The 72089-nt window shown below is 37.5% G+C and overlaps 2 protein-coding genes, 1 non-coding gene and 1 pseudogene across 4 annotated transcripts in view; all 4 read right to left on the bottom strand.

The window, feature by feature from the left end:
- The window catches only part of LOC143631820 (putative N-acetyltransferase HLS1-like), a 1863-nt pseudogene extending 1687 nt beyond the window's left edge, over positions 1–176 (bottom strand). Inside the window, exon 1 of the transcript XR_013153437.1 lies at positions 1–176. This exon is cut by the window's left edge and continues 448 nt beyond it. The product of XR_013153437.1 is annotated as a putative N-acetyltransferase HLS1-like (transcript).
- Positions 177–25825: 25649 nt separating this feature from the next.
- LOC143631823 (SAGA-associated factor 11-like) lies at positions 25826–33586 on the bottom strand. The gene is made up of 3 exons (XM_077100452.1): positions 33484–33586; positions 31153–31461; positions 25826–26052 (listed from the first exon to the last, which is right to left on the bottom strand). The coding sequence occupies exons 1-3, from the start codon at positions 33523–33525 to the stop codon at positions 25990–25992; spliced, it is 414 nt and encodes a 137-aa protein (XP_076956567.1). The 5' UTR covers positions 33526–33586; the 3' UTR covers positions 25826–25989.
- Positions 33587–34088: 502 nt separating this feature from the next.
- Positions 34089–34168, bottom strand: TRNAL-UAG (transfer RNA leucine (anticodon UAG)). The gene has a single exon. It is a non-coding gene; the product is annotated as a tRNA-Leu (tRNA).
- Positions 34169–42690: 8522 nt separating this feature from the next.
- LOC143631819 (uncharacterized) lies at positions 42691–44472 on the bottom strand. Its single transcript, XM_077100450.1, has 5 exons — positions 43974–44472; positions 43795–43871; positions 43680–43716; positions 43497–43578; positions 42691–43387 (listed from the first exon to the last, which is right to left on the bottom strand). Exons 1-5 carry the CDS (start codon positions 44233–44235, stop codon positions 42937–42939), a joined length of 909 nt encoding a protein of 302 aa, XP_076956565.1. The 5' UTR covers positions 44236–44472; the 3' UTR covers positions 42691–42936.
- Positions 44473–72089: the final 27617 nt, after the last annotated feature.

The raw sequence follows: 72089 nt of genomic DNA, 5'->3' as shown, positions 1-72089 counted from the left end.
AAAATCTAGATTCTAACTACTAATATAATATTATTTTAATTTTATAGTTACATATGTTAACTATATTAAATATAAACTTTTTTTCTTTTGACAGCAAGAATAGAAATATATTAACAGGAAAAAGAAAGGGTTGTGATCTTCATACGCCACCCTCATGGTGACTGTACAGCCCTATACGGCTCGTACAGGGCTATACGAGCCGTATAGGCCACACATGGCTGACAAGTGTACGAAGGGGACACAAAAAAGCAGCTAATTAAGTCTATACAACCTGTATAGCCATACACGAGCCGTATAGGCGAAAAGTGGTGTGTGAAGATCCGTAATGGTGTATGAAGATCCTATGCCAAAAGAAAACGAGAAAAAAAAAGACAAAAAGTAAACCAAATCAACCCGACTTGCCATTCAATCCTCAACAAAATACAACAACTGGTCCACATACTTGTGCGTAGACCTTAGCTTAATTTATTCATTCGAACAAACTAACATCTTCTAATCTGGTTAACAATGAACTCGGTTGAGAGAGACCGAAGGTTGAACACCCTCTTGCTCATTTGCTAATTCCAAATAAACTACAAAGAGAAGTAGACAATCAGTCGCCTTCATTAACGATGTGTTCCCGAGTCTCATTTAACTAAGGGAGGGGAAGGAAGGGGTGACCGAAGTCACAGACCCAAAAAATTTCGGTTCGGTTCTGGTCAGGTCAAACAATATGAAAATCTAAATTTTCTTCATTCATTCATTCATTCAAAGTTGAAAGGAATTATTATTATAAGGTTAATTGATTAATTTCCCCAAATTATTCCACAATTATAAACCCTAATTTTATAATCCTTGAACAACAATCAATCAATATAGATGTAATACAATGGTGAATAATAAACTAAAATTAACAATTACCTTGCTTGCTGATTAGTGACAGCGGTTACTCTGTTGAAGGTGTGGTGGCCGGCGGCCGGTGGTCTCCGGTGAGTCAAGTCAGTCAGTGCCGTTGATTTGAGTTCTCAACTGATTATTAACAGAATGAATATTACATGGTAAATATTAAACCTTCAACTTTGAGTTTTATACAAAACAAAGTTTTAGTATTCGACTATTATTTGTTAACAAAAATGTGAAAAATCAAACACAGGGGTATTATAACTTTTTTTTTTCCGGTTGTGACCGCTAGTGCTGTAGAAATCGTTTGTCAGTTGGTGGGGTGAAGACTAATGATTAATCGGGATTAAGTGGATCGAACTTAATGCATAATTTTCAATTTTATATACACACATATTTTTATACGTAATTTTTAGTTTTATATATACACATATACACATTTTGGCCGGAATCTCATTTAAAACCGTCTAAATTTGGCCGGAATCTTGTCGGAAACCGCCGATTTTGGCTGGAACTTCGTTAGAAAACGCTGACTAGGTCTGATTAATTGTTAGTGATTTTAGTATAATTATGGATTAACTTGTTAATCAAGTTAACTATAATACGAATCTAAATAAGTTGGGGGGTTTAGGGTGCACAGTTATTTGATCTTATTATAATTTATAATTCTATTGGCACTTAGGGTCGAAGCCCCAAAGTCATTGGGGTTCCAAGGGGGCAACGCCTCTTTGGCGGGGGTCCGGGGCCAGCACCCATGACTGGGGTCGAGCTGGCAGGTCAGTTTGGAAAATTTTTTTGTGACATATATTGTTATATTAAAAACACATCAAAAAATTTAATTAAATAAAATTTCGTATGTTTTATTGTCACAAAATCCAAGAGTGTGTTTTGAGATTTTAAATTCAAAATCAAGATACCTGCAAAGTCAGTTACAACCCCCAACCCTAATTAAAACTGTTTTGATCAAATGATAAAGTCATAAAGATTCTGGTTCATAAAAACTCTCTCAATCTATATACTGATTTTTGCACTCAACTCGAGTTTTATCCGGTCAAAACATTTGAGAACCAACAAATAGTTTTTATCTCAAAGTGTTTCACGACTCTCAGATTTTCCAAAGATATACGATTACCAGAAATCCCCAACATTAATCGCGATTTTGGCCGGATTTGACCATTGACTAATTAATTGGACGGCTAGCCCAAATTTAATAAGTGGAGTGGGGACTAGCGATTAATCGCCCCCTAATCGGGATTTTTGCAACACTGGTGACCACACTTAATACCTGTAAACAACTTCGGACAAAATTTGCTAAATTTACCCTATTAACTGAAAAAACGTTTGATCCTCATGAACTTGCGCCCCTGTTTGGCACCGATGACATTCCTCTAGCAAATGAGATTATAAGCTATCTGAATCTGGTTTTAAAGCATAAACAATCTATGAATTGATTTTATATGCATTTTTACTGTAAACAACTGCATCTATCAAATTAATTCAATGATAATTTAGCCAAAGACGATACTAAAACCCAAAATCCATAAACCTAAACGATACCAAACCTGCAAAGGGGTGTGGTTCTTTAGCTACAAAGTAGAATAAATAGAAGCAAGAAAGATTTTAGGGTTGTATGAATAACGATTTGATGAATCAATCAATTAGTTGTTTTTGCTGAAGAACTGATTACATAACATCGGATTTGGTTTATCAGAAGATGGGCGAGATGAAATTGTGAAAAGAAACGTGTCTGTAAAGATGAAGATGAAGCTGTAGATGGACAACGATGATTGGTTAAAGAAATAGTCCAATAATACTTATCCGGCTTCAAACTTCTATTTTATACTATAGTTATGTATATAAACTTATAATATGCCCATAATATTTCAAATCGATGACGTTAAATTAAGTAAATTACGTACGCGCACAGGATATTTAGGCCATTTTGGACAAAAGGTGAATTAAAATTTTAAAAGAACACAACCACTTTCTTGGTGCTTTATAAAATATAAACACACAATGAAAAAGGGGTGGTAGACAAAAGGTGAATAATAATGGCACATGTTTGTTTGTCTTTAGTGCAATACTATAATAATAACATCATAAATTAAATCAAAGGTTAGGAAGACCTTACCCACATTGACACGTTCAATACTTCAACCAACTTTAATATTATGTCATTGTTTATTCTTCTACTCTTTGATATCTAGTTGTATATTATGATTATAATATAAGTTTTATTTAACTTGTAAGTTAATAAAATAATCTAAACTTAGTATTGATTAACGGTGTGATTCTTCTAGTACTAACGAGAAACATACCATAAAGTTATAGCTTTATGGCTAAAAAAAATCATTTGTATTTGAGACTGCTAATGAACTAAGTAATCAGGGTTATGGATTGGTGTATAATATGAAATTAGGTGAATCTTGTCTTAGATTATTCAAAACGCTGATACTTTTTTACCTTAAGATAACTGGAAATATATTTTTATTATAATCTTTAATTTTATATACTTTTGTTTGTGGATAAACATATATACAACTTTACCCTAAATTCGTTTACGAAAGTATAACATACTGTTATGCTTCTATTCGCAAACATACCTTAAAATATAATTAAAATAATTATAAAACAATGTATTAATATTGCACTTACGCTACAAATAATAGGTTCTTCAATGATAAACGAATGTGGTCATGGTCCATGATGAAGATAGGATCGCCAGTGAAGGTCTGTGGATAACAAAGTTGTAGGTAGATACTTCACTGACGGATTACAAACAATTATTACTAAGGGGTCGTCGACACATCACTAACAAAGAGTGGTGTGGATTACAGTGTCAATATTATCGATGAATTAGCAACAACCTTTTCATTATTGGATGAACAAAATATTTGTCGATGATTGGTATTAAAAGGAAACACAAATGAATATTAATGATTTTTTGTAAATTGTTTTAACAATTATAATAGCAAAGATATGATAAAAACATTTTTTTTCAATTCAATGTGATTATCTACGTAATAGTCCATTAATAATTCTTTATAGGTGAAAGTACTTGACTAGTTTGTTATATATGATATGTACTATATAATAACCCAGACTTTTGTATAAGATAACAAAACCTTAAATCTCTGTATCTCTCTGCCGTATACACCACCGCCGCCGCCCTGCAACTCGCCGGAGAAACCGCTGGCACCGCAGCCACCGCTACACGAGTTCTCGCAGACGCTACCAGTAGCCGACAACCGCCGCCACTGCTACCTTTGTCACCGGAGACGCCCGCAGCCGCCCGCGAATTTCCGGGAACCGCCACCACCGTTTTCTGTTTTTCCCGGAGATAACCAGTCACCACTGCCTGCTATCTTATTCTGTTCTGATTGTTCATCTTTCGACCTCAGGTGTTAGTACGAAGTAAGGCGGCTCGATATTTACTTGCTTTCTTATCGACTGATAAGGTACGGATTCTGTTTTTCTTCACTCATAGTATTGGTTCTAGTCCATTTTATATTCGATGTCCGTCACTTCGTAGTGCGGATTTTTGTTATCTAGTTCGGTTTATTCGTATGATATGGTTATATTAATTTTATAGCATGCAATAGGTTATATATATTTTGAATTCATTATTGCATGTTCCTGTTTAAATATCTTTTAGTTATACGACTTTAGTTCAGTACTCTGTTACCCGAGCATTTCTGACTTGTCGTTGGGGCGTCAACGACATGGCACTTATCGTGACAGTGCGTAATCAAAGTTCACGGCGTCTCTGAAAGTACTCATGTAGTACCTTGGCCACTTAGAGGCTTATAGATCGATCTTAGCTCCGACTTCTGACTCCTGACTTCTGTTTGAGATGGAACAATGTGTGCACGCCACCCACACCGTCTCCTTGGTGCATGGACTAGCTAGCTGTGTACCCCTCTGTTTAGGCTCTGGGTGCTTCCGTATTACACGACCTATTTATTTTAACATCATCGTCGTGTATCTTAGTAATTATATTTTGTTTCGCTATATTTCTGGTCCGTTTTGATATGTGTATACGCATTTGGTTAAATTTGAGTATATTCAGATTACGTCCCGATCGTGTATCGGATTATGTTTCGCATTTAATTATAGTTCGGTCTAAAACGTGGTTTTATATCCGCAATAGTTTCAGTTTTATTTCAGTATGTGTTTTGTCTTATGTGTGCTTTTACCTATACTATTGTTCTTTCCGTTACTGGGCAATTTTTGGCTCAGCCGTATTTTCTTGTTTGTGTCTGTCTTATTTGCTAACAGGTAATTCGGGAAATCGGGGAGATCAGTGATGAGAGTAAAATGAAGCTCAAGAATAAGGAATTGATTAAATTTTCTTTTATTTAAGAATTTAATAAATTTGACTTAGAATTTCTTTCAGTGTTTTTAACTCTTTTGGTTGCCATGGGATTCTTTTCATTTCATTTAAATGGTTTTTGTTTGGTCTATGATATCTGTAAGAGTGACACGTCAGCCTGCTCCGGGTTGGGGTGTTACAGTTATGGTATCAGAGCCCAGGCTCTTTCTTGTAGAAAACTTACACGAAAATAATTAAAAATGTGAGTTAATGGGTAGACGTCGGGTTAGGATTTTCCTTTTCGTCTTTCGCGTATTCCGTAAATCTTTATCGTTCAATTCATACGTTATCTTACTTTCAGATGCCTCCTAGAAGACGTGTTAACCGCCAAAACGGGAATGATGCTGGAAACGACCCACCTCTTGCAACCCTTGTCGCTAACGCCGTCAATGCGGCTATTGCTGCGGCAGTCCCTAACATCATACAACAGTTGCAGCAGAACAATGCCGGTGGCAACAATGCCGGTGGAAACAATGTCGGTGGTAACAACGCCGGTGGCAACAACGCCAGTGGAAACAATGCTGGAGGCAACAATCATCCTGTTGGTATTCATGTCTGGCTTGAGCGTTTTCAAAAGCAAAAGCCAAAATCCTTTAGTACTGCTAGTTCTCCAGTAGAAGCTGAAAACTGGATCGCGCACATCGAGAAACTGTTTGAAGTGCTGGGTGTTGAAGATGTGTTTAAGGTTCGATTAGCTACTTACAAGCTCGAAGATGACGCTCACAGATGGTGGAAGACACTGAAAGCTGCCCGTGGTGGAGACAATTATGCTGCTACACTTCCTTGGAATGAATTCCGTACTTTGTTTTACCAACAGTACTTCACTGATGCTGATCGCAGTGAATATTTGAGAGAATATTCTTCAATTATCCAGGCTAATGATGAGCCCATCGTTGAGTTTAAAAATCGTTTCAGTCGATTGGTTAGTTTTCTTGGCCCAACTGTAGGCACGCAAGAACAACAGACCAACCATTTCAAGTGGGCCATTTGTGACCGAGATAGGAAGTTTATCTTGAACCTCCGTTTTAATGACATAAATGAGATAGTTGATGCGGTTAAGAACCTTGATAATGATAAGAAACACCGCCAGAAATCTTTTGATGAAAGTCGTAAGCGGCCTAGAGAAAATAATCAGGGTCAATCTTCTTCTCAAGTTGGAACCGAACAGTCCCTTGTACCCCGAGACCGTAGACAGCGTACTGATAGGAATTTCAACAATCAGCCACGAAATGGGGGAAATCGAAATCAGAATCATAGGCCCGCACAGAATAATATGCAACAACATCATAACCTCACCAGAGCTCAACCACTAAATCAACAAAACCGAAATACTCCTCTGTGTGGCACGTGTGGGAAACGTCACGGAGGTGCTTGTCGTCGAGCTGAAGGTCGTTGTTTTAGATGCGGAGATGCAGGACACATGATCAGAGACTGCCCTCAGCGGGACCCTAGGGCTAATACTAGGGAAGATGCTAGATCTGCTGCAGGAGGACGAGTTTTTACACTTACAGCTAATGATGCAGCTAATGCCCCAGGTATGGTTTCCGGTAATTTACAAATTGGTGATCGTGATACGTATGTTTTATTTGATACTGGTGCGACACATTCTGTGGTATCACTCTTATTTGCTAAATATTTAATGACTATGCCTACTGCCTTAGAGTACCCTTTAGTGATATCTACTCCTCTGAGAGACACCACTGTTATCTCTCACGTTTATAACGAGTGTCCAATCCGAATCAATTCAGTTATCCGTGCCGCAGACTTGTATCCTATGCATATGAGCGACTTTGACGTTATTCTGGGTATGGACTGGTTATCGCAACATAATGTTACGATCGAATGTCAGACTCGTCGTGTTTTATTTGGAAATCCTCTGTGTCCCGAAATTATCTATCAGGGGACCCAGCCTCGAAAATCTTTAAAAATTATTTCTGCGCTTAAGGCTCATAAGTTTCTATCGCACGGTTGGGCGGGATTTCTTGCTTCGGTTAAAGCTACATCTTCTAATGAACCCAAAATCTCTGATTATCCGACTGTTTGTGATTTTCCGGACGTTTTTCCTAAAGAATTGCCTGGACTTCCACCAGATCGCGAGGTAGAATTTACTATTGATCTTGTCCCTGGTGCCGAGCCGATTTCTAAGGCACCCTATCGTATGGCACCTTTGGAGCTTAAGGAGCTCAAAGAGCAGCTACAAGAATTATTGGAACTGGGTTTTATTAGACCGAGTGTCTCTCCTTGGGGCGCACCGGTCTTATTTGTGAAGAAGAAGGACGGTTCATTAAGACTCTGTATTGACTATCGGGAGTTGAATAAAATCACCATTCGAAATCGTTATCCCTTGCCTCGTATCGATGATCTATTCGACCAGCTTCAAGGCGCCAAATGTTTTTCTAAGATTGATTTGAGATCTGGTTACCATCAGCTTAAGATCAAGGATTCAGATGTTTCTAAGTCAGCTTTTCGTACTCGTTATGGCCATTATGAATTCTTGGTGATGCCGTTTGGGTTAACCAATGCCCCGGCCGTTTTCATGGACTTGATGAACCGAGTTTTTCGAGAATTTCTTGATAAGTTCGTGATAGTCTTCATCGACGATATTCTAATTTATTCTAAAAGTAAAGCGGAACATGAGGATCATCTTCGTATCGTACTCGAGATTTTACGTAAAAAGAAGCTTTATGCCAAATTCTCAAAATGCGAGTTCTGGCTAAGCAAGGTAGCGTTTTTGGGTCACATTGTGTCGGCCGAAGGCATTACAATGGACCCGGCTAAAATCGAGGCAGTCACTAATTGGCCTAGACCTACCTCAGTCTCAGAAGTCCGTAGTTTTCTCGGCCTTGCCGGTTATTATCGCCGATTTGTTGAAGGTTTTTCCGCCATCGCCCTACCCCTCACGCAACTGTTAAGGAAAGGGGTTAAGTTCTCCTGGAATGATGATCGAGAGAAAAGTTTTGAAGAACTAAAGAAGCGATTGGTTTCTAATCCGATTCTTACACTTCCTTCAGGCACGGGTGGATACCAAATTTATAGTGATGCTTCTAAGAAAGGTCTCGGCTGCGTTTTAATGCAGCATGGTAAAGTCATTGCATACGCCTCACGACAGTTGAAACCTTACGAGGTTAACTATCCGACGCATGACCTCGAACTCGCTGCAGTTATTTTCGCGTTGAAAATCTGGCGCCATTATCTTTATGGAGAGACTTGCGATATTTTCACTGATCATAAGAGCTTGAAATATATCTTCACTCAGAAGGAACTGAACATGAGACAGAGACGTTGGTTAGAACTTCTAAAAGATTACGACGCTATCATACAGTATCATCCGGGGAAGGCAAACGTTGTAGCCGATGCTCTTAGTCGGAAGAGTTCCGGAACAATAAATTCTTTTCAGCTGCAACCTCATATCCTCAATGATCTGGATAGATTGGGTATTGGTCTCCATTTTGGTGATACCAATGGATATCTAGCCAGATTTCAGGTTGAGCCTGATCTAATTTCTCGAATCAAGAGTGCGCAATATGAAGACGGAGAAATTTGGGCAATTATACAGAATTTGGAGGGTGGTAAACAGTCAGAATTCAGAGAAGACGAACATGGCGTAGTTTGGTGTGGGAAACGGTTATGTGTTCCTAGCGATTCCACCCTACGGGAGTCGTTGTTAGCCGAGGCTCACAGTTCACCGTTCTCAATCCACCCCGGATCCACAAAGATGTATCGAGATCTTCGTCAACATTTTTGGTGGAGCGGTATGAAAGAGGACGTGGCCAGTTATGTCAGCAGATGCCTTACTTGTCAGCAAGTTAAAACTGAGCATCAAAGAGCTGGGGGTTTACTTCAGACACTTGACATTCCGGTATGGAAGTGGGATGATATCTCAATGGATTTTATTACCGGACTACCTAAAACGTTCAAAAGAAATGATGCTATTTGGGTTGTAGTCGATCGTTTGTCAAAGTCGGCTCACTTTCTTCCGATTCAAAAAGGATTCTCAGTCAGTAAGTTATCCGATATTTTTACTCGAGAGATTGTGAGACTCCATGGCACCCCCGTCTCTATTGTTTGTGATCGAGACCCACGTTTCACTTCGCGTTTTTGGAAAGGGTTGCAGGCCGCATGGGGTACTAGATTGAGATTCAGTACCGCGTTTCATCCTCAGACTGACGGTCAGTCAGAACGTACCATTCAGACACTCGAAGATATGCTTCGAGCATGTGCTTTAGAGTGGAGTGGAAACTGGGACGAGTATTTAAGTCTGGTTGAGTTTGCCTACAATAATAGTTGGCAAGCTAGCATCGGTATGGCGCCATTCGAGCTTTTATATGGTCGTAAGTGTAGAGCCCCAAATTGTTGGGATGAGGTTGGTGAGAAAATTATTGAAGGGCCCGAGTTGGTACAGATTACAAATGAGAAAGTTACCATTGCTCGTGAGAAGCTAAAAGAGGCTCAGAGTCGACAAAAGAGCTATGCAGACCGACATCGTCGAGCTTTGGAATTTAATGTCGGTGATCGGGTATTCTTGCGAGTTTCACCTTGTAGAGGCGTTCAACGTTTTGGAATCAAGGGAAAACTTAGCCCAAGATTCATCGGACCGTTTGAAATTCTTGAAAGAGTTGGCGAAGTCTCTTATCGTTTGGCTTTACCACCTCAGTTATCTGTGACAACTGCCCAATCCGACCCGACCCAGGTACCCGTTTTCGAATCCGATTCTTTTTATGATTTAAAATTTGATTATTAATCTTTGTAAATTTAACATTAAATAAATTATATATATATATATATTTTTATATTACTTACTAAATAATAATATTTCTTTCCGCCTCTTTCTCTCTCTTGTCGCCGTCCCGCCTCTTTTTCTCTCTTGTCGCCGTCCCGCCCCTTTGCTTAACCCTTAAGCCTTGAACCCCCCCTTTTCTCTTTGCTTGTCCTTTGGTTCTTCCCGCCTAAGGATGTCTGCGCAGCTCCACGCGCCAGACTCTTTACAAGGAAGCCTGCGTGAAGACCGGCTGTTCCTGCGATACGCGAGACGAATTCTTCTCGCAGCGCGCTAAGAATTGTAGTTCTTCTCGCAGCGCGCTAAGAACGGTAGTTCTTCCCGCGACGCGCTAAGAATTTAAGTTCTTCCCGCGGCGCGCTAAGGTTTGTTCTGTCTGCCTTCGCCCTCGCGCGCAGCGCTCGAGTCTTCTCGCGCTAGACCTTAAGTCTTTTCTTCAGTTTAGGTCAGCCTGTATTCTTTTTGAAATATCTTATCTTTTGTTTGAGCACTGTAGGTCAGTTTTGACATCTGTCCGAAAAGCCACTTTCGGCGCAGCATGCGCACCAATCCTATTGGTTGACAGAAAAAGTGACTGACAATCTTTTGAAATCTTCTTTTGCATGTCTTGAACAGTGTTTTATCTGACTCCTCCCATGCTTTGACCTGTAACCTGTCAGCTTTTCCCCATCCCCTGCAGCTGCCGGCATATCTTTTGATATCTTTTGCTTTTGTTTTCTTGTGCTTTTAATATCTTTTGCTTGATTTGATAAGATCTTTTCCCCTTTCAAGGGATTGTGTCCCCTTGGGATCTCCTATAAATTAAGCTAATTTCTTGTTTATTAACACTACACTTAAACACTCCCCAAATCTTTCTCCCTTTGCTCTCTGCCGAAGATCCTCAGCTCCTCTCTTTGCCTCCGTCTTCTCTTCTGTTCTGCCCAGAATCTCGGTAAATATAAATATATATATTTTGTTTTAATTTGTTTAACTAACAAAAATCGATACTTACTGCATATATTCAAGACATAAAAACCAATCGTTAAACCAATAACCTCTTATTTATAGGTTAACTTGTGCTTGTTTAAAAGTTGGTTCTTGCATTATCTTTCAACACACCTTTTTCAGGTGAGTAATCTCGTACTTAATCCCCTTTTATTTTTGACGTTTTGGGATGTTCATGTGTTCGTACAACTTGAGTCTTAAACTTGTTTATGAAATTTATGTGCGCAAAACCCCATGTGTTATGGACGTTTACTTGGCTGTTTATTTGTATGTGTGAATCATTAACCGCTTTGTTCGGCCTATTCCGAAGTTTTCATGGATCCATTAGATGAACACGGGAGACCTATCGTTTACGGTTTTCTTGTTTTGTTTACACATGCACGTATGATTTCTCGTTTTTGTGCTCAATTGGGAGCACGGATTGAACTATGAGCTATGATCTAAGGCTTGATCACAATCTGATTACACCCTATGTTAAACCCCAGTTTAGCACATGTTGCGCGCAGTGTTTATTATTATCTATTTATATCTATTAAACTTGATTTCTCACCGACACGCAAGTGTTGACGTTTTATTTTAACACATGTTCAGGTTTGCTGTAGCTGCTTTTGGGAATCTCAAGGACACGTAGGATGTTTTCTTTTTCTTTGGACCTAGATTAAAATGTAACAAGACAAATTATGTTATTTGAATATTTTAAGTTATGATATGATTTATGTTACTTTTCGATTCATGTTCTGCGTGTGCGCAATGAAAATATTTATTAAATATTGACACCCAAATAGTGTCACGAGTAATGAAACAATACGTGGCGCCCCGATGTTTAATCCGCCATCGGTCGGGGTGTTACAGATTGGTATCAGAGCTCCGTGACTTTAGGATAGGTGGTTAGACGTAACGACCTAGAATACCTAAGAGTCCCTTCTCGCGCATGAGAAATATCTCATGTTTGCGCGCTAATTGTTAATTACTCGATATTTATAAAATATGCTTGCGTATATGCAGCACATGATTTCATGTTTTATCCGCGATCTTTCGATTTTTATTGTTAAATTTCAATTTATTTCTTTACTTATATATTCGTTTGTTGTTGGGACTTAACATTGAAAACCCGAAAAGTCATGGTGATACATGAATAGTTGATTTTCAATCCCCATTAACTTTATGTTTTAAATTGAAGATTTGAAAAGTCATGGTGATACATGAATTGTCAATCTCCAATATTCATTTACTCGATATTTTAAATTGAAGATTTGAAAAGTCATGGTGATACATGAATTGTCAATCTCCAATATTCATTTACTCGATATTTTAAATTGAAGATTTGAAAAGTCATGGTGATACATGAATTGTCGATTTTCAATTCAAATTCATTACCTGTATTAAGTTTGCATTTAAATTCATATTTTACTTCAAAATTTGATAGCATTTAACTCCGCGAAACAAGCTTTACGACGATATACTTTGCGCTAAAACGAATTCCCATACCAAGATATTAACAAAAACTAAAACTTTTATAGAATGCCTCCGCTATCTCACCGTCATCAGAGGAGAGAAGCCTCGCGCAGACGTAGGCAGCAACGTTCCCAGGAAATGGCCGCCGCAATAGCCCAAGCCTTAAACCAAAATAATCCCAACCCCTCCGGATACAATATTAAATCCTTTAATGCGGGTAACCCTCCGAAATTCACAGGGCTTGAAAGAGCCACCGTAATGCTCCAATGGCTCGAGAAAATTGAGAACACCTTCCTCCATACCCAATGCCCTCCAGACCGACGAACCTTATACGCCTCAAGTGTCCTAGAATCGAGGGCGCTTACTTGGTGGAACGGAGTAGCTCACGCGCGTGGCGCAGAGGCTGCTTCTAGCATGCTCTGGGAGGAATTCAAGGAACTTTTGACTAGAGAATTCTGCCCTCCCAACGAAATAAAGCGCCTTGAGGAGGAATTTTGGAACTTGAAGCAGTACAGTGGCGAAGCGCGCGAGTACGCTACGCGCTTCCACGAACTAAGTTTGCTTGTCCCGCACCTAGTTACCCCTTCCCGCCGAGCCATCGAGAAGTTTCTTGGGGGTCTCCCCATGGAAATTCAAGATTCTGTATGGGCCAGGAACCCAGCAACCCTCTCTGACGCCATCGAGTTGGCCGCTGTGCTCAGCGACAACCATGTCAGGGCAGGAACCCTGTTCCTGCGGGGAGCCGAAAAGACCAAACTCACCAAGACTGTCCCAGAACCAACAGAAACCAAGCCAGAACCCTCAAACCGTAACAACCTCAAGCGTAGACGCATACCCAACCATCAAACCTACGCGCTTACCAACCCGCTTGTTGTCCAGCAACCCGCCTACCAACCTCCAGTACACGCTCCTAACCCACTGTCAACTTACCCAACACCCCCTGTAGTCCATAACTATGCCTTAACCAATCCCGCACTCCCTGCCCCGTCAACTAAGAAACCTTACACAGGAAACCAACCCTTTTGCCCAACCTGTAGACTTCACCATCCAACTCAAGTTCCGTGCCGACAATGTAACCGATGTGGCCGTACTGGTCACACTGCTGAGAACTGTAGAGTCCTTCCCGCCAACCCAATCGCGCAAACACCACCAACTTACCCGCTAAACCCACAACCAACATACCCTAATCCACGACCCAGGTCGTGCTATAACTGCAGTGACCCCAGTCATTTCCGGAACGCGTGCCCGAGACTGCAAGTACAAATTACGCAAGCTAATCCGGTTAACCAAATTTCAAACCAAGTGACGCGCGGACGAGCTTTTAATATAACCGCGCACCAAGCGCAAGCGAATAATGACGTGGTTAATGGTACATTTTTACTCAACGGACAATATGCATCTATACTTTTTGATACTGGCGCCGATAGAAGTTTTATTTCTCGCGCATTTGAACAAAAACTTGCGCGATCGCGAGTAAACTTAAACGAAAACTTTTCAGTTGAATTGGCTAATGGTGAAACTATTTTAATAAACTCCGTGATCAAAGATTGCACGCTTAACCTTAATGAACATGATTTTCTAATCGACCTCATTCCCTTGCCTCTTGGAAGTTTTGATGTGATTATTGGAATGGACTGGCTCTCGCAAAATCGCGCCGAAGTAATCTGCGCCAAGAAGTTGATTCGCATTCCTCGGGAAAATGGTGAAAATCTTCATATCTACGGCGAGAAACCATCTAACGGTCTTAAACTTATGTCATGCACTGAAGCCCGAAGACTTTTGCGGAAGAATTGTGTCGCGTTCTTAGCTCATGTGGTCAAACCCGATGAAGGAAAGAAGAAACTTTCTGAAATCCCCATCGTGCGTGACTTTCCTGAAGTCTTCCCCGATGATCTTTCTGGTTTACCTCCCGCTCGGGAAGTCGAGTTTCGTGTTGATCTTGTCCCTGGTGCATCCCCCGTAGCCAAATCTCCTTATCGACTTGCACCCGCTGAAATGCAAGAATTAGCAAGTCAACTTCAAGAGTTAACCGATAAAGGATTCATTCGCCCTAGCTCTTCGCCATGGGGTGCTCCGGTGTTGTTCGTTAAAAAGAAAGACGGTTCGTTTCGCATGTGTATCGATTACCGCGAGCTGAACAAGCTCACCATTAAGAACCGGTATCCCTTACCGCGTATTGACGACCTCTTTGACCAACTCCAAGGTGCCTCTTGTTTCTCCAAAATCGATCTCCGTTCTGGCTATCACCAGTTGCGTATCCGCGAAGAAGATATTCCCAAGACTGCTTTTCGAACCCGCTATGGTCATTTTGAATTCTTGGTCATGCCCTTCGGTTTAACCAACTCACCCGCTGTTTTCATGGATCTAATGAACCGGGTGTGTAGATCTTTCTTGGACTGATTCGTGATCGTGTTTATCGATGACGTTCTGGTGTATTCCAAAACCAAGGCCGAGCATGAACAACATCTTCAGTTGGTGTTGCAAAAGCTTCGAACCGAACAACTCTATGCCAAACTCTCCAAGTGTGAGTTCTGGTCGGATGAAGTACAGTTTCTTGGTCATGTTGTAAACAAGATGGGTATTCATGTCGACCCATCCAAAATTGAAGCAATCAAGAACTGGATTACACCGTCCACTCCTACCGAAATCCGTTCCTTTTTGGGCTTAGCTGGTTACTACCGGCGATTCATTTCGAACTTCTCAAAAATCGCCTTGCCCTTAACAGCATTAACGCACCAAGGCAAACCGTATATTTGGGGCTCTAAGCAAGAAGAAGCTTTCCAAACGCTCAAGCAATTGTTGTGCGAAGCTCCTGTTCTAGCGTTACCTGAGGGTACTGACGACTTTGTCGTTTATTGCGATGCCTCCAACCAAGGTCTCGGTTGTGTACTTATGCAACGAGGCAAGGTTATCGCTTACGCGTCTAGGCAACTCAAAATTCATGAAAAGAATTATACGACTCACGACCTCGAACTTGGTGCTGTTGTATTTGCCTTAAAAATCTGGAGACACTACCTCTATGGGACTAAGTGTATCATTTACACAGACCATAAAAGCCTTCAGCACATTTTTGATCAAAAGGAACTTAACATGAGACAACGCCGATGGAACGAACTCATCAGCGATTACGATTGTGAGATCCGATATCACCCTGGAAAGGCTAATGTGGTAGCCGATGCGCTCAGCCGAAAACCCAGTCAACTCAACTGTATCTTGCCGCGCACGCAGCTTCACTTCGCGACGATCCAAAACGATCTTGAATCGCGCATTCGCGACGCGCAGCGCGCATCGATCAGCAAAGGCAACCTACGCGCCGAGTTAGCGTGTGGTGCAGAAGCGCATCTAGCCCCTAACCTGAATGGAATTCTCTGTTATCTCAATCGCATCTGGATCCCCAATGATGAGAATCTTCGCTCTGTCTTACTGAGTGAAGCGCACAAAACCCGGTATTCCGTTCATCCTGGTGCTGACAAAATGTACAAAGATTTGCGCCTTTCTTACTGGTGGCCTGGTATGAAAAAGGATATTGCTGTGTTCGTAGCTAAATGCCTAACTTGTTCTAAGGTAAAAGCTGAACATCAACGCCCATCTGGTTTGCTCGAACAACCTGAAATTCCTACGTGGAAATGGGAAAGTATAGCAATGGACTTTATCACCAAGTTACCCTTGACCGCAAGCAAACATGATAGCATTTGGGTAATAGTGGATCGATTGACCAAGTCTGCCCACTTTCTGCCCATTCGTGAAACCTACCGTGTTGAACAACTTGCGCATCTATATGTCAAGGAAATTGTCTGCCGTCATGGTACTCCCTTGAGCATCATATCCGATCGCGATGGCCGTTTTATATCTCGCTTTTGGAAATCTCTCCAATCTGCGTTAGGAACTCGTTTGGACATGAGTACTGCATATCATCCTCAGACTGACGGACAGTCTGAGCGAACCATCCAAACCCTTGAGGATATGCTTCGATCTTGTGTTCTTGATTTTGGAGGTAATTGGGATTCACACCTACCTCTGATCGAGTTCTCTTATAATAACAGCTATCATTCCAGCATCGGTATGGCCCCATTTGAAGCACTTTACGGTCGAAAGTGCCGCTCGCCGATTTGTTGGAACGAAGTGGGTGAAGTTCAAATCACAGGACCCGAACTAGTTCAAGAGACAACCGATAAAATCGCCAAGATCCGTGATCATCTGCTGACTGCCAGAAGCCGACAGAAGAGTTACGCAGATCGCAGGCGGAAGCCTCTCGAATTTCTAGTTGGTGATCTTGTTCTCCTCAAAGTGTCGCCCTGGAAGGGTGTTGTCCGCTTTGGGAAGAAAGGTAAGCTTGCACCTTGTTATGTTGGTCCATTCAAGATTCTTGCGAGGGTGGGAAAAGTTGCCTACAAGCTTGACCTGCCGCCCGCGCTCAGCAATGTGCATCCAACTTTCCATGTATCCAATCTCAAGAAATGTTTAGCTGACGAGAACCTCCACATACCACTTGATGAAGTTCAAGTTGATGAGTCTATGCACTTCGTTGAGAAGCCTGTTGAGATTATGGATCGCGAGGTAAAGCGAACCAAGCGCAGTCGCATCCCTATTGTTAAAGTTCGTTGGCAGTCCAAGCGCGGAGCCGAGTTCACTTGGGAAAGGGAAGATCTAATGAAGATCAAGTACCCTCACCTTTTCTCTGCGCAACCTATTTCGAGATAAATTTCGGGACGAAATTTCTTAAAGTAGGGGAGACTGTGACAACTGCCCAATCCGACCCGACCCAGGTACCCGTTTTCGAATCCGATTCTTTTTATGATTTAAAATTTGATTATTAATCTTTGTAAATTTAACATTAAATAAATTATATATATATATATATTTTTATATTACTTACTAAATAATAATATTTCTTTCCGCCTCTTTCTCTCTCTTGTAGCCGTCCCGCCTCTTTTTCTCTCTTGTCGCCGTCCCGCCCCTTTGCTTAACCCTTAAGCCTTGAACCCCCCCTTTTCTCTTTGCTTGTCCTTTGGTTCTTCCCGCCTAAGGATGTCTGCGCAGCTCCACGCGCCAGACTCTTTACAAGGAAGCCTGCGTGAAGACCGGCTGTTCCTGCGATACGCGAGACGAATTCTTCTCGCAGCGCGCTAAGAATTGTAGTTCTTCTCGCAGCGCGCTAAGAATTGTAGTTCTTCTCGCAGCGCGCTAAGAACGGTAGTTCTTCCCGCGACGCGCTAAGAATTTAAGTTCTTCCCGCGGCGCGCTAAGGTTTGTTCTGTCTGCCTTCGCCCTCGCGCGCGCGCTCGAGTCTTCTCGCGCTAGACCTTAAGTCTTTTCTTCAGTTTAGGTCAGCCTGTATTCTTTTTGAAATATCTTATCTTTTGTTTGAGCACTGTAGGTCAGTTTCGACATCTGTCCGAAAAGCCACTTTCGGCGCAGCATGCGCACCAATCCTATTGGTTGACAGAAAAAGTGACTGACAATCTTTTGAAATCTTCTTTTGCATGTCTTGAACAGTGTTTTATCTGACTCCTCCCATGCTTTGACCTGTAACCTGTCAGCTTTTCCCCATCCCCTGCAGCTGCCAGCATATCTTTTGATATCTTTTGCTTTTGTTTTCTTGTGCTTTTAATATCTTTTGCTTGATTTGATAAGATCTTTTCCCCTTTCAAGGGATTGTGTCCCCTTGGGATCTCCTATAAATTAAGCTAATTTCTTGTTTATTAACACTACACTTAAACACTCCCCAAATCTTTCTCCCTTTGCTCTCTGCCGAAGATCCTCAGCTCCTCTCTTTGCCTCCGTCTTCTCTTCTGTTCTGCCCAGAATCTCGGTAAATATAAATATATATATTTTGTTTTAATTTGTTTAACTAACAAAAATCGATACTTACTGCATATATTCAAGACATAAAAACCAATCGTTAAACCAATAACCTCTTATTTATAGGTTAACTTGTGCTTGTTTAAAAGTTGGTTCTTGCATTATCTTTCAACACACCTTTTTCAGGTGAGTAATCTCGTACTTAATCCCCTTTTATTTTTGACGTTTTGGGATGTTCATGTGTTCGTACAACTTGAGTCTTAAACTTGTTTATGAAATTTATGTGCGCAAAACCCCATGTGTTATGGACGTTTACTTGGCTGTTTATTTGTATGTGTGAATCATTAACCGCTTTGTTCGGCCTATTCCGAAGTTTTCATGGATCCATTAGATGAACACGGGAGACCTATCGTTTACGGTTTTCTTGTTTTGTTTACACATGCACGTATGATTTCTCGTTTTTGTGCTCAATTGGGAGCACGGATTGAACTATGAGCTATGATCTAAGGCTTGATCACAATCTGATTACACCCTATGTTAAACCCCAGTTTAGCACATGTTGCGCGCAGTGTTTATTATTATCTATTTATATCTATTAAACTTGATTTCTCACCGACACGCAAGTGTTGACGTTTTATTTTAACACATGTTCAGGTTTGCTGTAGCTGCTTTTGGGAATCTCAAGGACACGTAGGATGTTTTCTTTTTCTTTGGACCTAGATTAAAATGTAACAAGACAAATTATGTTATTTGAATATTTTAAGTTATGATATGATTTATGTTACTTTTCGATTCATGTTCTGCGTGTGCGCAATGAAAATATTTATTAAATATTGACACCCAAATAGTGTCACGAGTAATGAAACAATACGTGGCGCCCCGATGTATAATCCGCCATCGGTCGGGGTGTTACATTATCTCATGTGCATAGGGTCTTTCACGTATCTCTTCTTAGGGGGTATAATTATCACCCGTTACATGTTGTTACCTATGCGCTCCATCTGATTCGCGAGGATTTATCTGTTGAAGAAGAACCTGAAGCTATTCTTGATCGTCAAGAACGCATTATGCGCAAGAAAACTATTCCGTTCGTTAAGATTCTTTGGAAGAACCATTCTGAACGAGAAGCTACATGGGAAATGGAGGATACAATTCGTTCCCAATATCCGTATTTATTTCCGTTTTAGCACTTGGTGATTTCAGTTGGATGGTTTTGATTTCATATGAATTCTGTTTTATATGTCCCAATATTTGTTTATGAGACTTTGCAATTGTCATGTCTGAATTTATGAAAGTTTAGTTTTGTTTCGTTTCCGTGATATCCGAAAGTATGTGTCACCGTCTTACAATTTCGAGGACGAAATTTTTTTTTTAGGGGAGTATAATTATAATAACCCAAACTTTTGTATAAGATAACAAAACCTTAAATCTCTGTATCTCTCTGCCGTATACACAACCGCCGCCGCCCTGCAACTCGCCGGAGAAACCGCTGGCACCGCAGCCACCGCTACACGAGTTCTCGCAGACGCTACCAGTAGCCGACAACCGCCGCCACTGCTACCTTTGTCACCGGAGACGCCCGCAGCCGCCCGCGAATTGCCGGGAACCGCCACCACCGTTTTCTGTTTTTCCCGGAGATAACCAGTCACCACTGCCTGCTATCTTATTCTGTTCTGATTGTTCATCTTTCGACCTCAGGTGTTAGTACGAAGTAAGGCGGCTCGATATTTACTTGCTTTCTTATCGACTGATAAGGTACGGATTCTGTTTTTCTTCACTCATAGTATTGGTTCTAGTCCATTTTATATTCGATGTCCGTCACTTCGTAGTGCGGATTTTTGTTATCTAGTTCGGTTTATTCGTATGATATGGTTATATTAATTTTATAGCATGCAATAGGTTATATATATTTTGAATTCATTATTGCATGTTCCTGTTTAAATATCTTTTAGTTATACGACTTTAGTTCAGTACTCTGTTACCCGAGCATTTCTGATTTGTCGTTGGGGCGTCAACGACATGGCACTTATCGTGACAGTGCGTAATCAAAGTTCACGGCGTCTCTGAAAGTACTCATGTAGTACCTTGGCCACTTAGAGGCGTATAGATCGATCTTAGCTCCGACTCCTGACTCCTGACTCCTGACTTCTGTTTGAGATGGAACAATGTGTGCACGCCACCCACACCGTCTCCTTGGTGCATGGACTAGCTAGCTGTGTACCCCTCTGTTTAGGCTCTGGGTGCTTCCGTATTACACGACCTATTTATTTTAACATCATCGTCGTGTATCTTAGTAATTATATTTTGTTTCGCTATATTTCTGGTCCGTTTTGATATGTGTATACGCATTTGGTTAAATTTGAGTATATTCAGATTACGTCCCGATCGTGTATCGGATTATGTTTCGCATTTAATTATAGTTCGGTCTAAAACGTGGTTTTATATCCGCAATAGTTTCAGTTTTATTTCAGTATGTGTTTTGTCTTATGTGTGCTTTTACCTATACTATTGTTCTTTCCGTTACTGGGCAATTTTTGGCTCAGCCGTATTTTCTTGTTTGTGTCTGTCTTATTTGCTAACAGGTAATTCGGGAAATCGGGGAGATCAGTGATGAGAGTAAAATGAAGCTCAAGAATAAGGAATTGATTAAATTTTCTTTTATTTAAGAATTTAATAAATTTGACTTAGAATTTCTTTCAGTGTTTTTAACTCTTTTGGTTGCCATGGGATTCTTTTCATTTCATTTAAATGGTTTTTGTTTGGTCTATGATATCTGTAAGAGTGACACGTCAGCCTGCTCCGGGTTGGGGTGTTACATACTATATGACAATATTGTGCATTATTTGATTTTTGGCAACTTGGACCCCGACAATTAGATCAACCTGAAAGCCAAACAACACGTACTATGCCTATATGCATCCAAAGCAAATGCCAACTTTTGTTAGTTTCTGATTTGAATGTACTTGATGTTACGATACATAAACAAGTTGTCGTTCCCAGATGATTGATTTTTAAGGATCGATCATTTCATCTGGCCGATATTATAATTCATGCAATGTTGTAACAGAAAACATACATTTTGTTTGTGGATATGGAGTATGATGATATTTTATAGCATTTTTGAGAGAAATGTTTGTCTAAATGGATGGTGAATCGCTACATCAGATTTTTTCTGACCCCGCGGTATTTCCCGAAGACATTACGGACTACAAATAATTAAAAAGAAAATTTATAAAAATTATGGCTTAAAACATACAGACTGAAGAAAAAATCATTTACAAATAAGTATTCAATATCAGTAGATGAACTTGTCAACTTGGTCAAGGAGCTACTGAAAGTCTTAAATCTTAAGAGAAGAAGATTATTAATACACATGGTTATTTTGGTTTTATAAAATACAAAAAATAATATTTTCATATACATAACTATAATAAATAATGTAATTATAGCCAAAAGATCACTTCATATTTGTCGTGACTAAATATATGGTAAAGACTTGCTCGGACTCTTTAAGCCGATTTTACACCACTAACTTTTATCTGGTTAATGGAACTATGGAAGTCAAGTTGCTGACTTTTGAAGTCGATTTTCTTTATTAGTGGACTAGTGGTAAATTTTAAACTAACAAGTGCCTATATTACCTTGAGGGATGGTGTAAACATTTCACCATGGCGAAACTTGGACAAGACTAAATTTACACTAGTGTGCAGAAAAACCTCTGATTCTCACTATGCTTCGTCCCTGCATTTCACAATCCTCATCCTTTATCAAGATCCTAATTAACCCGTCATGTTAATGTCCTTGTGTATACGGTAAACACGTTTATGTTACTCATTTACATCATCTTAACTTTACACTTAATATTCATTGTTTTGGATCAAGATAAATCACTTTTTTAGTAGTTTACCACAAATTCATCATCTTAACTTTACACTTAATATTATGTTACAATTCTAAAGAGTAAAGACATGTGGCAAAATGCCATATTGCATGTGTATGTCCATGATCAGGTGTGACACGAATGCAATTAGGTTTATTTATATAATATAGAAAACTAGATGTGTTATTCCCTGAATAAGTTCATGGCTATATGTTATCAGTTAGGTTAGCTCCATTTGTGACACATGGTGCACATTTGGTTATTCTTTTAGTTTTGGTATCAAGAAGTTATATAGTGATTAATCAACAGAAAAAGGAGGAATATGTAGCCTATATTGCACTTTCAAATCAAGCACTATGGATTAGAAAACTATTGGAAGATCTACTTTTTTGTGGAAGGAATGATCTATACATTTAATCTACTTCATGCTGATCATATCTATAAAGATACGCTTCCTAAACCTAAGAGACTTGGATTCCAATACACGACGAGAAGTACTAGAGACGGGTGTTCAGTTCTACTTGTTTCTTACTTGTTAAGTGCTATAATTTGGATAGTGCTTGTCCTACTCACAGATATAGAACCGTGCAAAGTTCCAAGGGGGGTCATGCTAACGGCTAACCCCATCTATAGAACTTGTCGAAATTAATCCTTATAAAAATGTAAGGTTCTTTTACGTATAACATGAATTTGATCATATGGTTGTAGATAAAGAAGATAACTTATGACTCCCGACTAAAAAGTTTTACTTTCACCACCTTACATAGTTGCATGCATTAGTAAAGTTTAACATGACTTAATTGTTTCAATTCGTCTATCTTATGGAATAATTTATACGGCTTTAAAACTCAAGAGATTACACTAAAAACTCAATAAACGACGTGCATTTACAAAACGAAACTTATAAATTTATTTAACACCTATTTAATACTTACAAATCTATTTTCGTCCTTGTAAAACGAAGGTTGAGTATAATGATCATATATCTAGTTCATGTAATATTTCTGCTTATAGAGCTTGGAACTTGGTTGCGACCTAGTTGGACATGGATTTTTGGTTGCAGGTCGAACACAAACTTTGTTTGAGTTGCTTGATGGTATGAGGATTAATATGAATAAGAAAAACCTTATTGAGGCGGTATGCCTCTCTAGATGGCAGGTGCTTTGGAGATATATGAACATGTCTGTATTCCAATCAACCAAGATAAGGAACGGAGAAAATTATGATTATATTTTCCTATGCCCATAGAAACCATATAAAGTTTTATTTTCTTGGGACGAGCGAATAAAAAACTCTCTCCCTTGATGTAAGTTATTCGTTTTTGGTTTTGGCTCCTTGCTGAAATCCGCCTTTTAATAATATTAGCCGGTTAAAAAAAAAAGAAAAAGGGTTAGGAAACAAGTGCATATATGTTATTAATCCTGTTCGTGCATGTATATATAGTTTCCAATAAACTTAACGTGAAATCAATATATACATTGAACATAATCACCACCAATATAAGAAGCTGAACATATTGTGGATATATAAAATTCTAAGGCTAATCATTTGCAATTAAAGCCAACACTTATTCTCAAATGCTCCTTTAGTTTTAATTGGTTTAAACTCTGGACCACTAAACTTTTTAAATGCCGACTAACTTTCTAAACAAATTAACCATTAAATTTGCCAAAAGACTTGGCTGGCCAAGTGTTGGAACTAAGCACCATGGACACTACAATGGCTAAATGAACCATGGTCCCACCACCATTGTGACAGGTCTTGGCATCTTCTAATCATTTGATGCAAAGTGCTTCTTTGTGTATCTTCATCTTCTTTTCTTTGCACTCATTATTTTGTTTCTTCTTGTTTCATTTTGGCTATATCCTTGTGAATATATACTCTCATATATTATATGCCTATGTAGAAAACTAGGTACATGTATACGGGGAGGGTTCGCGTAAGAAACGGAAACGATAAGCGAAATATACGAATGGCCTTAGGCTGTTGATCGAATTGCATATACGATGGAATAACTTGGTGAAGTTTTATAAATTTCAGGGAAAAAAACCTAAATTATAGTCGGTTTCTTAACTTTTTTTTTCTACACGAGACACAAAAACAAAAACCCTGATGTAATCACGTTATGTGTAATTGCTTGAAATTGGTTCTAATTAATCAAGTTATGTTTTAAAAAATTTAATACGGTCATTTCCTAAATAATGTTATATAGTTACGAATGTATAAACAAATTATCACGCAAACAAAAATAATAGCTTTTTTTTAATAATATTAAATAATTATGCATTCTATGAACACTTAACAAAAAAATCACACTTCCAAACTTTTACATAATAAATAACACACGTTGTAAAATGTTATAATTACATATCATTTGGTACGTGAATGAATAAAAATATGTCACATAAACCAGAAATTTGGATAATTAAGACATAACCCTCGATTTGTCCCCTTTTCTAAAAGGAACACGATCGTTATATTACTGCATCTGATCACTTTGTGCACTAGGTAGTACATTTTATACATGTTGTGTTTGATTTCGTATATCATATCGTTTGATCACTGTCAACGATAGGTGGTGAGGCGGAGGGATGTACCATGGTTTGAACCACACATCTGACAAGAAATATAGTTTAATCGTTAATAGAATATACAATTGCATAGATGTATGTTATGATCATAATCAAAAACCTAACTTTTAGTATATCTTTCTTTTACATCTCTCTACAGGGAACTAGATCCATATTTACTTTATGACAACATCCCTTTGTTTAGTGTTATTCTAGAGCAATTAAGTGTTCCACCACAATGTTTTTTATTAATCACGGTTCACAATCAATCATTCCACCAAGTTTGTTAATATTCCACAACACTTTCGATTCTCTATGGCCGACGGGTTATGATTCGATTATTTGAGTGTTATGGTTTAGATACATTTCATATTAGGAACGTTAAATATTTTGTCTTGCCTATTTGACATGTGACCTCATCATATATTGTGTTTGTATGCATTTGAAATTAAGTGAATGCACTAGTGATACTTACCATCCCATCTGGTCATTGGGTATCAATGCCTTGACCTTGTGATCATTACTTCTTTAGTGGATATGCCCCATGCTTATTGCCATACTATCCACTCTTGATCATTACATTGATATGTTCTTGGATCATATTTCCTAGTTTATGTGGATATAACTTGTCAGTCATGATCATTCTATGTGTTCGGTATATTCTTATCCCTATACTTATTACTATCGTAAAGTCAATCCGATGGTTTCAAGTTTCAACCAAATAGGTGTCGATTTGATTTGCGATTTTAATGTAAATGTCTGTGAATTGGTTTCAACCAAACTGGTTTAGATTGAACGAAGCTAGCAAAATGCAAGTAAGAAGAGGGCAAGCAAACACGAAAGAATAACAATCACGACCATATTTTTTCTAATCCAAAACCGGTTTTAAATGAATAGCAATATAAATCACATAACCGCCTGATGTATCATACATGTGTTAATGTGATCCGCACACCTTTCTACTTAAAACTGATTATATATTATACGAACCTATGGTCTTCTAGCCTTCCAAGTTTGGTGGATGTTCAAATAATATAAGTATACTTTTAAGTAAGCGAATAAGCATACACTTTTAGTTTGCGAAAGAAGAGAAATTCCAAGACTTAATTGCACTATAACTAAAATGTATACTCGCGGTTATAGTATTAAACCACAAAATCAAAATTATGAAACTGCATATTAACGATAGTAAAAACATTCCACCAGGAAATGAGTCATACCCATAATCTTTTTACGTAGTTTCTGAATATTGGGATGACCTATAAGTATGTTAACGGTTCTGTGCAGCAGCTGTACTACTTCTTGTTGCTTTAACTCGCGTCGCCTTCCTACCCTGTAAAACCACAAAACAACATTAAATCTTTGATTTATCAACATTAATGTATTTGTATTTTCATGATGCCAAAAGAAACGAGAATATGATTGTTGAGACGTGTTCAGTGGATCAGTGGCGAAGCTTGGGCTTAGTCACGGGGGTGACCGAAGTCAATCAATCAATCATACCCAGTGAAGTCTCACAAACAGCAAAACTATAAGTAGGGTCTGGGGAGGGTGGGATGTAGGCACACCGTACCTCTATCTAAAGGGATAAAGAGGTGGCTTTCGGAGAGACCCTCAGCTCTAATATGTATGGGTAATATAAGGAAATCAAAGTTCAACAGTAAATAATAATAGTAATAGTAATAATAATAATAATACAAATAATAATAATAATAATACTATATATATGGGGAGAAAATACCATTAATGTATGTGACCAGAAAGCTAAATAAACGCCCTAAAGTGTTCAATTCTCCCTAAAAATCGTTAACTTTAATTCTAATTCTCCAAGACTTCCTATCCTCAACCATGTCCTCTGAGAGGTTTAGGTCTATCAGATCATGTCTAATCCTCTCATCCCAAGTCAATTTAGGCCGTCCTCTACCCCTCCTCCCCTCTACAGTAATGTTTTCTACAGATCTAACAGGATTCGTCGTCTGTCTTCTCTTCACATGTCCAAACCATCTCAATCTCCACTCTCTTATCTTTTCTGATATGTTCGCTACCCCTAATCTCTCCCGAAACACAATGTTTCTTATTTTGTCTAACCTTGTGTGCCCACACATCCAGCGTAACATTCTCATTTCTGATACCTCCATCTTCCGCACCTGTGCCTTCTTTATGGCCCAACAATCCGTTCCATATAGCATTGCAGGTCTAACTGCGACCCTATAAAATTTTCCCTTTAGTTTAGTTAGGAAACTCTTATCGCACAATATACCTGTGGCTGCTTTCCATCTACACCATCCTACCTGAACTCGATGGGTCACATCACTGTCTAATTCCCCATTGCTCTGAACAAATGATCCTAGATACTTGAACTTCGTTACCTGCGGAACCAGCTGCCCTCCAATGGTGATCTGTGTGTCTTCATTGTCATTTACCCCACCAAAGTCACGGACTCAAAAATTTTCGGGTCAACGATTCGGTTCGTGTTGGTGATTCGGGTCAGGTCGGGTCGGATCAAACAATATGACATCTATATATATCTAATTTTTCTTCATTTATTCAAACAATTGTTCTTACAATAAAAAAACAAAATAATTTTTTAACCAACAAAGATCTAAAATATTCATGATGACGCGAGAGGAAGGGTGAGTAGGGATAAGCAAATTCGGTATTGATACCGGTACCGAAATCGGTACAGATTTGGTACCGTCGGTACCGAATAGATACCAAAGTTTTGAAATTTGGTACCGGTATATCTCAAATTTTACCTTCAATACCGGTATCGAACCGAATATTTTGGTATCTGTACCGGCACCGGTACCTAAGTGATCTCATCCCTCAGGGTGAATACCTAGAAGAAGAATTGCAAAGACCTAAAATATTTATAAAAACAAATCTTTTACTATTCGACTACTATTTTGTAACTTTTGTTTATAAATACTGCGAGGTTTTAGAAAAAAAAACAAACGCTGGGTATTATATTTATAAAAAAAAAATCAGCAGTGACCGGTATCATTTTGGAAATATACTTGGGGGGTGACCGCGCTTAATACCCATAAAAATTTTCGAAAAAAATCGTGAAGTTTACCCTATTAACGGATAAAACAGCAGTGGCCAGGGCCACCCCCGGTCCCCACATAGCTTCGCCCTTGCAATGGATATGATGAAAACTGATAAATGAATTTTGAAGTTTTGATACAACAAATAACTAATATTGAACACACATAAAGGGTTAATCATGCTGCTTGTTTACCGGTAGAGGTTTAGACACATCAAATGTTTAAAAACTGGGATTGGAACAATGTTATGATCAATAATCGCAAATAAAAATAATAATCGCATCGACTCAAATCTGATTTATCTACAAGTCTTTAACTAGTCAATCAGAACTTTAAAATCTTAGTTAAAATAGAAACAAGCCAAATGGGTCAACTAGATCGAAATGCACCTAAGGTTTTTCAAATGCTTAAAGCCATCTGAATAGCTTTATTAATAAAAAACTATCAGTCGAAAAATATTTTTTTTTATATAATCCAATTCAAAACAAAACTATTTACAAATTTTAATAATAAGATGGATAAAAAATGTTTTTTTTTCGAAAAAGGACATGGTTTTACCCTCTAACCCATCGGGTCAACAATGCTTTATGTTTGGCTTACCATGCCTATAAACGAACCGAACCGAACGTTTAGTGAGCCATCAGATGGGAAGTGTTTCTATGTTGGTTTATTAAAGGACATGAACAACAATTTTTGATCCTTTAATTAAACAAACAATCATAACATGTCCCTTTTGAGGTACGTTTAAGATCATTCATTTAGGTTCTTCTATATTTGTTCTTTATGTACGTTCGTTAACATATCTATTTAAATTTATTAATCACCAACACTAACAGGCTAATCCGCTTATCAGACCATTCAGATTTAGAACCATCAGCACAATTCAACCCATTTGATTCTCAAATATTTTAGAGCCTCCGCCTAATCCCTAATTTGCTTTTGAGTTTTAACTTTTCAGTAGCAATAAGGCAACAGTAATAGATGACCAATACTAGTTAAACATTAATTTGGATATCGTTGTTTACTTCTAAGGATGTTGTTGAATCATCATCGCTAATAATGATGGTATTTAGACATTAATTTGGATATTATTGTTATTCATGTTTCTCTATGCTCAATGTTGTGGTAACTACCGAGGAATCAAACTACTAAGCCACACTATGAAGCTATGTGAAAGAGTGATTGAGGTTAGACTATGGGAAAGAGTGATTGAGGTTAGACTTAGACGAGAAACTCAGGTTACGGTGAACCAATTTGGCTTCATGCCAGGGCGTTCCACCACAGAGGCAATACACCTTTTAAGAAGATTGATGGAAAAGTATAGGGAGAAGAAGCGTGACCTGCATATGGTGTTTATTGACCTAGAAAAGGCCTACGACAGCGTGCCACGACAAGTGCTCTGGGAATGCTTGGAGGGTAGAGGAGTCCCGAGAAAATATATAGAGATAATTATGGATATGTATACCAGGAGTGCAACAAGTGTCCGTGCGCCCGTGGGGATACTGATTTCTTCCCCGTAGAGGTAGGACTTCACCAGGGGTCAGCGTTGAGTCCGTTTCTTTCTGCAGTAGTCTTGGATGAGTTGTCAAAGTCGATTCAGGGGCCGCTCCCGTGGTGCATGATGTTCGCAGACGATATTGTGTTACTTGCTGAGAGAAAACAAGACCTAAACAGGAGGTTAGAGGAGTGGCGAACAACCTTAGAGACAAAAGGTCTACGGATTAGTCGCTCTAAGACGGAGTACCTCCACTGTGATTTCGGTGGAGTAAATGACAATGAGGACGCCCAGATCACCATTGAAGGGCAAGCGGTCCCGCAGGTAACGAAGTTTACGTATCTAGGATCATTTGTTCAGAGCGATGGGGAATTAGACAGTGATGTGACCCATCGAGTTTAGGTAGGATGGTGTAGATGGTAAGCAGCCACAAGTATTTTATGCGACAGGAGTTTTCCAACTAAACTAAAGGGAAAATTTTATAGGGTAGCAGTTAGACCTGCAATGCTATATGGAACAGATTGTTGGGCCATCAAGAAGGCACAAGTGCGGAAGATGGAGGTAGCCGAGATGAGAATGCTACGCTGGATGTGTGGGCACACAAGGTTAGACCGAATAAGAAACGTTGTGTTTCGAGAGAGATTAGGGGTAGCTAACATATCAGACAAGATTAGAGAGTGGAGATTGAGATGGTTTGGACATGTGAAGAGAAGACAGACGACGAACCCGGTTAGATCCGTAGAAAACATTACTATAGAGGGGAGGAGGGGTAGAGGACGACCTAAATTGACGTGGGATGAGAGGATTAGGCATGATTTGATAGACCTAAATCTCTCAGAGGACATGGTTAGGGATAGGAATTCTTGGAGAAGTAGAATTAAAGTTAAGGATTTTTAGAGAGAAATGAATACCTTAGGGGCCTCTATTTACCTTATTTTTGGTCACACACTATTATGATATTTTCTTTCAATATATATATATATATATATATATATAGTATTATCATTTTTACTACGTGCTACTATCAATGATACTATAGTTGAACTTTTGATTTCCTTTTATATTGCCGCATATATATGTAATCAAGAGCTGAGGGTCTCTCTGAAAGCCACCTCTCTATCCCATTGGATAGAGGTACGGTGTGCCTACATCCCACCCTTCCCAGACCTTACTTATAGTTTTACTATTGGTGGGACTCCACTGGGTATGATTGATTGATTAATATGTTTCTCTATGCTCGTTTAGAATATAGAAAACATACGCGAACATGTTCGTCTGTTCGGATAAAGTGAAACAAACGAACAAGAGCAAAGCACGCTAGTGCTCGTTTGTTTCGTTTACAGGACTATGCCTATATCAGGGGTGTGAATTTTGAACACGAAACAAACCTAACATGAAATTAGCAGGTTTGGGTTTGGTATAAACCAGTTCGGTCACCCTGGCTGATTCGACGATTGACCCATTTATTTTTTATCATATGTTTTATGTAATAAAATAAATTGGTTGGGTATCTTATACCAAAATTTAAAACTAAAAAGAACATTGATATAAACTTTTATGATTAAATTGTAAATTTTTTTATATATAAAGTTGTGTGTGTGTATATATATGTAAAAATACAAATTTTAAGATTAATATGTGAATAAGAATAAAAAATAAACTTTCGAGTTAAACGGGTCACGTTGAATTTTCAGGTTCGTGACGGGTCGGGTCGGATTCACCAACCTGTGAAAACAGCCCATTTAACACCGTCCCTAGCCAGCGTGCATAAAGGTTGTTGGAATTAGTTTCTAACAAAACCGAACAGTGTAAATCAGATGCATATATGACAAAAAATATAAAGAGATATGACTCAACAGTTTATATAACAAAAAGAAAACGAAACAATTACCTTTCCCATGCATTTCTCTAAATGAGGAGCAAATCTTCCAGCAACAATCGCCCGGCCACAATTCATGCAATCAAATATTTCAGCAGCAACCGCAGGATGCGTTTGACCAAAAATGTCAACAACATATTTGTTATTAGCTTCACTATTACTCGGATCTGCAATTTGGGCCCGTGCTTGTGCAGATAACCTCAGTTCTTCTTCTTCATCATCTAGATTTCGGTCAAGCCCTAATTTTGCAATTCGGTGACATTCGGATGCAACATCCATTATTACAGAGTCTAAAAGCTCACCAAAGAAATGGGATGCAAGCTGTAAAAATAAAATCCGATCAATAATAAGTGAAGTGATTAGGCATGTATATAAATTGAGTGAAAACGAACAGAGCATGTTCGTGTCTGTTTGTTTAAGTTTAAGTGAACGAACAATCGAACAGGAAATATTAAATGAATGGGGTTTTCCTCCTGGTGTTTGTTAAGGAAATGAATGTGTTCATGCTAGTTTATGTTTGTTGACGGTATAACTATAACCATAGTTATCAAATGCGATAAGCGCTCGAAAGCGTTGAGGCTGGGTCTAGCGATAAGCGCAAAAAAAGCGCCCGATTTTAAAAAAAAGCGCACATTAAAAAAACAAATAATTTAACTTAAATAGAACATCTTATGAAGAACAAATACATTCATTCTTCAAATAGTTTATAAAAACAACCAAAAACCAAAATCCAAAATTCAAAACATGTAGTACCAAGTACATCATAATAATTAGAAAAACGAAAAACCAAAACATAGAAAAAGTGCATAGTAAAGAAAGAAAGTGCTGAAACAATATTAAAGGTACATAAGATTATAAGAACCAAAGAACAAAAAGTGCATAGTAAAGAAAGAAATCTGAAAATAGGGAAATAAGAACAAAATTATCCTGTAATTCTTAGTTCTTGATGATTTTGTGTGATATAATATTTTAATTATGGAACCCCTTAAATAGTGGAGTGTTAGGGGACTCCTAGAGAATAGAAACAAATTATTAAAGAGAATTTAATACACATGGGAGGTTTGGGAAAATAAGACTGATCACTTAATATCTTCTGCATGCTAGTCGCACTTAATGCGCCTGGCGCTTTAAATGCGCTTAAGCGCAAAAAGCGCCCGCTTTTAATAACTATGACTATAACTGAACATAGATGAACGGAGTCACAGACATTGCTGAACAAAAATTAGTTAAATGTAATGTGAAAAACAAAGTGTTGGGCCTAACAAGTTATCAAAACTAGACTTAATTGTCATGGGCTACAAAATTTAAAATGAATACATTAACGAATGTAAATGAACAAACTTAAATAAACGTAAAGTAACAAACATAACAGAATGCAAAAGAGCAAACATAAACAAATAAAAATGAACGAACAAGACATGTGTTCATGTTCTTTCGTTTTAAGTAAATGAGCAAAAACTTTTGTTCATGTTGATATATGAAGTTCCCGCCGAACGATTCACTGAATGCCCGGTTCTTTTACAGACCTAGACGTCATCAAAACCAATACGACCTTGGTTTAAAAAAGTACGCCACAATAGGGTCTTAAAGCGAAGCACAAAATGCACTAGTTTTTATTCGCGAGGTGTCATTTATTTATATAAACCTCTTTATATTTCTCATAGGCTTCTAGCATCACTTACACAAAAACTTAAGACATAAAAGAAGCTTTATATATGGTATAATGTATAAATAACCTATATTACCTAATGAACAAAACCTTCCACCGTACAAGAGCAGCGCCTCAGACGCGTTTTTAAAGCCCACATTAAGACTGATTGAAAAATAAGATCCAAACTCGTAAGAACTCTCATAATCAAGGCCAAAACCATTTAAAAAACACCAGTGAATTCATAAACACGGTTCATGGAGATGAATTCAAGATTTAACTCTCTAAAAACCAATCTAAACTGTAAGCAGTAACAATGTTTCTAGCACACTGTATGCAGGTAATGCGGTACAGATTCGGATATCCGTCAAGGACCAATATTTGAGATATAGGTTATCACGGTGCGATATCAGTAATTATAATATCATGCAAAATTTATCTCTGTTAGCATTAACAAATTAACCTTTCGCAACTTGTAAAACACTAACAACTGTAGCAAGTAAGAACTTATTATTAAGACTTAAAACATTAACAATTAAGACTTAAAACACTAATAGCAGCAGCTAAGAAGAAAATACTGACATCGGGATAATCAGTGATATATTTTTGAGCAAGGGGACCGATAACCGGTATGTCACCAATACAGTATTCAACAACACAATTAAGTAATACTGATAATAATGAAACAAACAAACCTGTGTATGATTAGATGTATTATTCTCATCAGGAGCAGACATAATTTCCAGTATTATTCAGTACCTAATATCCAACAACAACAACAATAATAATAATAACAATAATAATAATCAAACGTCAACAATAAATCACTACATAATAATAAACAATTAAAAAAAACTTAGGGTTTCAAACTGATACATAACAATCAATCCACAGATCTAGAAACTGAGTGATGAGATTTTAAATTTCAAAGAGTTAAATTATATTAAAAATAGTTCCAATTACAATAAAGAGGCAGTAAGCGGGCAACAAGCTGCGCCGCCATCCCCTTTTGAATGGCAAAACCGATCCTACTGAAACAAAGTTATCGTTCTTCAGCGTCGATGAGTTACTGTGCACGACCCGCTGAACTCTTTTTAGAAACGCAACAGCATCGGGGGCAAGATACCCAAATGTGTCAAAAGCAAAAGGAATGAAGGCGTGTTGATTCTCCACACACGGAGAATTGATGATTTGATGGATAATTGATTTGAGGGTTGTGTTTCGGGTCAATTGAGAGAAAAAAAGGATCCGATTTGTAAAAACGGATATTGAATATATACATACATATATGTATATGTGGTGACAGTTGTGGGATTTGAACCCACGCCCTTTCGGACCAGAGCCTAAATCTGGCGCCTTAGACCACTCGGCCAAACTGTCGACATGTTTATATATTGATAAGTTAGTGTTAATATTCTATGATCAAATTGATTTTATTAATATATAGAAAGATGATCAAATACATTTTATTCCTAACATGAAAACAGTGAGAACCAACTTGCTGTTGACATTAAGTTTATTTTTATAAGTGTCTGCCATTATTTTTTGTTCGTATTTACTAATTTTCAATTATGGGACGTTATAAGTATTTGCTGATTTATATTTTGTTGTTAATATTAGATTTTTTTTTCTTTTGTTGTTATAAGTATTTGATGGTATATGTTGTTATTATCTTGTTCTTGATTTTGATTATTTTGTTGTAATTTTTAGGCTTTTTCTTTGTTATTATAAATCATTGTTTATGTAGATTGATATTATAGTTGGGGTATTGTTTCTTACGTTCACATTTTTTATAAATTAGTATAATTTCCTACGTTCTCTTGTTAAGATTAAAATGCACATGGCCCTTAATATATATATTCGTTTTAGGAAATTATGGAGTTTGTATTCACTTTCAAAAGTGTATCATGTTTGATTCCCAAATTATTCACTTTCACGTTAAAGAACACACGAAGGCGATTAACTACGTCGTAATTTGAAGATTTGATTACCATAGATCGTTGTCTCTCACTTTTCTACATGTATGACATGATTCTTCCTTCTTCACCCCAAGTCATATCAATGTTCTCATCGATCCCTCTTGAAATTGAAAAAAAAAACAAATAATAATAATGAAAAAACTAAATTAATTGTTTGTTTATGCATATAACTTATATATACCTGGCTTATATTAGCTATATATGTGTAGGTAAACAATAACAATTTTAAAGATATATATAAAAGGTAAAAGAGCTTAAAAATGTCCACCCTTTACATATATAATATATGCTAGTAACCTACATCTATGTTTGATTTAACATATACTAGTATTTTTAAATAAGTTCATACAAATATTTTAAATTGAGTTAACAATGTTAAGCAAGTTGGTATTTTATGATATTTGTCATATGTAGATCAACTGTCTCATTTGAAGTTTGTTCTTATTATGTTATAATATCAAGCAGTTCTATTCTAACTACGAATCCTATACTCATCTTGGTTATTGCCATTTAAAATAAGATAATATTTGTAGCATTGGCAATTTGACATTATATTTAAAATATTATAGTATGAAAACAATATTATAATACTATTTACAAATATATATTTTATTTTTGGTAATAATATATTGACGGTTAATTTTTGTCTTGTGTATTTGAGTAGTAGTATATATATTATAAGATTGACTGTAATGGGTGCTATACCATTTAACGTCCTAACACCGCTTTGCAAGTGTTTTAAGAGGGCACCAAAGTGGAATTTGCCAAGAATTTAACGAGGGTGAGGGGACAAGAGGTGGGGTCCATCCTCAATCAATCGATTACGTATTTTTATGTTTTATTTAATTTATAGTATAAGTTTGTTTGAATGTTTTCTTTGGTTAAAGCTTTATAAATTGCTTAAGTTAAAGAGAAAGTGACATTCGAATATGGAGGGAAAGAGGGGGCGACTAATTTGGTCATGATAACGACAATTGTACGACTACAAAAAGAAGACGAAAAAGAACCATGACTTTTCTAGAATATTAGTCTCTCTATTTTCCATTTTCAATAATTTACACTACTTCATTTCACTATTTAATTTTGTTTGAGAGACTAACGTTAGCTATTATACACACACGGTTACATCCATTTGTAATGGGGCTGCGTCAACCCCTCCAAAGCCTCCGGTGTCGTCCCCACACCACTACAATTGGGCCGTTTGCTCTTTTTTTGCTTATGTACGTTTTCCGGAGGACGACGTTTGGGGCAATAGTTTGGTCAAAGGATCAATGATATCTCTCTTTTTTATTTTTAATCTTATTTGTTTATTTAATTTTAATATTATTTAATTATTATAAGGAACTATATTCGCTACGGTAAAAATTGAAAGAAAAAAAAGAGATGACGAAAAAGAGACGTTTTTGAGCCTCCACTACATATGCCCTAACATAACCTGGTAAAATAGCCTAGCTTTATTCCGGAGAGATCTACATCTAGAAATGTAAGATTCATTCATCATGTTACACAAAATCAATATTGTCATAAACTGGAAAATGCATGGATAGAATTTATGAGGATTCACAAAGTAACATTTTTCAAAGTTCAGGATAATAATTAAAGTGCCATGACAAGTTAAAATGTTAAATCCAAATCTTCAATTAGATCTTAAAATTTTCTAATATTCACTTAATTATTTCTTATTAGGAGTTTTATATTATTAGTTTCTTCACTACTAGAACACTAGGTAGCAGAATTTGCTTTTGGGAAAAAAATGATAACAAATTTAGTGACAGGTTTCAAGGGAAAAACAGATCAAGCATAGTTACTTGATATGGGTTATATCATGTTTTAGAGCTTTCCCAACCCATCCTCTATATTTATGTGAGGAGAGTTTATAAATTGTATATATGTGATGTAAATTATAGGATGTAGAGAATTTATGTGAGGAGAGTTTATAAATTGTATATATGTGATGTAAATTATAGGATGTAGAGAGAAAATGTAGTGATTTTTTATAAATTTGAGGAATTTTGTTTGTCCATATTTATTTTTTAATATTTGTTGAATTGGTTCTGAGTAGAGAAGAGAAAAAACTGTAATGATAAAGAAATAAAATAATATTATTTAATTAAACATTAGAGAAAAATGTAGTGTTTTGTAGTGTAATTATAAATATGGGGATGGGGTATGGGTTGTGAATGCTCTTAGTTTGTAATATTTTTGGAATGCTTGATATAATTTTGATAATTGTTAGCTTTAGAATGCAAAATGGCTGGAAATTAACAAGTGGTCGCAAAGTGGCCGCAATAATCAATGAGAAGCGGTTACAAAATGGTCGCAACAATCAATTACATGCGGTTGCATTATTTGGTGACAACATTATTGGGGGCAACAATGTTAGTATTTTAGTGTTATTGGATAAACTGGGCAATTAATGTAATCATAATAACATTAAGCAAGTTTAGGATGTGCGGAGTGCACTATTGCTTTAGTCTCTTATGATGTTAAGGGCAAAACCCCTAAGTCCTAACGAACGGAAATTTCCAGGGACATGGCCCCCAGTTGCGGGGTCATGGGGGCGGCAAACCCTAGCAAGGTCCAAGGTTAGGTTGAAAATTTCATTAAAAAAATTAATTTATGATTATATCACACACATAATCATAAACTTTATTTTGAAGGCATTTTAATATAATTGAAAATTTAAGTTATCCTGTGACACTCGTCAATTTCAGGTTAACTCCGTTAACTCAAACTTCGTCAATTCAAACTTAAGATCATTGGATCTATAACGCACATCTCATTACATTTAAACTAGGGTTTAAATGACGCTTGACAACTACTACATATGTAGTCTTTCGGGAATTGCACCGAAACGCAAACGAGTTGACGCAAACAATTGGTGAATAAACGAAAAACGTCAAAACAATAATTATGTGATAATTATGTGTTAACATATGTATTACTTGATTATATTATGTGTGATGCTAGACAAGAAACAAGAACTAGTTAAAATAAGCTAGAAAAGTACAAACTAGAAATTGAGGGACTAAAGTGTAACATGTTATTATAAATAATAATATTAACCTAAAACCCTAACACTCTCTCTCTCTCCCTCTACACCGATCGCCCCCCCCCCCTTGTTCTTGGCTGCCGTCAACCACACACACACATACACACAAGATCTTTCAAGTTTAATCGAAGATTAAGGTGCTAGGAAGGTATAAACAACTATCCTATGTATTTTACATGCTTAATTTTGAGTTTGAATGGGTTAATTATAAACCCTAGAATCCGAAAATTATATATATGGTGTTCATATGGCTTGTTTTGATTAGATGATGGTTAATTATGTATTGATTGTTGATTTGATAACTAGAATTGATGTTATTGTATGTTAATTGCTTGTTTCTTTGATTTTGAGTTCAAATAAAACCCTAATCATGTATGTGGTGTGTATTTGATGTGCATGGATAGTGATTATGGTGTCTAGAATGTCATATGAACGGATTATGGTCTATAGATGGTTAATATGTTGATTTTGGATGTAAACAGTTTCTGGACAGATTGTGTTGTTGATGTTCAATTGACTGTAACGGGGTGTGAATGTGAGAATTGGTCGAGATTATTAATACTACAGTGTACTAGGTTGAGTCTAGTTTCTAAGGAATATAAATTTGTAATTTTTGGACGAGTAAAAGTTAATCTTTATGATTTTACAAAAACGTTGTGCAAATCTGAATTGTGAGACCTGCTGTTAGGTCGGTTTGTAAATATTATCTCATGAACTACAAGACCAAATGGGTTGGTTCCACTTCTGGAAGTTAACTTGTTGAGTTAAGAACCTAACCCAATTGGTCTTGCATTTGTTGGATTTTTCATTTAACGGGAATTACAAATAACATTCTGTTGCGCATGAATTTGACTGTTGTGAGTTTGCTGTAATGTTTTGATTATTGTGAGAAGTTTATGTGGAATAAAAATACAATAAAATATGTTCTGGAAACCTAACACATGTGTGCTCTTGTGATGATTTTTGATGAATTAATTGATGAGTTATGATCTGTGAATTAGAGTAATCTTTACTAGTAGTAATCTGTCTCGGTAAAGTTAGCTGCTGAACTTTGTGAAAATACATGAAAAGTGCTAGTTGCTAGTTAATTGTTATGTTTTGACCAAATTGCCCTTGCGGGGAATAATTGCTAGATACGTACGCTATTAACACTTGACACGTAAGTAGTTACTCACACGTGTAACGTATCACAAATATGCTTGTTAATTCACACACGATTCACAAACGAACACGAAACGTATTTTTGTGCTTAGGAATTATGTGCCGAGTCTAGAGACTCGATAATAGTTCCGATACTTAGAAAAATCTCATTTTTGTGTCTTAGAACGCGAGTGAGGATTTTTCTGTGACGCACATCTCTCGGACTTTGGTTTTTAGTAATCTTCGCAAACAGTGAGTTTCACTTACCCCTTTTTAAACTCTTTAAACGCTTTTCATTTGGGGGAGATAACATACTCCGAAAACGTTTTTAGATTTTGTTAGTAAATTATATATCACTTGTAAAGGCTAAGTGGCAAACGAAACAATTGAAGTCCTACACATCGAACCGTTTAGTATTGGAAAATAGCGAGTCACTGTTGAGTAGTACTACTGGGTTTGACAAACCCCACCCAACGCTAAACTCGACTGGAGGTCGAGTGGGTGTAATTTTGGCTAACACATTACCATGGTCGGGATAGACCTGGTGGCAAGGCACATGATAAACAGTCAGCTTCGGTGTCGAACACTTAGTAATACTTGTTGTATAGGCTAGCTACCTATCGATATATAATTGATTTAACGCTAAACGCTAAACGCTGAACGCAGAACGCTGAACGCAAAACGCTAAACGCTTTATTTTATATAAACTTGTGAACTCACCAACCTCGTGTTGACACTTTTAGTACGTTATTCTCAGGTAGCCGAGGCGGGCGCGCGGTATAGGATCATGCATTGCTTGAAAACGCTTTTGTTTACGCAAACTATTTTAAACTGTTATCATTGGGTTTTAAGTCGTCCTGCGTGACGCAACATTTGTTTTATGGTTTTTACGCTTCCGCATTAATTACTCGTAAACGTTTTGTGGTTTGAAAACTTTGTTTTATGGTTTGATTATAACTAATGAATCCGATCCTGTTAGTTCACACCCTCTGACGGTAAAACTCCGTTAGTGGATTTTGAGGGTGTGACAGATTGGTATCAGAGCCATTGGTTATAGCGAACTAGAAATTGCATGCATACTTGACTATAACCGCGACGACCCATTAGTTATAATGATACGCACTGCATATGTTTGTGTAGTCTTTGTTATCTTATCTCTTTACCTCTTTCACTCATACGCGCGCATACACGGCTTACCTGTAGGGATGTCGACGCCACCATCATCATCATCCGATCAGATGACTCATGCTCATGGGAAGGAACCGCGGTTACCTACCTCGTCGCCACCCTGAGTAGTCCCGGAGCTAGAAGCCCCTGCACTGAAGAGGTATCGCTTATCCGGAGGCATGTACGAAAACGAAGTTAGCTGGGATTGGTACCCTAATATGATTAGGCGTATGGTCTATCGCGAAAAAGTTCCCCCGCTACCTCACCCGAGCCATCCTGCTTACCCCAACACCCTACCACCTATAACCGAACCTGTAGAGCGTGTGCTCGCAGCTGTTGTTTCTTGTTTGGAGCATGACGTTGGTTACATGCGCTATACGAGAGCGAACGTATCCGGACTGTTAAAAGATGGAACCGAAACTAAAGAGGAAATTTCCCGCCTGACAGCGGCGATGAAGGAAATGCAAGAGGTTAGTGATCAACAGATGAAGATTATGAGAAAGATGCAAGCCGAGATGATAGACTTGCAAGAGCAACTCCAAGTGGCAAGGACCCGAACCGAGATAGCTTTAGAGCGTTGCGATGTTTTACAAATGCAAGTTGCTCGGAACGCAGCCGAACCTGAGGCAGAGCCTGAAGAGGAACCCGAAGAAGATCCCGAAGAGGAGCCTGAGGAGGAACCCGAAGAGGAACCGGAGGAAGAACCGGCTGAGGAGGAGGCACACTCAGAGGTGTCCTCAGACGATGACATCTAAGGATGATAACACCTAGATGGAGGGGTTGTCTCCATCCAAACTATTATTTTCTATGATTTTAAGGATTGATTTTAAATACTTTGTAGCGAATACAATGGTTTTAATCACGAATTATTATTTGGATTAATATATGGTTGCGATGTGATGTTTTGTTCCTTTATTTCTTTCTTACCTATCTTTTTATTACATGTATGGTGTGTTGCATATGAAACCGAGAATTCATGTCTGACATTTTATGCTGTGATTCTAGGAAATGGCAGGAAGAAACGCTGGACACGGTCGCGAGAAGATATATGATGCTTCTGCAAAGATATATGATGCTCATTCCAATTGATCGACACTTTGTTCGTCTTCTTCACAAATTTCATACTAAATTCTTGTCTTGAATTCAGAGTTTTATCCGATTAAAGTATTTTGGATAACCATCGAAATAACTTTTAGTCTGAAAGTTATCATACGACTCTCTAAATAACAAACAATGCGGTCGCAATATTTCCAACTTTTTAGTGGTCGAACCAGTTTGGTTGCCAAATGATAAGCGGTCATAAATTGGTGGTAATAAACCAACTGTGTTTCACACGGGGGTTTGGTTGTAAAGTGGTGGCAAAGGACATCTATGACCGCTTTGCGACAACAAATGTGGTCACAAAAGTCCGGTTCTCTATTAGTGATACATTGATACTAATTATAACTTATAAGTGCAGAGTTATTCTGTAACTAATTATTTATACATTTCTAATGTGACAACATGTTTCCTGTTTAATTATTTAATTTGAAATGTTATAGTTGAGCTTTAGATTAATGTAAGGATTTACATCATGAGGAGCATTGATAAAAAACTAAATATAAACGGAAGACATATAAAATAAACGGACATTGAAGTATGTAGTAGCTGTATCATGTACCAAGATTAAAAATATATGCATAGGGAAACACAAAGGATTTGAAAGTTTGTAAACAACAAGAACTGAACAAGTAAAGACAATGTGTGTTCACCTTAATCTTAGGGTTGTGTGATAATATATTATGGATCCATGTTCATGCATGGCAAGAATGTTTGCTCTCCTTAATTTAAAATGTATATATACATTCACACACATATATCAATATAATGTGGTTTTTATTTAGATGATAGGTATCTTGTAGTTAGAAATGTTAGAATATAGCTAAACATTAAATATGGTATGATAAGAATATGCCACATGATACAAATCTTATATGAAAACTACGGATTTGGTTATATACTCCATCTGTCCCATTTTAAGTGTTCTAATTTGATTTTTCAAGTCTTTTTTGTTTAACTTTGACCGACAATATTTTTGTTTGTGTTATATAATACTTGATATAAAATATATAAATGGATTGAGTTTTAAATGTATTTTACATTGATATAATTTTCATCAAGTATTATATAACACAAACAAAAATATTGTCGGTCAAAGTTAAACAAGAAAGACTTGAAAATTCAAATTAGGACACTTAAAATGGGACGGAGGGAGTAACTGATTTTTACATATAATCTAAACCAAAAAGAATACATATAATTTTACAAATCCGTCGGTAATCTCTTGGTGACTACCTACACACAAGAATCAAGATTAACAAACATACATTTGATTTGATTTTTTTCTTTTTAAATTAAACCCAATATATTCCTTTTATGTGTCACTATATTTGAACAATGTTTTTTTATTTTATTTTTTAATTTAAATAAGATGTCAACAAATGATTCTTAGCAAGTATAGGCTGTATAGCAGATATTCTACATTTGTTTACTTAATTAAAATTAGAATAAATAAAATAATTATCTTTGCTTGAAATCAGATCCAAGGATATATATGAGTATAGACATTAGCTCACTAGCATCAGTAGCAACTTAAACTGCGAAGTAAAGATTAAAAGGCAAAACACAAACAAAGAAACATAGTTTCATACAACATCCTTAAAAACCCTAAATAAGTAGCTTGTGAATAACAATAATAATCCTTAAACAACCTTAATTAGAAGCCCTAAATATAAGCGAGTACCAACAACATCTCACTAGAATTCTTGAATTCATATAGTCAGATCTAGAGTACTCGCCCATCTCGAATTCATACGTGTTTTCTTCTTTGGAGAAGAAGGGAATAAAGAAAGAGACAAAGAGCTATCTACTTCTTTAACTTCATCTTCTTGTGATCTAACCTTCACACTCAATGATAGATTTAAATCAAGACCACTGTCTACGGCTTTTCGTTTCTTCGTTTCAGTTGGATTATCAAATCTTTGAATATTAATGAGCCGATGGTCTACAAGTGTGGAACTAGTGTTCATCAAGGCTTGTTTGATTACCCATTGTTGCATCAATCTTGCTTCATCTTCCAACTGATGATAATGCGCAATCTTGTAATTTTGTTTCTCTGTATACGAGTTCAAAATCTTGTTAGTATAGTAAGATCCAATGCCATTGACCGATTCATGATTTGTATTTCTACTGTTGTCTCTGGATCTCACGCGTGCAACATAACTACACATCAATGGATAAAGCGATTGGAACGAGTTAGTTCAAGAACCTAAAGACTTAAATGAGTAATATTCATGAAAGAAAATGAAATGGGTACCTTGGATTTGGTGACCTTGGATTGAGCATGGGAAGCTGCCATAAACTGTGAACATGGTGATTGTTTCTTATAGCATAGTGGTCTCCCTCATTTATTACTAATAATAGAAAGTATAAAATGTTATAAGGTATTCATAACCATTGCAAATCTAGAAAGATCAAGAATCTTGAAAACCCTAATTGACAAAAGCAAACATACCTTGGCCTTGATCATCTATCCTTTTGCTTCTATACATCTATATTTGTAAGAAATTTAATATGTCAATAACCTTAAAAATACATGAAAATTGTTTAGTTATTATAGTATTAGTTACCTGTAGATGGCTTTTTACATGAGCAATGTTGAGACCCTTTATGTTCATCAATTGTAAAACCAGTTTAGGAGTTGCTCCTACACAAACACATAGTAAATCAATTAAGAAAAATCATTTACAAAATAAAAAAAACCCAAAAAATAACATGAATTTCAAGAAAGATTTAACTGATGAATTACTTTCTTGACCTCCGAGTCGTTTCACCGCTCGAACAAATTCATGATGAAGTTCTGGAGTCCATCTCAATCTAGGCATCTTAGATCTAACATATTGCCTAACCCTATTAGATGTACCCATTTTCTCATCCTCTTGTCGATCCGCCACAATGTTATTCCCCGAGCTCTCGCTTGACTTCGTGTTATTTCCATCGTCATCTTCGAGTTTCTTGCAACACAAGTGATCATTCGTGTCCGAACCATCACAATCTCCATCCTTGTTCATCTTTCTTGAATCTTTTTAAGCTTTCAAGATCAGAAAGTAAGTGACTATATATATAACAAGCTAGGTGTTCTTGAATTCATAAATCTTTATACAATCATCATGAGAACACAAAATAATTATTGGTTTAAGATGATTTGAATCTGAAAGCTAATCAACCAAAGAAATGGGCATGATGACTAAGACCCTTACCGTTAAAAGTCTAAGGATGGACTTGTCTATATGTAAGCTTCATTAAACAAATAAAATATTCTATTCAAAATGGGGTGGCGGCGCAACTTGTTGCCCGCTTACCTGCCTCTTTATTGTAATTGGAACTATTTTTAATATAATTTAACTCTTATAAAAAAATTCTAATTCTAGTTGCATGTACATATACACACAAACAATTAAATACATACAATAAATGAATTAATGGGACCGTATGTTCGTACTGGTTGTGGACATGGTTTGTAAGACTAGAGAATGGACTTAATCTATAGATAAAGCATGGAGAAAGTAAGCTATAGCTAGGGCTAAGTTGTCAAACAGGAAAGTTTTTGAGGACTTCTTCACCATTCCACACCCTCTCTATTAATTAATGCTATTTAATTTTTTCAAGGCAAATGGTTAGTTTCAAAGTCGTACTTCCTCTCTTACGATACAGTGACACTTACAGTATATTTATTTATATATGCATTATAACATGATGGCAGGAGGGTGTTTTCTTCGAAACAAATAATACACTGAGAATTGTGATAACCGTGTTAACGCGTATATTATTTATCATATAAATTGACTTGAGTTTATATAGATTTTAGAGTATAGTGCGGTTTTCGTTTATGTGTTTGTCTGAATCTGCGATTTTAGTCCAATAGTGTAACACGTTAGGGACAAGAGTTTAACATGTATATGATTTTTGTTTAAAAACACAGTATTTTTAACTGGTTTTTTGTCTAAATACATTTTATAACACACATGCATTTTATGCGTATTTCTTATATTCTTATATATAATTCATGAGGTCAAATGCTTCAAAATGGGGGAAATTGGACACTCGTAATATTTATTTCTTATAATTTATAAACCTTCTGGAATACGTACATAATTTATAGAAAAACGAATGATATATTGGTCAAAGTTTAGTACGTATATTTATTCACATTTTCAACAAAATTTCTTGAAAACTTGATTAACTTCATGCAATATAATAATACTGGTTATATGGTAAAATAAATAAGTTAAATACATATGAAATATTTAATAATAGTTAGCCGTCAAATAAGATTTTTACCAACTCCTACGTTATTTTCTTCAAAATAACCAAGTCATCCGTGGTTTAAATTAAAAAAAAAAGATAATTTCAGCAGTACATCAATTGTTATATTATTCAAGAAAACTAAAGGGATTAGTATTTACTTTTCACTATTTAAGTATTTATAAGCATAAAGTATATTCATTTGTATACGTAAAATTAGATTTATTACATCAATGTTATTCTCATTATTATCTTCTTTTTTTTTTCTTGAACAACAAATTTTTTTCTAATCCTTATTGTATGTGGGATTTGTCGACTCGAACCCAAGACATTCCTAAAAGAAAATGTTATCTCGTTACCATTTATCTTTATACATGATTAAATACATTTTATTCTTAACATGAAAACAGTGAGAACCAATTTGTTGTTATTATTAGGTTTATTTTTATAGGTGTTTGCTGTTATTTTTTGTTCGTATTTGCTAATTTTCGATTATGAGATCGACGTTATAAGTATTTGCTGATTTATATTTTATTGTTATTATTAGATTTTTTTGCTGTTATAAGTATTTGTTGTTATTATTTTGTTCTTAATTTTATTTCTTTTGTTGTAATTCTTAGGTTTTTTCTTTGTTATTACAAATCATTGTTTATGTATATTGGTATTGTAGTTGGTATTGTTTCTTACGTTCTCATTTTTTTATAAATTATTTTCTACGTTCTCATGTTAAGATTGAAATGTACATGAACCTTCCCCCATTTATCTTTTTATAAAATTATTTATCTGCAATTATGAAAGAATATGTGAAGTATAAAATAAAGACTTGATTTCTTATACATGCAATAATAGAAAATGAAATCATGAAATTATATTATGTGATACACAGTTAATTAGAGAATAATATAATAGATAATAATTTGGGTGTGAGGCCCAATGGAGACAATTAATATTAAGTCGATCTGTGCGGATGGTATCCGGTATGTCGGTCGTTGACGGATTCCTTCTGGGTTACCGTTACCATCTCCTTCTTCTCCGGTGATACAAACAAATTTCTTCTTTTTTCCACTTTGTTTCAATTTTCCATAAGATTCCTCTCTCTTATATATTTCTTTTCATTGTTTCTAAGTTGTCACAAACATTAATCATAGTCTCATACGTGATTGCATTGTCGTGCCTACACTCAGTCCGATAACTGATTACACTTTATACGTTACGTTGTTAAAAATTTCCCATTGAGACTATAAATACATTTGTTTTACAAATACTAATTTTAGTATTAGTGAAATAGTAGATAATTCTATTATCCAAAGACAAAGGAAAAATAAGTCAGAACATATATGGTTTAGGTTAACCAATATGCATATTTTGGGCAATCGGACCACTATCATCTAATACTCCATCCGCCTTAATTACATATGCTCACGGAATGCCCAAAAAGTCAAGACAACAGTGTTTTAAAGCACTTAAAATTGCCACATGTCCATAATATAAATTAAACGGTCAGTTTTGACAGTCTTATACTGTTACTTCTGACTATATATTTTTAATGTGTGTCACATCCTTAAATGCAAAGGGGTTTCTTCAGCTGGTTTGTTCCAATATCACTTAGCACAATGCCGCGCGATTTTATTTTTTGCTTAGGTCTTTCTTTAATTTAACGGCATGGCGCTTAGGTCTAGGTGGTGAAACCCATTTGTCAATTTTACTCCTAGTTTTTTAGAGTTTTTAAGTTAGAGTTTGTTTAATTTGATAAGTTATTGGTTAATATGGACATTTTTGCAATTCTCTATTATAACTATAGTATAAACACAACTTTCATTTTCTTGTTCATCTCTGACATCCAAATTATAAAACAACTTTTCTACCAACTCCTATAACTCATGGACCAAAACATAATTTTTAAAAGCTGATATGTTTGTTATCTTTCTGAATTAAAAAAGTCAACTTCATCTAGTCAAACTTCCTAAAAGAATTTGGTGTTGTCTTTCTTTTTTAAAGAAGTCGTGAGCTTCATGGAATGTAAAACGTCATTTGTTTAATTAAGTTTTCATACTATAGTTCAAAATCATACACACTCTGTCACTCAATAAGCAACGTGTAAAGATATTTGCCAAGAGATGCAGTATATATTATATTTTGTACTCAAAAGTCTTGGCCCCTTATTCTTAATGTTTCAAAAAGTGTTTTAACTTTTACGCATATAATTTTAATACAGAGTAAAATTAAAAAAAAATCTGTAAAGAAGCTTTATCTGAAATTTAATCCGCAAGTAACCATTAATGATCTAACAATTAATAGCTGATATAAGATAATGGCGACAACTCTTGACACGATCCTAACCAGCAAACACACACAAAAAAAGGTTTTGGATTAACTAGCACGATCTATTTAAAAAACGGGGCGGGTTCTGGTTGACTCATATAAAAACGGGTTGAGCCGCTAACCCGTTTAAATGTAAAACTGTTATATATTTATTTTTTTGTTTTCTCTTTATTTTTCATTATTATAAATGCATTGTTGCAACTTTCAATCCAATTTCAATATTTTTAATACTTTTAAACAAAATAAATCATATCACTATCCTTGAAATTATATCCATTTGTTTTTTTTTTTTAAATCTTTTAGTTTTTTTTTTGATAAATTGGTTAAACGGGTTGACCCGAATTTGTCTGTGCATGTTAGAGTTGAAATCTTTGATATGAATAATTATATGAGTAGGTCCGGGTTGCATATTTCATCCCGTTAACCCGTCAACCTGACACGATTGACACCCCTAACCAGTATTTACTATAAAGCAAGCAAGAACTCGACACATAAATATCATATTACCGCCTAATTAACATATTTTATCCTTCTGTGTTTTATTAACTCCAGTAGTTGATTTGTGATAATTTAAATGTGTCATATATTGAAAAATTAAGTAGGTAAATGTTTATTTCCATATTGAAGATGGTTATGTGTGTTTTTTTTATGGTTTCTTGAGACAATATAGTCTAGGGTTTTGCATGAATGATTTATTAAATAAATATTATAATTTTTGTTTGATTTGACCATGGAAAAATGGGCATAAAGCCAGTAATAAGGTCAACTCTAATCCCATGCATTTATTTTAATATGTAAATAAGACAACTATTTACATACAAATAGTCCAAAAACTTAAATTATTTGAGCAACAGTTGCATGGGTATATGTTAAACGCCACCTATTATTGCGGATCAACACCATCAAGGATCCAGAATAAGTATGTTTGTCTTCATTCTCTCCCTTGATCTATTGATTTAAAATATAATAATCACCACCATTATCATTATCATCATCATATATTCTAGTTTATACCTTATATATATATGTGTCATGAGAAACATAGAATGGTATTCGTATTCCGGTATCATATTCAGCTTAGTACATGTCGGGTAATTACTAGTAAGGTATTCCCGTTAGTTTATTAAAGATTACCGGTCCGTTGGGATTTCTAAATATGTTTCTACGTGCTTATATTTTGATATAATTTTATTACAAAGAAAATTCGAAATCTAAAAAGTAATACCTAAGAGCAAATAAAACAAAAATTATTGTATTCTCTAAGAACAAATAAAAAATATAATAAAATGCTTACGAGTATGGTTCAGCTGAGCGGGCATACATACATACATGTTTTGAGTATCGAGTAGTGTATAAACTTTTAGAATTTGTCTCTCCAAAAAGCAAAAAACACTTTTAAGAAGCAATCCCAAACACCCCCTTAACTACATGAATACTCGTATGGAATTGTTCTAAAAATGAACCAAACTATATGCAGTTTTCATTAAATGTGTGAAAATTAAAAAAAACACAGATAATTATACATTTATATGTTATAGTTTAGCAGACACGAGCATATATAAATACATGAGCAGACTATATATATACACTATCAGTTATCTTTAATCAAAATCCGTTGTAGTCTAGTTTGTTAGGATACTCGGCTCTCACCCGAGAGACCCTGGTTCAAGTCCCGGCAAAGGAACATTTTTTTTTTCTGGTTTCAGGTTTCATAAATTTTACTAAGGTTTTTTTTTCCTACTTTTTTAATTTACTTAATTGTTTAGGAATCCCATGTTCAAGTTGAATAAGAAAATTGTTATAAACTAGGTGAGGATTACCATATAATTTTCTAAATATACTAATAGTATTTGAATTATGTTGAAGTTATTGGAAATTGGAATTATTAAAAGTTAAGAATTGGTAGAGTTGTATATGGGCATTTGCTATCCATAGTTGGTCTTTGGGAACGTTTTTATATTGTGTTTCACGTGATGAGAATAGCACCGGTAATTGTTAACATTGTTAAACAAACGAATATATCACCAGCGATTCATCTATCGTCGTATTCTTCAGGTACTTGGCGACAGATTTCTGACGAAATCAAAATATAAAAAACACTTAAACGTTCCTGTAAGTTAAAACTTAAAAGACTAAATTACTATTTTGGTCATTGGGGGATTTGACATGTGTAATCCTTTTAGTCCCAAAATGAGCTTTTTAATTATTTTGGTCGGTGAAGTTTGCATTTTGAAATAGTTTTGGTACCTTAACAGTTAACACTATATAGGTTATTCCCATACCATATAGGTTATTTGGACATCATATGCGTCTATACGGCTCGTATAGGGGCAAAATTTTGTCCTTTGTGTTGAAGTGTCGAATGCTTGAAACCTATACGGCTCATATAAGGGCTATACGGCCCGTATAGATTGGAAAAGCTGTCATCTATACATTAGTTAGTCATGTGAGGGCTATACGACTCATATAGGCCTATACGAGCCGTGTAGAGTTGTTAACATACCACAGGGTGGTGTTTGAATATAATGACCCTTAAGTAATTTCACAATTCAGGGGTACTGGAATGTAAATTATGTAATGGTTTCTTTTAATTTTTTACTGGGCCCAGGAAAGAAATGCTGGCAATAATGATATTTGGGCCAAGTGGGTGTTTCTGAATTTCGTTGACCCGTATATAGATTATAGATCGGCGGATGATAAAAATGATATTGGGCCATTAAATACTAACGGGCATATTGGTCAATTGAAGAATAAAACTGATGTGTTTTATTGAATGGTTGTAAATATGTAATAATTCTGATGGGCCTACTAAACCAAAATGGCTAGACAAAGTATGATCCTATGGTGGGCTTTTAATGTTGGGCTTATATAGAGGTGGGCAAAAAGCCCTAGTTCGGTCTTCAGACCCGACCCAACCCAGTATACCTAACTTAAAGGTACAAACCATGTTTCAGCTTTTCAGAGAAACAGTACCCAGGCCCACCGAAACCGGTTTCACCCCTACCTGGTCCAAACACGGAACTAGTTTCTACCTAGTTCCGGTGCCTAAAAAAACCCCGGTTTGCTCACCTCAGCTTATATGGACTATCTGATTGCGGTTTGTATCAAAGGATTTGGAAGATGAAAGATTCAAGGTTTTTTTTTGGTCGTTGAATACGTTCATATTGTTTTTGCATTACTTATAGTATTAGGCTATGGGCCGTGATTAATTTTACTATATAAGGGCCATAGAATTGGTAGCAAAAAGACTTGATACTTACTTGCGGACGTGTCTCAAAAGTAATAAGTGTATTTTGCTTGTTCAAAATTAGTTTTTAGATTTATAAAATTTATTGAGGTGTTATTTCTTTTACCCAAAGAAAAACTTTAACCAAATTGGGGATACCATGAGATAAATCTGTTCGCTAGATCCAAAACTCAAAACACCAAATTACCCAAACACTTTTGAACTTGATCGCGTGTCACCTGAAAATCAATAAATTTTTTTTTTGACAGAAAGTATTGCGAGGAGTTGGGGACATGATTCGAACATGTAACCTCAAGGTTATGAGCCTTGCGAGCTACCTAACTAATCTACCCACGCCAAACAGAAGAATTGAAAACTTTGGTGGTGATATGCGTTAGTAGGTGGCAGTTTAGAAAGAGTAGAAGAGAATGTGTACGTTATAAAATTGATTCGAAATGATGACTTTCTAAGATTTACAATTTTAATTTCTAACCTAAACTTTAATATTCAAACTTGATCATATAATTAAGGCTAAGACGAACAATACCTAACACAATATTACGTAGGAAAGTAGTAATGACTTAGTAGGAGATACATCACATAATGAATCATCAATCATGTAAAATGTAGTAGCTAGGTCAGATATACTTAATGAAAGAAACCATTTAGCAGTGTATTAGTTTTATGTCGGTAGTTTGTCTATTATGTTCTTTTTATTATTTGGATAGTATATGTTACCATATAATTGATTTATGAACACGTACAAATGATTACCCAAATCTTACTTTTAAATGAAGAAACGACAAATTGATATGAGGTATATATACACTTTTGATGATGCAAGGAAAACGACAGATTAACAATGTGCAGTAGTAGAATATTGTCCCTATAGTTAAAAGTGACTTAAAACCGTTTTTGGTCGGCTATGGCTTCTGGGAAGTTGATGAATCAAATCAAGTGACAATGATGTACTTTGAATAAGTCAGATGTCTTGCATTAACAATTAATCATAAGTTAAAAACATGTCATCAACTTGGGTTTCACATGTCATCCATGCAATCATAGCGTGTACCGGCTAATATAGATACTAGCAAATTCTAGTAACTAAACTAAAAACTAAGTTTTCACTAAATGGAACGAGCGAACATGAACACATAAACGAAAAGATTTCATTGTTCATGTTCATTCGTTAAGAAAATAAGTATGTTGGTGTTAATTTGTTTATTTTGCATGCTAATATTCTAGACGAAATGGGTGTGTTCTTTTTTGTTTGTTTGTTAGTTGATTACCCAAGGGTTTGGTTGTAAAGTTTAGTTGGGATTATGGGTTGATGTAGATTTGTAACGAATAAACATAATTATAAGTAAATAAACGGAAAACATAAATCTATACTGTATTAATTTTAAAAGTTTTACAATTCTTCAAGCTTGAGATACAATATACTTTATTGAAGATTGTAAGGTAAGTACCCCCAATCTTGATATCTAAATTATTAGTCATCTCCTACAGTCTCTAAATTAATTCATATACTTTATTCATCCTAGATCTTGTTTGATTGCCACTAAAAACTGGCGGGTGAGGGAGTTATGCCATAGCAGCGGCGGTAGCTTTACCCTCGAAGCTGGAAGAGGCGGTGGTCTACATTTTCAACAAGCTACGAAGGATTTTATGACAGTGAAAAGGTAGTTCACGAGTTCGTTCTTTCTTTTAGATCCATTCTTATTTTCTTTTCTTTCCCGTTTTTGGTGGTTTTCCGACGAGGACATTAGCGATAATTAGGGTTCCGGTGGTTGCCATGCCTCCGACAGGCACAAACGTTGGAGATGCTGTTCTTTATCTGGTAAATAAGTTTAATTTTATGTGATGTATAGCCTTTTCTAACTTATTTTTGAATTTCTTTTTCTTTTTCTCTTTTTGTTTGTTAGGACACCGGTGGTAGGTTTGTGGCTGATGGTGAGTTAGTTGTTTCTGGTTCAACTAACAAGGTAAGCTTATTCACCATTATCAATTATTTAGAAAGAAGTTTGTAAAAATTAAGCAAATGCTTATCTAAAATTATTTGTTGACTAGAAACTAAGCTGCTTAGTGTACCTTGTGCTTATATTTTGCTTTGAAGTTTACCTTTCGTGTGTGCAGACAGTTTGTGTGGCGAGGATCTGAAAATGGAGTATATATTAGAAGCATGTTTGAAGCGATCATACAACTTAGGTAATTTTTGTGTATTTTTCGCTTCGATAAGCTGAGGTATGCATGAATATAAATTTTTGTGTATTTTTATCGATCATTAAAAGTGTGATATTTATGTAACTTTGAAAGGGATTTTCTTATAGGTTGTTTATAATTTCAAACGAGTCGAATTGTTCAAACGGGCTGAAAACATCCAAACATATGTTTTTAATGCATACAATATTCTAAATCTTATTGTTTGGATGATTTAGATAAGACTTGTAAACAAACCGAACGAACGCGAACGAAGCATGTTCGTGTTCGTTCGTTTGACTTTCACCGACTAATGATCGAACATAAACAAGTAAACGATGTTTTATATTTTAAAATAGGACTGGAGAGTCTGGGGACAGAAGTGCATAGCAGACCAAGGGTATGAAAATATGTACTATGTTTCCTTTTGATGATTTAATTAATATGATGATAATCTCAACTATAGTTTTTATTTATTTTATTTTTATGATTTCTTTATTAGACACTCTCAAAACCAGTTGAGTACAAGAAAAATGGTATTAAAATTTTTTATTCTAATTTGCGTATTTTTTAAAAGGATCTGTGATGTATACACACCACAACGTGAAACTATCCGGTAAAATCAAGCAACAGTGCGACGATATTTCAATCTGTTAGTCTATGAATGTTATAGTTTGTAAATTGTTGATTTTATATGCAATGTATCTTTTTTCGTTTTTGGGATCAGTTGTAAAAGTCTGGCAGCAGCCAAGGAGCAAGAAATCGTACACTCTTATTTTAATGATTGATGTGAACTTGAAGGACGACCTAGAGCTGCCATGGCGGCACTGTTCATGTTTACTTGCATAGGGATTTTGGGTTATTCAACGCAGCTTCTTTTGTTAGAGGTACGTTGTCTTTCAATCATCCTCCATCACCGTTCATTCTTGATTAGAAATTGTTTTCTATTCATATTAATTAATTCTTAATTTTTAAATTGAATTTCGGGTAACTATGCATGGACATTACCAAAACATCTCTACAATTGTAGGGTTATTAGGTTTCGGTTTCTTGACACAAAGGGAAGGTTTGATGACTCGATTTCAGATAGTTTTTTATTTGTTTTCTGGTACTTTACTGGTATTGATTTTGAGAGGCATTTACATATGTTGTTTTCTTGATTTTCAGGCTAAGCAGAGTCTTAAACCGGCCGACTTGGTTCTATGTTCCGATCCAGCAGCCATATGCAGTTCCTTTTTCCCAGCAGGTATTCTTTTTATTTTAACTACTCTTTGCACTTTTTTTAATTAATACTTCTTAAAAGTCTTCAACTGTAACTTCACTTCCGTTTTTTTATTTGTTATTAGTTTTGTTTAATTAGTTTATGTTTTTTAATTAGGAAATTATAAATCCTTAGCATAACAATTTCATCTAGCAGCTTTTACACAAGATTGGTATAAAGTAAATCTATATAGGTGAACAGAGTTTTGGCTTTATGCTTGTTGCAGTATGCTTACCATTACACTGCAACATCATTTCGTTACATTATTCAAAGAGAATAATAGAAATTCTTTTTTGTTCTACGGTTTTTGTTTACTCGGGCTGGGTTGTTGGGTGTTGTTTAAGACTTTAATCAGGTTTCCAGCTGCTTTGGGTTGGGTTAGGTAGCCTTATATGTTTAATCAGGTCCGGAGGTCAGCTTTCGGACTGTTTGGGTCGGGTTCAGTAATTAAGTGTGGCTAAGTCAGGAGTTGTTTACACATGTTTAGGGTATTGGATGGTTTCGTATCACTTTTGGTAATAAATAATAGTGTCATAATAAAAATCTATTTATTTTAATAAGTTGATGACTTGAAATAGAGTTTGACCATTCTGCATTAGTTTCTTTGTGTTTACCATTGGATAGTTAATTTTTATTTTCAAGGATTTGTTATGTGAGAATGTTATTAGCTGCAGTTTATAATAGTTTAAAGATTTAGTGTTCTGACGTTCGTATTCAATTGGGTTAAAAACAGATCGAAGTGGAATTCAACGTCTGATTCAAGATGAAAATAGAAGTTGACTGAAGATCATTTGGTTTCTCTTAAAATTGGATTTGTTCTACTGCATTATTTGGAAGTGTTTGGAAGATTTTACTTTATATGCCCTCGTCTTTGTTCGGGTTTGTTTTGGCTCTATGTTCATGAGTCATCTGTTTGTTTTGTTGGATGCACTCATCGGTTGCAAACAAAGCCTTTCAACATCAATAATTATAGTTATGATACTTTTTTTTTTAAAAAAATTTCATTTCTTGAAAGTTTTAATTAGATTTGCTTCAAATATCAATAGATTTCTTATCTAACATGATCCGATTTAGTTATGCCACACATCAAACCTAATCAAACTATAAATTTTGGTTATTTGGCTATGGCTTAATTGTCCATTGGTGAATTGTTTGGTTTGGTTAATTCGGTCTAAGGTTTTTTTTCCAATATTCTTTAACGCCTATGCTTTATTTTATCAATGTTTTGATGTCGATATTTTTAAAGAAGAGAAACAAATTTTATTAAACTCAAAGAGCATTACAAATATATAGTAGCTATTGGAGTAGTATTTTATGTTTATGAATTTAGGCGACTGCTGTTTAGATGATTTGTGTTCTCTTCTACTATTTATTCTGTAATTACTTTAGCAGGGAAAGTTAACAATATTTGATCTATGCAAAAGCTATATTTATGGTGAAAAATTCACGTGAATTTTGGTCATGTATGTTTAGCCTTCAAAGATCATCGATGCTGCTTTTGAGCTTGTAAATTAGTTATGTCATTTTTCATCTAATTTTATACGATCGTCGCAACGTAGGGAACAAATTCATGTCGCCGCCGCATCGCGTGGGTTTCTTGCTAGTATCACTAAATAAACAAACGTTCATGAACGTCAATAAGCAGGAGGAACATGTTTCTATGCTTGTTCTTTTAATTAAACTAGTTGCGTGTCCGCACGATGCGGCGGGGTATGCACGCAAACATGGCATTGGATGCATAACCTGTGTTACAGTTTATGTATGTGTGTGACTTCACAATAGTGCACGTGTAACCCGATGATAATATGCTCGTATTGCGGCATTGACATCTTAACCGGTGTTAGTAAGCATGTCACACAACGACTGTACATGTGCAATCAGGTGTTGGTGTGCACGTAATGCTACATTAAACTCGTATTGACCCGCAACTCATTCTACTTGTGTCACACCTCCATCTTAGGCCCAGGCGTGTGACTCGATAGTTGGTACCACATTTGTAAATAAATCAGAGTTACGGTTAATTAGCGGAAGACTTGAAAACTTAAGGATCAAAGTTATAAAATATTTACATTACAAAAGATGGAAACAAGTTCCATTTGTGTTTACTTGTTTTAAGTTTACAAAACCACTATTTTAGTTATATTAACATTTAACAAAATTATCCGAGTCATCGGATTCTTGAGCCTTCGTCCTTTAGCTCTAATCTTGGTTTCCTGCAAAATGTTATAAAAATACGTCAGCAACGAATGCTGGTAAATATACTGACGCGAAAATATTTTCTTTTACTTTGTTACCCCTCGAGGGTTACGCATGCCTCGGCCCATCTTGGCTTAGGAATAACAAAGTTAAAACAATTTCATTATAAACTCGAGCCTCTACCTAGGTCACCCCAGCAAGACACCGCAGCGTCCCGACGTACTTAGGTACCATAAATATACACAATGTCATTCTCACTCGAACATACTTTAGTTCGGCCCATCGTGGCTGGAGGTCGTGACCAGGCGTGGTGCGATGTGCCCACCGCATTTTTCCACATATGTAAGGATCCAGACAAACGTATACTACAGCCCGAGGGCTAGGCTTTTACTCTTATTAATAATGTTTTTAGAGACACTTAGTCTCATGTAAAGTTTTACATATAACATGTTTGTTTATTTGAAAACAAGTTTGTAAAAGTATGGCGTATTCACCTTTGATCGGGATCGTTTTCCAACACCGTCCTTGCGTAATCTTCCTTGCTATCTCGCACCTATAGTACGAGATAACTTTTATTAGTCGGATATACAATCTGGCTTAAGACCTTTAGTCTTATTATCTCGATAAACCTTTAGTTCATTTCTTTTACTTTAAAACCTTTAGTTTTAAAAGTAATATTTATAAACCTTTAGTTTATTATAAAAACCCGACGTTTCTTCTTCTCTAAGAAACGTATTCTTTTTTCTTTTATCATATAAGAATATCTTTTATTACTTATATAATATTCATAACAAATAATTATATATATTTCACACACATATATATACATACACACTTCCATATTTCTTTATTTTCTTTTCTTTGTTATATAATTTCTTTCCATAAACATCGAGCATAATTCCGACTTAGGGCATTAAGCCTTTATAATATTTTATTATTATTTTAGTCGGGTAGTAAGCCTTACCTTTCCTCGGCTTAATATTTCCTAGATACTCGAGCAGCACTTCTACGACACTTAATCTTTTCAACACTCGCTTTGATCGCCACTTCACTTCGGCACGCTTCTCGAGACACATACTTTTCACGGCACGCACTTCGAGATGATCGTCAAGACGTCGGTACGGGATCACCTTCTTGATCGGAACGTCATCGGGGAGTGGTACGAATATCGAGGTATGGCACGTTTATCGAGGAATCGGGGCACGGTTTTCAAGGTGGATCGTTGGCACGAATTTCGAGGTGTAGTGAGAGAGTAAAGAGATGATTGTATGCTGGATTTTGGTGTGAATTGTGAAGACCCCGGACCTGCTATTTATAGGCAAAATCTTGGATCCTATCGCGATACGCGATAGGCTCCTAGTCACCCATCGCGTAGCGCGATGTAGCTACGCACAGTCACAACGTAGGTCTGCCACGTGTTGCTACGTGGCAGATGGTGTGCCACGTGTTAACACGTGGCGGACGATGTGCCACGTGTCAGGACACGTGGCAAGATGTGTGCCACGTGTGGACGCGTGGCAGTCTTGTGCCAGAGGTGTCGGGACACGTCATCGCGATACGCGATGACGTAGGTCCAACCAACGATCGCGTATCGCTGTTGACCCTTCCAGAAGGTTTGACCAAGCCCCATCGCGATACGCGATGGCTTGTCCCTTGTCCCCATCGCGTAGCGCGATAGGAGAAGAAAACAGATTTTTCATTTTTAACTTTGGAGTTTGAATTTGGCAGGATTAGTCCCTTAACTTTGGAGAGTTGTCATTTTTGGCCCAAAATTCCCTTGATGTTACACCCTCCCCACCTTGAAATAAATCTCGTCCTCGAGATTGTTTCACGAGAATAAGTGGGGGTATTTCTTTCTCATTTCAGACTCGAGTTCCCAAGTATACTTGGGTCCTCGTTGGGAATCCCATTTAACTTTCACTATTTTCAAAGTTCATCTTTTAAGCTTCTTAAGTTTTGAATCTTCGATTTAAATTGGGCGCTCAACAAATTTTAAGTTCTCATTAATTTCAACATCTTTTAACGACATCGAGAGAGATTTATCGGCTAAACATTTACACAGATTCGAGATATGGAATACATCGTGTGTCCCTTGCATTTCCTCGGGCAGTCGCAATCGGTATGCGACGGTACCAATTCGTTCAAGTACTTCAAAGGGTCCAACGAATCGAGGACTTAACTTTCCTTTCTTGCCGAAGCGGACTACGCCTTTCAATGGCGAGACTTTCAAAAGAACTTTATCACCGACATTGAATTCTAACGGCTTACGACGGACATCGGCGTAACTCTTTTGGCGATCACGTGCCGTCTTAAGTCGTTCGCGGATTTGGAGGACTTTGTCGGTAGTTTCTTGGACTATCTCGGGTCCAGATAATTGATTATCTCCAGTTTCAGACCAACACACGGGCGTTCTACATTTTCGACCATACAACGCCTCAAACGGTGCGGCTTGAATACTTGCATGATAACTATTGTTATACGAAAATTCCATTAGGGGTAAGTGGTCATCCCAACTTCCACCTAAGTCTATCACGCAAGCTCGGAGCATATCTTCCAACGTTTGAATTGTCCTTTCGCTTTGCCCATCAGTTTGTGGATGATAGACAGTGCTAAGGTTTAACTTCGTACCTAGCGCTTGTTGGAAGCTTTTCCAAAAGTGAGACGTGAAACGACTGTCTCGATCAGAAATAATGGACAGTGGTACCCCATGTAGGGTCATAATATTGTTAACATAGATACGAGCCAATTTGTCCATTGAGTAAGACTCATTGATGGGTATAAAGTGTGCGGACTTTGTTAATCGATCCACAATTACCCAGATTGCATTATGTTGTCGAGTCGTTTTAGGGAGTTTGGTAATGAAATCCATGGTAATCAACTCCCACTTCCATACGGAAAGTTCGGGTTGCTGAAGCAATCCCGAAGGCTTTTGGTGTTCAGCCTTGACTTTCAAACATGTTAAGCATTTCGCAACATGCGAAGCGACGTCTCTTTTCATTCCATTCCACCAATAGTTCTCCTTGAGGTTATGGTACATTTTGTCACTCCCGGGATGCATCATGTACTTACCTATGGGCTTCGTTTAAGATCTTCTCACGCAATCCTCCCACAGTTGGTACCCAAATCCTGTTGCCAAGTCTAAGGATACCATCGTCACCTTTGACTAGCAAGTCAATGGTGCCATTACGTTTTTCATTAGAGATTTGATTCTCGTTGATTGCTTGAGTTTGGGTGGATTTGATTTGGTCAACAAGATCGATTTGAAGTTCTAGCCTTAACGCTCGGACTCTTTTTGGCTTTTCGTGCTCTTTACGACTTAAGGCATCAGCCACAACGTTGGCTTTACCTTCATGATAAACTATTTTGCAGTCATAGTCGTTAAGAGTCTCCATCCAGCGTCGTTGGCGCATGTTGAGCTCCTTTTGATCAAATATATGCTTTAAGCTCTTATGATCAGTGTATATGGTAAATCTTACTCCATAGAGATAGTGCCTCCATATCTTAAGTGCGAAGATTATGACGCCTAACTCTAGATCGTGAGTCGTGTAATTCTTCTCATGTACTTTCAATTGACGAGAGGCGTAAGCGATTACTTTCTTTCGTTGCATCAATACACATCCTAAGCCGAAATGGGACGCATCGAAAAAGACAACGAAGTCTTCACTACCTTCTGGCAAGGCCAGTATGGGAGCTTGGGTAAGCTTTTGTTTGAGTATATCGAACGCCTCTTGTTGCTTTGTTCCCCATTCATATTTGACGTTCTTTCGAGTCAAGGAGGTTAGGGGAACAGCGATTCGAGAAAAGTTCTCGATGAACCTTCGATAATAGCCGGCTAATCCCCAGAAACTTCGAATCTCGGTTGGCGACTTTGGGATCTCCCACTTCGAGATAGCTTCAATCTTAGTGGGGTCTACTTGAATACCATTAACGTTGATGATGTGACCAAGAAATTGCACCTCGTGCAACCAGAACTCGCATTTCGAGAACTTGGCATACAGTTTCTCGGCCCTAAGAGTTTCAAGTAACGTTCGAAGGTGATTCTCATGATCGGCCTTAGACTTAGAATAAATTAATATGTCGTCGATGAACACGATCACAAACTTATCTAAGTAAGGCTTACAAATACGATTCATCATGTCCATGAACGCAGCCGGCGCATTAGTAAGTCCAAATGGCATAACGGTGAATTCATAATGGCCGTACCTTGTTCGAAACGCGGTCTTTGGAATGTCTTCAGATTGGACCTTAAGTTGGTTGTTGGTACATGTATGTCAGTAGTTCATAGTCTAGCATTTGTATTCGAGTCTGTAATGTAATTATGTTTTGTTTATGTTTGTTTTGTAATGCGCGAAGTTGTCAACAAGTTCGCTATGGCGAACTTGTTGAATCAGCGAAGTTATTGACAACTTCGCCTGTGGCGAAGTTGTCGTGTTTAAATACTGTTCAGCAGAACAGATTACGGGTTGTTCGTTTTAGGGTTTTCGTTTCAGATTTCAGTAACCGAGTTACGTGTCATAGTCTGTAACGGTGACCTCGGGTCACGTGTTTGTTATCAATATAACGTGGTTGGTTTATTGCTTGTGTGTTCGATCTCTAGATACTCTACACTCGTATCTACCTACGCAGGGATTCCGCACCTGCGTTGTTAGAGACATCCCGTGTACGATCCGTCCAGGAACCTACAATTGGTATCAGAGCCAATCGGCTCGATTGTGAGGTTCGGGATTTCACGCGGGTGTAGAAAACGTCTCGTTTGACCTATTCGCGGGACGTGTTTTTGTTGGGATTGAGTTTTGCTAGTGCTTGACAGTCATTTTCAAGCCTTTGCATTGATCGGGAGCTGCTGGATTGACGAAAACAGATCTGAACAAACTTCCCTGTTCATCGGGCGAAGTTACCGTTCATCGGGCGAAGTTACCATTCTTCAGGCGAAGTTGGCGTCGCTGGAATTAGGGTTTTTGGCGAAGATATAAGGATTAGCGAAGTTAACTACAACTTCGCTCACTTCATAAGTTCGCCTTAGCGAAGTTATCCGCAACTTCGCTTCAAACCCAAATTCGCTCAACTCATAAGTTCGCCAGAGCTAAGCGAAGTTATTCTTAACTTCGCCCAAATCAAGCGAATTTAAGATCTCAGCGAAGTTCTCTTTCAGCGAAGTTAACCTTCAAGCGAAGTTATTCTTAACTTCGCCAACTGAGCTGTTTTAATATTTTTTGTTTTCTTTTCAGGTTTTTCAGGTTTTTGCAAGGATGTCGTCGATCAATATCTCCGACTTGGTCAAGATGGAAGTAGAAGCGGGGTCTGCCACTAAGGCCCCGAGGCTTATGAAAGGAACTGACTTCGTGGCATGGAAGGACAGATTCATCCAATACATCAAATATCAGGATGCCAAAATGTGGGTGTGCATCCAGGATGGATATATCCCTCCAACTGCGCAATACGAAGGTCGCGATGTGGTTAAGAAGTACAGCAAAATGGAGGAGGAAGAAAAGAAAATGTACGAGGCCGAAAGCAAGGCCCATGCTGCGATAACAATGGCACTTCCTCAAGAGGTTCTCCATACGTTCCGAAAGTACACTTCTGCGAGAGAGCTTTGGGATGCTCTTGAAAATAGATTCGAGGGGAATGTGGGTATACGTGCATCAAAGATCAAACTCTTAAAAACTCAGTTCTCCGTCTTCAAATTTTTGAAGAACGAATCACTGGATGATATTATCACCAGATACTATCATCTAATGACAGAGCTCAGCAATTATTCAATTGCTTACCGAGAAGAAGAGATCGTTGAAAAGCTTCTCGATGCTCTCCCACCGAAGTGGGAAATGTACACCGTCCTTATGAGGGAAGACAGAGACTTTCCAACCTATGATCTAGAAACAGCAGTAAACAAGCTCAGAACTTATGAGCTTAATATGGTTCGAAAGGAAACACCAACAGATCAGATACAAGACCCTGGTATGTATGGTGCTAAGGTTAACTCAGGCTCAAGTTCAAGGCCTGAATCTGCTGCTTTTTACTCGAAAGGGGAGTCAGGTCCTGACTCACCTCATGAAGGAAATGTTTCTGTTAACATGAATGGTGATGTATGTTTCGTTGCTGGAGGATCTAGTACTTCAAAGCCTCAAGCGTCCTCAAGTGGTTTTTCTGCACATGCCTCAAGCAATAATTATTCCAAGATGCCTATGAGTGTAAAATCTGCTGAAGAGCAGTTTGCAGTCTATGCATCATTTATTGCTTCCTATGAAAACTACATCCAGGGGAAGATCGTGGACCCTGCTGTTCTGGATGAGGATTACGACCAGATCGATGCTGATGATCTGGAGGAGATGGATTTGCAATGGCAAATGGCCATGATAGTGAGGCGAGTCAAGCGTTTCATGAATAAGACGGGGAGAAAGTTTGTTGGTGGTCGGCCCGGGTTCGACAAGTCCAAAGTAAGGTGCTATAATTGTCAACAGTACGGGCACTTTGCCAAGGAATGCAGAAATGAGAGGGTTGAACGAGGACAAGGTCGACCTACACAACACTCAGGAGTTAACAGAGAGATAAATGCCATGTTAACCAGAGAGGCAGGAGAGTACAACTGGAATCAACGCTCAAGTGGTTCTGGTGAGCAAGCAAACATGGCTGAGTCTGAAGCTGAAAAATGTGAGAAGGTTGAAGAAATTGAGAAAGCAAATGAAGAAGAAACCGCTTTCATGGCAAATGACAAAGATAATCGCTCCGAGGTAAGTCCTAAAACTATTTGTACTAGTTGTGAGAATTTGTCTGAGCAACTTAAAACAATAACTGATCAGTATGTCCATTTAGATGCTGACTTTAAAACTATTAAAGAAGATCACCATTTTACGAAAGCAAGAGAAACGAGTTATAAAATTAAAATAAAAGCATGTGAAAAAGACGTTCAAAGCTTAAAAATTAAACTTGCTGAGAAAATTGAAATAATTGATCTTAGTTATGAAGTTTTGGAGGAAAAAACTAAAGTGATTGCTGATCGAGATAAACAGATTGCTGACCACCAGGTAAAGGTGGTGGAACTGAACCGCAAACTTGAGCAGTTCAGGAATTCCTCGGCCATCCTTGATCACCTCGTGAGTGATCCAGGTACCTCTGCAAAGAGGGGAGGAATCGGATATAATGAAGTTCCACCACCCTTTAACCACAACTATACTTATAATCCGAGTGTTCAGAAATCTGTCGATTTCGAAGTTCCTCAGACAACTCCAATCAAGATTACAAGTGTAAAACCAAGTGTTAGCTGTGGAGAAACAAGTTCGAAAGTTTCTAATGTGAATATTTCTGTTTTGAGTCCAGTCTCATCGGATTCGGATAAGTTGTCCGAATCTGATCAGACAAAAGAGAATGTAGGGTTACCCACCGATGGAGATAAAAATAAAATTTCTAAAAAGAGTTCTCCACTCAATCCGTACGTCCCACCTTATGTGAGACGAACGGCTGGTAACACTACCTCTACATCCAAACCAACATTTGACAAGAAATTGGAGAGTCGGTGTTGCTTTAGATGTAACAAATTAGGGCATTTAGTTGCAGATTGCCCTCTGGAGCCGAGATTAAGAGGTATGAAGCCAAATAAAACTGAGTATAAGCGTCATTTTGTTACTGCTAAAAATGAAAACTTTAAAAAATGCCAAAATGTAACGAATTCAAGTTTTCACAAAAACCAACCTCAGTTTTACAACCAAACCTCAAGATATAGCACCTTCAATTCTCAAAGGTTTGGAAGGCATTACACACAATCTGCAGGGAGATTCCCTAACAGGACTTACAGAAATTATCCTGATGCTAACTTAAGAAAGCCAGGGTACGGGACGTATCGATCCAAGACCAATTCCTGATGCTAACTTAAGAAAGCCAGGGTACGGGACGTATCGATCCAAGACCAATTGGTCTTGGGTCCCAAGATTCTAACTCTTTGTTTTATTGTGCAGGAACAGTTGAACAGGGCTGCAAACAATCTTTGGATTGTAGATAGCGGCTGTTCCAGGCACATGACAGGCAACAAACACTTGTTGCAGGACTTAAAACCTGTTCAGGGAGCTAGAGTTAGTTTTGCTGGTGAAAGCGGAGGAAGGATTACCGGTAGAGGAACTGTGTCGAATGGGAGAATGACACTTGAAAACGTAAATTTTGTGGAGGAATTAAAGCACAATCTGCTGAGTGTGTCGCAGATCTGTGATAAAGAATACACTGTCCATTTCACTAAGAATGAAGCGATTGTATTGAAGCCTGGTTTTCATATACCAGAAGAATGGATAGTAATGAAAGCTCCACGTGAAACGAATACATACGTGATGGATATGAGGTCTACTGAAATGGCCACCGGAGAATCCTGTTTAATGACAAAGGCAAGCGAATCAGAATCAGAATTATGGCACAGGAGAATGGGACATATTCATCTTCGTAAGATGAACTTCATTGTCAAAAATGGGCTTGTGATGGGCGTTCCCTTAAAGAGTTTTAACTTTGAAGATAAATGCATAGCGTGCAAGAAGGGAAAACAACACAAGAAAAGCCATCTCACCAAGACGATCAACTCAATTGCTGGTACTCTAGAACTACTTCATATGGATCTCTTTGGTCCGGTGAATGTACAAAGTCTAGGTGGTACTTCTTACTGCTTGGTGATAACTGATGACTACTCACGATACTCGTGGGTATATTTTCTGAAAACGAAAGACGAGACGACTCAGATGGTGAAGAATCTAATTACAAAAGTCGAGAACGTCATGAGTAAATCAGTTAAATTCATCAGAAGCGACAATGGGACAGAGTTCAAGAACTTTGAGATGGAAATCTTTTGTCTTCAGAAGGGTATTGAGCATCAATACAGCGCTCCGTATACTCCACAACAGAACGGAGTAGCTGAAAGGAAGAACCGAACGTTGATTGAAGGAGCCAGAACTATGCTGGCAGACTCAAAGCTTCCTGTGATGTTCTGGGCTGAAGCAGTTGCTACAGCCTGCTATGTTCTGAATCGGGTGTTAACCGTTAAGAGACTTGGAAAAACTTGTTACGAGCTTATGCACGGAAGGAAGCCCAACTTGTGCGGTCTTGAACCTTTTGGGTCTCCTTGTTCGATTTTGAAGACTAACTCGAAATTTGGTGAAGTAGCCGATGAGGAATCCTAGTCGGTTATGTTGTTGGAACTCCCAACAGACGGGTCTTCAATACGTCGACTTGCAAGGTGGAGGTGGTTTGTAACACTGACATTACTAGTTACCAACCGCCAAAACCAAGCAATGGACCTGCTGAGCTTTTCGACTATGTTAAACTTTTTAAGTCGTTTAACGTACCTGATTTGGAAATTTCTGAAGAAGACGAAAGAGCTGTGACGAAGATGATACTTGATGAGGAAGAGAATATATTGCAACATCAGATTTTTGAGAAATCTCAACCTTCCACATCAAACACGATCGATACCCCTGCGGCCTCAACTGAAGATGAGTTTATTAATCCTTTTCACTCTCAGCCTGAAACTACCATAGATGAGATCTCTTCAAACTTGGAAGACAATTTACATGTCGGTGCTGTTCCGACCACGAGAATTCACAAAGATCACCCATTGGAGAATATTATAGGTGATGTGTCCTCTGGTGTACAAACCAGAAGTAGCTTGAATGAGCACACCTGTGTTTATACAAGCATTAAGGAAACAGGTATAATGAATGAATGTTTGTACTCCTGCTTTATAAGCCAAATTGAACCAAAGAATTATCAAATGGCTTTAAAGGACAGCTCGTGGGTCGAAGCCATGCAAGAAGAGTTGGCTCAGTTCAAAAAAATGGAAGTTTGGACTTTGGTTGAGAAACCAAAGAATGTGCATGCTATAGGCACGAAATGGGTGTTCAAGTGCAAGAGGGATGAAAAGGGGATTATCGTGAGAAATAAGGCGAGGCTGGTTGTTAAAGGTTTTAATCAACAAGAGGGTATTGACTACAATGAGGTTTTCGCTCCTGTTGCCCGGTTAGAAGCGATTCGATTGTTTTTGGCGTTTGCTGCATCTAAAAAGATGAAGGTGTTTCAGTTGGATGTGAAGAGCGCGTTTCTTAACGGGAAAGTTGATGAGGTTGTGTTTGTTGAGCAACCTCCGGGTTTTCCTGACCCAGACTTTCCGGATCACGTATACAGGTTGAGCAAGGCGTTATATGGGTTACATCAGGCACCTCGTGCCTGGTATTCAACGTTATCGGACTACTTGCTGGAAAATGGTTTTGAAAGGGGATTGATTGACAGTACGCTGTTTGTGAAGAGAGAAGGATGTGACTTCTTACTGGTTCAAGTCTATGTGGATGATATCATTTTTGCTGCATCAAGAGTATCCATGTGTCAGGATTTTGAGGCTGTCATGAAGAAACGATTCGAGATGAGTGCTATGGGTGAACTAACCTTCTTTCTAGGATTGCAGGTTGATCAGAAGAAGGATGGGATGTTCATTCATCAAACAAAGTATGTTCATGATGTGCTGAAGAGATTCAAGATGGAGGACAGTTCTCCATATGACACCCCAATCTGCGTCAATCACAAGTTGGGCGCTGAATCAGATGGTGACGCAGATGTGGACCCTACTCTGTATCGGGCGATAATAGGTTCATTAATGTATTTAACTGCTTCTAGGCCCGATATAATGTTTTCTGTTTGTCTTTGTGCTCGTTTTCAGGCAAACCCAAAGGAATCTCACATGAAAGGTGTGAAGAGGATTTTGCGGTATCTTAAGGGCAAGCCGAAACTAGGGTTGTGGTACCCAAAGGGAGGAGACGTTGAACTGGTGGCGTATTCAGATTCTGATTATGGTGGCTGTAATCAGAGTCGGAAGTCAACAACAGGAGGCTGTCAGTTTCTTGGAGGAAGATTAGTTTCCTGGCAGTGCAAGAAACAGACATCAGTTGCAATTTCAACATGCGAAGCTGAATACATGGCAGCATCCAACTGCTGCTCTCAGGTTTTGTGGATTCAGCAACAATTGCGCGACTATGGTCTGAATTTCTTACTTACTCCTATTTTAATTGATAACACTGCCGCCATCTCAGTAATTAACAATCCCGTGAAGCACAGTAAAACTAAGCATATTGACATTCGTCATCACTTCATACGGGATTGTGCTGAGAAGAAACTAATAAAGATCGAAAAAGTTGATACACTTGAAAATTTTGCTGACTTGTTTACAAAAGCGTTTGATAAATCCAGATTTCAAAACCTAATTGAGCTAAACGGGATGATCAATCCCGAGTAACCATGTCTTTGATTTAAAAAAAAAAAAAAAAAAAAAAAAAAAAAAAAAACATGGGTCATTTTTGCTTAAAATTAGTCGGTTACCTCAGTTTGATGGACATATCCTAGGATATGTTTTGGTCCTCGTTTCAACTTAGAGAATGAGGATAGCCATTAACCGGAAGACTGAAAGTGACCGGTGCAGCTATGACGTGTGTTCTTTCAGTTGCTGAAAATTAGTCGGTCATACTTAGTAAGAAGGACACATACTTGTATGTGGTCGGTCCAGTTGATCCATTGGATCTTCAGGATAGCCGTTTACCTGACGACTTTGATGTGATTGGGGCGATTGAATTTAAAGTTTTTTTTTAAGGGAAATGAAATTAATTTTCAAGTCTGTTACTTCGTATGAAGTTCTATGCTGTGTTTAACAGAAAATTGATCCAACCTTGGAAAATGATAAATATACTGATCGTGTGTGCTTAACTAGTGAAGTTATTAGGCTTAAAAGGCTTTAGAACAGTCATTGTATGTCGTGGTAATTTTTATGGTGCGTAAAAGTGTATGTGATACTAACTTAAACTACTCGAATTTACGTGGAAACTCCTTAAGAGTTTTGAATGTCTTCACACATATCTTTCCGAATGATAGGCAGAAAAGCGACTACCCAGTCATACACGAGCCCCTGAGTGATCTGATTCCCGTGAAGAAAGCATTTCAAGATACTGCAGTGATCCAGATTCGGGACTTGCAGTGATTTAGTACTACGAAGTCAATAAGAATGATTGCTTGTTAAAAAAAAAAAAAAAAAAAAAAAAAAAAAAAAAAAAAATGTGTGTATATCTTTAGTACTTATGAGACATAGTAACAATCAAGACTTCTCATGTCTGGAGTAAGAAAAGAACGGGAAGCAGTCAACGAGTATATACAAGTTAATCAGACACTATGGGTCGAAGTCAATTCGGGGTGACATGGGTATAGCCAAATACGCTTTGAGAATAGATAGAAGACATCATTATCTCTGAGATGTTGCCAACTTAAACTTTTGAGCTTAACTGAACCTTAATCCGTATCACAGAAACGATGAAAACCATTTACGTTATTTACATGCTTACAACCTGTGTCTCTATGTCATAATACAGCCAAACACGGATCTAAGTGACAGTCACATCGTTAGTATGATTCCTGTTAGGATCTTTTCTAAAATGTAGTGGTCCCTGACTAGACTGAAATTTGATCCCTTATTTCGTTAAAATTTTTTCTAAGATTTTTTTGTTTTTTGTAGTTATATCATTTCATTGTTGGTTACTAGATCTTGATCATATTTGTTTAACTCTTTTTGGTAATTTCTAAGGTTAAATTCAGGATTATTCAAACTTAAAGGGCTGATTTTGAAAATTACGGGCGAAGTTGTTGAATTCGGCGAAGTTGTGCTTAACTTCGCCTTGGCGAAGTTAAGCGTAACTTCGCCTGAACCAACTCTGCCCTATATAAGGGATAGTAAACTGTTACTGTATCACTTTTTTTTGAAATTCCGGCGAACTTGTTCTCAAAACCAATACATTCGGATCTTGTTGTTCACTTTCGATTTCGATCTTGTGTTCCTTGTTTCTACTATACTAGTGGTATGTGTAGTCAATAACATCCTATCTTTCTCGTTATAGTTTTACCCGGTTCGAGACCTCGGGTCGTCGAACCTTAGAAACCAAGTTTTCCGACCTCACGTTACGTGTTCATGGACGACCTTTTCGTCCTAACACCATTGAAATATGTTGGACTTCATTGTTAGATCGTTAAATCGGTCCGAAACATCGGATAAACCTTGTTTGAATCTGACCAGTCGCCGTTTCAGATTCAGGCGAAGTTAAGGTTTACGCGAAGTTATTCTCAACTTCGCCAGTGGCTTAAGTTCGCCTTCAGCGAAGTTATCCACAACTTCGCTTGAAGCTTAATTTCGCCTATGGCGAAGTTATCCATAACTTCGCCTTGAACACAACTTCGCCTATTTCAAATTTTTTATAAGTTTATAGACGAACTTACAGATGAAGCGAAGTTGTTCCCAACTTCGCCTCACCTTTAAATTCGCCTGTACATCACAACTTCGCATATGGTACACAGCGAACTTGTGAGATGGTTTTTTTTTGGTCTCTAACTTGATTTGTTTTGTGCAGATATGGCTGCTGTTGGAGGTGCTGGAGGTGATGATGGTGATGAGCAACGACAATTCTTCCCAGCTCATAACCAATACATCACTTTGGATCCAGACGCACGAGGCGTTGAAGACTATAGGGAGATTATCACATTTCTCCAACGATCACGAGTTTTTCACGCGATCACTAATACACTACCCATATCTCTGCCCAACATTCAAGATTTCTGGCAGACGGTGTATTATGATTGCAGACCTGAGCCTCCAGTGATGCGAGCAACTGTCAATGGTCAAGACATACAGTTTTCCTCGGAAGACATACGGTTGGCTCTGCAGTTCGGTGATGAAACGAGAGACGACCCAACGGAATTCGTAGCTCCTTTCCGTGACGGAGCTTACTTAAGGATGGGTTATTCGGGTCCGCTGGGGGACTCGCAGAGGAGGAAAGGCTTTCTGCTGGATCAATGGCGCTTTTTGATGCATGTGTTGATAGTATGCATGTCCGGCAGAAAGGCAGGAACAGATGGGATGGGTGCGACGATGCAATCGGCTATGATTGCGCTGACTTACAACCGCAGATATTCGTTTAGTCAGCTAATCTTTTACGAGATTGATCGTCAGAGACGGGCGACGGCGCGCGAGCGTTTTATTATGTATCCTCGGTTCCTACAAATGATTATCAATCATGTCGCTCCGTCTGTACCGCAAAGACGCCCTATCAGATACGTTGAGTGCGTAACAAAACGTATCTTTGCTCAGTGCAGAACGTCGAGCACTCGAAGCAACCCTGAGCGGCGTCCCAGGCATACTCCACTTTTCGGGTATCTCATTAACCCGGAGTATGTTCCTGCAGGAGGGGACGAGTTCAGGGATCCGCAACCACATCAGGCGGCAGCACCTCATGCTGTATCAGCTGCGCCTGTTGTATCTTCTGCTGCTGTGCCAGCTACTATATCTCAGGCTGTGTCCACTGCTGAAAACGTTGATCTAGATGCTGCTTTTAGTGGACATGGTTTGTTTGATATGGATGTCTCGGGTCCTCAGTTTATGGATGTTACCAGAGCAGCTACTTCGGTAGCTGACTCTGATCTAGACGAGACGTTTGCTGAGGCAAGAAGACTTATGGTGTCTCGTGAACGGACTACGGGAAAGAGGCCGAGAACTGTGGGGGAGGATGAGGATGAAGTGGATGAAGAGGAGGCAGTACAGATTGTGCTAAGACGCTCAAGAAGAGAACAGAGAGGGATAGGTTCGAGAGCTGGAGAATCTTCAAGACTAGTACGTTTTGCTCCACCTGCCTTATCTGGTATGTCTCTTATTCCTACTACTGCACAGGTTTCAGCGATCGAGACGTCGGCACCAACAATTGTGTCCCTACCACCTCAACCGCTTAATCCACCGGTGGTAGTTGCACGGTTTGTGGAGTCGACAATCACCTCTACTGCAGGGTTACCAAGTGTACCACCTGCGGTCACTTCTGCTGATGTTCCACCAACTCCATTGCCTACTTCAGATACCGAGAGGATTCTTTCGCTAGAGCGGATTGTTGCTGAACAGTCAAAGACTATTGACCGCCTAGTGGAATCCAATCGACTACAAGCTGCCCTCCTGGTAGAACATGGACGAATAATAGATGCCTTCAAGGATTACTTGGCATCTCAGGGGGAGAAGACGTGTAGGGGCGATGAGTTGAGAACGAAAAGACGAGAAGATCATGACGATGATCCCAATGCACCTTCGGGTGCAGGTGGTGAGTTGCCAAGAACCTCTCAGGCTCTTGGAGCTTCCACAACTGAGGGGGAGTCTACAAATGCAGATGGTGATGAGGTTGTAGTTGTGGAGGACGACGCTGATGTTGAAGACGTTATTGATGCGTTGAAGGAGTTGGATGAGGAGGAGGACGATGAGTTGATGGATGATGATGACGTGTTGCCTATGGATGAGATTGAGAGGATTGGAGAACAGATTAATGTGGAAGATGTATTAGAAGAAGGTGAGATTGTAGATGAGTCAGTGGAACATGAGATTCCAGCTGTTG

This window comes from Bidens hawaiensis, unplaced genomic scaffold (genome assembly GCF_021521415.1).
Source record: "Bidens hawaiensis isolate Kalapana, Puna unplaced genomic scaffold, B.hawaiensis_p1.1 tig00006258_1, whole genome shotgun sequence".
Taxonomy (NCBI): Eukaryota; Viridiplantae; Streptophyta; class Magnoliopsida; order Asterales; family Asteraceae; genus Bidens; species Bidens hawaiensis.
The sequence above is the reverse complement of the archived record's forward strand: the minus strand, read 5'-3'. Positions and strand labels throughout refer to the sequence as shown.

Excerpts from the sequence above, each read along its gene's own strand:
- LOC143631823 (XM_077100452.1), bottom strand. The coding sequence starts at position 33,525 with ATGTCTGCTCCTGATGAGAATAATACATCTAATCATACACAG. Across the intron at positions 31,462-33,483 it reads ATACATCTAATCATACACAG|CTTGCATCCCATTTCTTTGG; the intron begins GTTTGTTTGTTT and ends TTATTTTTACAG. Across the intron at positions 26,053-31,152 it reads TAGAGAAATGCATGGGAAAG|GGTAGGAAGGCGACGCGAGT; the intron begins GTAATTGTTTCG and ends GTGGTTTTACAG.
- LOC143631819 (XM_077100450.1), bottom strand. The coding sequence starts at position 44,235 with ATGAACAAGGATGGAGATTGTGATGGTTCGGACACGAATGATCACTTG. Across the intron at positions 43,872-43,973 it reads ACGACTCGGAGGTCAAGAAA|GAGCAACTCCTAAACTGGTT; the intron begins GTAATTCATCAG and ends GTGTTTGTGTAG. Across the intron at positions 43,579-43,679 it reads GATAGATGATCAAGGCCAAG|TAATAAATGAGGGAGACCAC; the intron begins GTATGTTTGCTT and ends TTCTATTATTAG.